This window comes from Camellia sinensis, chromosome 2 (genome assembly GCF_055761805.1).
Source record: "Camellia sinensis isolate YWXY chromosome 2, ASM5576180v1, whole genome shotgun sequence".
Classification (NCBI taxonomy): Eukaryota; Viridiplantae; Streptophyta; class Magnoliopsida; order Ericales; family Theaceae; genus Camellia; species Camellia sinensis.
This window is the reverse complement of record NC_138962.1, coordinates 70417973-70490061: the sequence shown is the minus strand read 5'-3', so window position 1 is coordinate 70490061 and position 72089 is coordinate 70417973. Positions and strand designations below refer to the sequence as shown.

The 72089-nt window shown below is 39.2% G+C and overlaps 1 pseudogene across 1 annotated transcript; it reads left to right on the top strand.

Annotated features, from left to right (window-relative positions):
* Positions 1–13890: 13890 nt before the first annotated feature.
* Positions 13891–42889, top strand: LOC114308569 (pleiotropic drug resistance protein 3-like; annotated as a pseudogene). The gene is made up of 16 exons (XR_014357560.1): positions 13891–14019; positions 17714–17803; positions 18451–18536; positions 18941–19025; positions 21002–21160; positions 21262–21329; positions 21420–21662; positions 22344–22645; positions 22920–23674; positions 23931–24090; positions 24177–24280; positions 38051–38374; positions 38458–38747; positions 39145–39228; positions 39309–40211; positions 40486–42889. The product of XR_014357560.1 is annotated as a pleiotropic drug resistance protein 3-like (transcript).
* The last annotated feature ends 29200 nt before the right edge of the window (positions 42890–72089 follow it).

Here is a 72089-nt window from a genome sequence, read left to right as displayed (position 1 = left end):
GTGAATAAAAAATATATATATATATTTTACCTAATTTCACACACCTTTTCCCTTCCTTTTCCAAATCTCTTCCCAAGTCTCTCAACCAAACATAGAGTAAGGGCCACGTTTGGAAAATACACTAAGAACTTTTTTATTTGTTCTCTATTAACCACGTTTGGAAAATGTAACACATTCCCCCCCCCAAAAAAAAAAAAAAAAAGTCAAACAATCAATAGGGGCAAAAATGTCTTAACGTGACAAAATAATATATTAAATAGAGTGTTGCTATTAGCACCCCATCAATTATTTTAGATCTCTCATTTCTTTGTATCCTCACTTGTAAACTATAAAATCCTTAAAATTTATTCTCTCCCAAAATAATATCAAAATTATTCTTATAAAAATATTTCACTCATTCATATGCACACCCTCGGCATCCCAAAAAGCCTCTCTGCCAAAACCTTAACAAAACCCAAGATGGTGGAACCTCTCAAAATCAATGGAATAAACTTGTGGTGATAAAGAAGTTTTTTCTCTGTTTCATTACGAGATTTGTCAATTTGTTTGAATTTTTTTTTTCTATTACCTCTTTTCACACATACAACACAATCTACTTTCATATTTCTCTAGTTGGTTTTTTGTCAATCATCTATAGCCTCACTGTACTTGTATGCTCTCTGTGTAAGCAAAACTGGGTAGGATTTCACCCACTGGTCGACCACCGAAGAATGGTCCAACCTCCTTTGTTTGCCTGCTTTTACTATTGCTTCGGTTATTTGTTCCCGAATAAATAAGAAATGTTCGGTTACCTATTCCTAAAAAAATAAATAATGTTCGGGCCTGTGTTCCCGATCCCCAAAAAAATGACGAACAATTTTTATTATTTTTGTTATTTTTCTTCAAAAAATTTACCCTTATAAGGCCAATCTTCTCTAAGCTAAGAATACCATTAAAACTATGAACATTTTCTAAGTTTTTATTATTGTACTCTTCTCATCTTATAGAATTGTGGTTACCGAAAAAATTTTCATTCATTATCATTGCCGAAGAAGTTTATATAATCAAATGATTGCTACCATTACTGCCAAAATATTACTGCCAAATGGTTTTTAAAGTTTTGAGGATAGGTAGATTTTGAAAGTGGGATTTGAGGAAGATGGATGGATGGATGGTGATGGAGGTGGGTACTCTAACAAACCCTAACTCATAGTGTGTGGGTTTAATTATGAGATGGGATGTCCCAAAATTATTAATGTCTTTTTTAATAATTTCATTTAAGATTATCACTGTAATTAAAAAAAAAAAAAAGGGAACACCTTAATTGGTGGGTTGAAACCATCCTTCATTTTAATGTTGAGTGTCCATTTTGTCATTAAAAAAAAAAAAAAAAAAAACCATTAAACAAATAATGAGCACAAGATTCGAACTATGAATAATATAATGACTCTTTTTACTTAAATCAAACATAATATATAATAAATATTTTATTTTATTTTTATTTATTTAAATTGCCCACGTGTTGAGTGTGCTTGTATTATGTACCTATATATCATAACACTTGCGAAGTAACGAAAGGTAAACTGGGGCGGTTTGGGTTCTCATTTTTTTGAGTTCATCAGCTTAACATCCCACATTTTCTCTTCTTTCTTTCTTTTTCTTCTTTTCTTCTTTTCTTTTTTTTTTTTTTTTAGGTCATCAGGCTCAAATGCTTTTAGCATCTGTCATGGCAGAACCCTAGGTTCTAGCATTTTGGAAAGATGGAATGAAAGGTGATGTAAAATACGAATTGAAAAGGTACTTTTTGTAATTTAATTATTTCAATATAGTGTTAATTAAGTAATCGTTTTAATTATGATCTAAAGTGATATTGAGATACGCCTATGTAGTGTTTGATCATTTGCCAAAATGATTTTTGTTATGAACCCAAATGGTGAAATGAGTTTTTTTTACTTTTTTATTTTAAGTTTTTCACTTTTTAATGCCTTTACTTATCAATGCAGCAATGGCATTATAATTTACATTTATTGTTTTCTTTCCAGTACTTCATTTAAACCAAACAAAATAACAGAAATTATTTCCTTCAATTTATTTATTTCATTTCAAATCCTTTCCTTTTATTTCATTATAAAATTTTCCAAATGAATGTGATTCTAAACACAGTGCAAGTTATTCCCACTCTCCTTTCCAAACATGTCATCTCAATTCCTAAATTCTTTCTTAGGTTAAAAATGTTCAGTAGATCAGTCTATGACATTGGGGAACCTTGTGTCTTCAGTAGTGGCCTGCATGCATGCCTAGGGCTGCAAACGAACCGAACCGAGCCGAGCCGAGCTTTGCTGAGCTCGAGCTCGGCTCGATAAGGAACTGGGTTCGAGCTTGGCTCGGCTCGTTAATTTTAATGAAGCTCGAGCTCGGTTCGACTCGATAAATTTTTTTTAATATTATTTAAATTATTTATATATAAATATTTAAATATTTATATATAAATAATTTAAATAAAAAAATTATTTATATTATTTAATATATAAAAAAATTATTTATATTATTATTTATATATTTTTAATATATAAATAATTTATTTATTATATGATTTAAATAAAGACAAACGAGCCGAGCTTAACAAGTCGAGCTCATGCGAGCTCGAACTCGGCTCGTTTACTAAACGAGCCTAATATTCGAGCTCGAGCTCGGCTCGTTTACTAAACGAGTCGAGTCGAGCCGAGCCGAGCCGTTAACGAGCCGAGCCGAGCCGAGCTTGTTCATGAACAGCTCGGTTCGTGTGCAGCTCTATGCATGCCACATGCTGCAATCCAAACTAGATTATTTCTTCATACTAAGTCTCTGTTTGTTTCAGTGAAATTTTTTTGTAACATGTTTGGTTGCAAAGGGTGGTGGTGGAGATTGTGGTAGTGGTAGTAGTGCGGTGGCATTGACAAGATTTTTGTTTGGAATGATTTTTCTGTTTTTAGATGGAAATTGTTTTCCACTACCGAATATGTTTCCGTTCAATTTTTATTTTCCATCGTACCAAATGTTAGAAAATGTGGAAAGGGTAAGACTACCCATGCAGTTTAACCCAGATGGACTTTCAGAACAGGAAGCATATAAACTGCCTGACAGAACACCACACAGCATCTCTCACTAGTCTCAGCAGTATGGCCGTTCCAATCATGCATTGCAGTCTGCAATTGTTTTTAGGTACATTCCATTGACTTAGTGAATTTATTATTAAATTGATTAATAATTCTAGCCTAAAACACAATCTTGTAACACATCAGCTCTTTTTGATATCACTTGTCTAGTTTGAATGGATTGTATTGGATTACTTGCCACATTGTAATGCTCTTTATATTCTCTTAGCCATTTGGCAATGTGCCAACAAGAGAGGGGGCATGGAACAAAAGATAAGACAAAGAGTGAGACAGATGATCCGTACTCTTGTTTACAATGGGTGTTTTCCACCGAGGGCAAGAGAACCTTAGTAAGTCTAACAATAAACTTGTCAAGGAAAAAAAAATGGCAGCATTGCCACCTCAATGCGGTGCCCTTGAATGATGTAACAGAGAGTGTTAACTGCCTATTAAATAAATCCCCTGCATCAATATTTAAATTGGTTAACAGTTCAACTCTTAATGCTAAATATGGATCTCACTATGCTGAGAACAATGCTTTTATTATTATTATTATTATTATTATTATTATTATTATTATTATTATTTTCAATGACTGATGTGGTCTACTCTATTATACTTTATCTTGCCAATCAAGGGATTTTGGTAAGGTCATCACTTTTCCATATCTCATCATGGCTGATGTGGTGCACATGCAGGTAATATGTGTATATATGTATCACTAGTTCATTTTTAAAAAATGGCTTTTGCTTATATTAGTCCTGTTTGGTAGAGCTGTGGGAAAGTGCTTATAGCTTATGCCTAAACAGCTTATAGCTTATAACTTTCAGCTTAAGCTGATTTCCAGCTTATTCTTAAAGCATCTCCTGCCCCACTCAAAGAATAAGCTGATTTCTGACTTCCACAAAGCTATAAGCTATAAGCTATAAACTAAACCAAACACATCAAAATAGCTTAAATTAAGCTGAAAGCTGAAATAAGCTGTAAATAATTTCTGCCAAACAGGCACATTATAATCCTGGTTGACCAATTAAATCTTTTTTGCAAGTACATTGACTGGATGACTGCTTTCATGACTTTTTACTTTAAGGATATTTTTGTCTGGCTAGTGTCAATGCTTATATTTAGAGGAAGAAATATAGAATATACATTGTGTTGTTGTAAAAATTGATGAATATAATCTTGATCGGGATGCTCCAAGAATATAGAAGTTTGCATACTTAATTACCCTCCCTGCCTGCAACATGCATGAACCCAAAAAATAAACAATAATTTATTAATAAAGAAAACAACATATTTAAGAAAGCGCAAATCATGGTGCAGTTAACACAACATATTGTTTAATTATTTATGTACTAAATCTAGACATTGAAGTTTGGATTTTTATGCTTAAATTTTGAACATTGATGGATTTTATCACTTGTTTAACTAGAAAGTCAACTCCCTCTAGCATTGTAACTTGTGCTGGTGGAACAATTTTATCAAGTTTTTCTCTTGGGGTTTGGGCATGAGCCTGCAACCTATAAGCTACTGAAACTCTCTCTCTCTCTCTCTCTCTCATTGTCTTACCTCATCAATCCATGTAATACATAGAAACAAGCATGATGCATGGCCGTACCTCATTAATCTTTTGAATACATAGAAACATGCATTATGCATGGTCTTACCTCATCAATCTTTAGTCTAAAGCCAGGAGAAGACTCCATGTTTATATATAGTTATATGCATCTACATTTGTATCTTGTCTTACCATCCCACTTTAGTCTCTCCTGGGTGATCCAGCATGACTCAATTGGTTGGTAATGATGAGATAGAGTCTCTGAGAGTTGAGCTAGCTGAGATAGGAAGAAGTTTGATTTGGGGTCATTGTTTCAGCGCCATAGCTCTAGTTTCAGAAGCATTTCAGGTTTGAGTTCTGTGAAGGATGATGTTGATGATGAATGTGCCTTACAGTGGGCTGCAATTGAGAGACTGCCTACATTTGAACGGTTGAGATCATCTTTGTTTGATGAAAATGATGGAAGCAACGTTGATGCTCAAGGAAAAAGGGTAGTCGATGTTACTAAGCTGGGTGCTTTAGAACAAAATATGTTTATTGACAAGCTCATCAAACACATTGAGAATGACAACCTCCGCTTATTGCATAAACTGAGAAAGAGAATAGACAAGTAAGTGTGATTTATTTGTATGCATTCAATACATTGTATGTATTTCACATCTGTAAATCAGAGATCACAAAACTTGCAGCGGAATAAAATGTTTAGATCATACCTGATTCGATCTAAAACCTCATGGATAAATCACGTGCTTCCAGAATCTAATCAATCAATCAATCCCAGCAGTGGGGTGATATTACAATGGTGAATATCACCCACACAAACCACAGTGCAAATGACTTGATCGTTGTTTCTTGGGAGAGAGTAAGTTTATGGGTTGAAACAAAACCTACGTTGTTTCTCTCTTGGTTACCCATAACCATATATCAGATATATATTATATTATTATTATTTATCCATATCAGTTAAAACTGATAATATCTATATCCTGAGTGGTTATCCTAAATAGGTTTGAATTTAATTCAAAACCTATTTGGATAAGATCCAAATTATGTTCAAATGGTCATGCCACATGGGCGCCCATTACTAACATCTCCCACTCGCACATGAGTTGGCATGACACTGCCACATCTCTGTCTCAATCTCCCAAAAATAAACAATCTCATACTAGCCACTACACCGTGCGACTGCTGAGAACACCTGCATGTGGGAGCTCTATACTAGAAACTCAAAATGAGCCAGCATAGAGACATCAACCCAAAAAGAACAGAAATAGTGTCTCATATACCCCAGACCCATCTAATTACACCGGTCCAAAAAACATCTCTAATCCCTCAAAAAAGAGCATGTTTGACCCTCTCAATTCTTGCAATATATTCACACTCAATTCGCCTCTCATACAGAGCGATGTGAGTTGCCGGCAGTGAATATACAACAGTGGTGTAATACTAGATGATCTTCCCTTTGCACTCATGCCATTTAGTTTAGGATTGACCGCTTTCCCAGTGATGTCCCTTAAGGCCGAATCATGCATGACCGCAGGCAACATACCAAAGTAGCAGAACATCAACCCCTTACCTTATGACATAGTCAAAAGTCACAAAAGGGTACATAAATGAAAGTCATATCAATAATGACACGTAAGACTCACACGGTGAGGAAGCAGGGATCCATTCTCTCACCTCATTACTCGGTCGCCAAGCACATATAGTATGAATACATGTTACGGTGGAGTAACTCTTCCATAAAGAGTGATGTCATACTCGATACACCGTACAGATATTAGTCTAGTCGCTTTCTAGCGCCTAACCCGAATTCTCTATTTGCTCGCCTTCTAGGCGCCAAATGAGATCTCGTATCTGGCTAATCATAACAGGCACAACATGGAAAGTGGGTACTAACATCCATGTTTGGTCCTTAACACGACCTCATCTTGGTTATAACCAAGGCGACATACATAGTGGATGATTTAAGCCTCTCTTGGCTCCATAAAATAAACCACCAGTCTCATCCTTGCTCGCTCCCAAGCGCCAAGGGCGATTGCTCGTGTGAGTGAGCCAATCTTGCCTGCTGACATCATCATTTGCTAATCATTATGACACAAACCGTAATAGTGTCAACATCCCATCATCTCAAAATAAGTGATCGATTTTAAAAAAAAATTGACCACAACTTGCGCAATTATAGATTCTAAACATAAGCCTTATCAGCACCTCTTGCGATAAGTATATACAACGGAATCCACCATGTGCGCCTCACATGAAATGATTTAAGATCACTACCTCTTGCGCAATAACCTCTCTAAAGATATTTTTGGTGACCAATTTGCGTTCATTCTTAATGCGCCCAACTAGCGCAGATGCGCCCAACCAGCGCATTGAATTTTACAATGAGCAAATTAATATGCTTCTAATAAAGCATTTTATCCACAGTCTAATGAGCAAGGTCAAAGTCTGAACAACTCAGTTAACCATTTATCAAAGACACTTATCATGCCGAATACGCCCACATAGCGTACTTTAGGCTCCCACAACAAAGAAAAGATCAAGAAATATAAGTCATCTGTTTCTCCCAAAGACAATCTGAGGATTCACTCAATAGCTAAGGCTCTGGCTTTTACCGATAGGTAAGTCAATGGATTTGCAATTTTGCATCTAGAATCATTCTAAGATATTCTCTATGTAAGTCATCGAAGACAGACCGAGAATTTTCCTAAAACAATCCCTAAGGATCGTACATCCGAGCATATAAATTACATCACCCATGTCCATCATATCTAAAATAGAGGACTGCCCACCCTAGGTGGCGACAACCTTATAAATTCCTGGCTCATAATGACTAAGTAAGGAAAAACTTCTTTTGGACCATTGATCATGCCTCAGTGGTCTTCATTGATCATCGTTGGCCTATCATGGCTTGACGAAATCTAAGAACCACTGTTTGGATAACTGCTTTAGGTTGTAAAAGATTTATTGGAACCAGCAACCTTTTTGCGCTCCTAACTTTTCACCATAAAAGCAGAAGGTAAATCCCTACGGATCTACTTATCCAATTCTCTAATGAGAAATCAGGTCACAATGTCCACAAATCAATGTTCCGAACTTATGTCAATTATAGCCTAAGTCAAAATAACCTCACTCCCCAGGAGGAAGTCTTCTCATGGTCTACACTTTCCTCAATGGTGCGACCATTCGGTATCTAGCGAGCCTTATGCCTCAACAATGACTATCCAAATTACGCATAACTTTATAATAGTTTTGCGTCATAATGGAAAGTCAACCAAATTATAAAAATGGTTAATCCTCAAAGACTTTGTCTTAAACTGCGCAACATTGATCCACTTTCTAAAAACAGGGGACTAGAGCCTTTGGCATTATCCTAGGCTCTTTATCATCTTGCGGAGCAATCATGAATGTTTCCCTCTCAATCACCCAGTGATGACGTGGAAAATTTTCACATTTGCTACCACGCAACTAAGAATGTAGAGTATTCTGCTCTAATGGAGTAATCCATTAGTAGACACATTGCTCCCACTGTCCCTAGGATATTAGAAATTTCTTTCCATTCTCAACTAGGCTACATAGAGCGCTATGCTTGGAATTCTCCATCTTATAGAGTTCCAAAAACTCTATTCACGTCACATTTACTAATAAAACTTTATGTGACTTAGTTACACTACCACAAAGCTGCTTACCTATATGCACATGACCCGGAGGGTTTGCATGACCGCATACAATAATGCGCCACACGACCCTTTGTGTTTACAAGACAGCATACAATAATGCGCTATAGAACCCTAGGTCTTAACTTCACAATCTTATGAGAAGTAACATAAAGATAAGCTGCTTAACGGTTATAGATCGCCCATAGATGGCTCTCCACTAACCTATTACTCAAAATTGGAGTGTAAAATCTGATATGGAGGGCTCTTAGTTAGGGATATAGGCAACAAACTAGTGCAATTTTCAATTGGGAAATATTTTGCGCCATTATCCACCTAACATTAACAATATTTAATTCCTTATCTCTACTACACAATTGTGTTGTTGAGTACTAGGAATAATCAATTTTCTAAGCATCCATCTCTCTTCACAGAGTTTTCTAAAAATAACTCAAATAGATACTCGCCACCTTGTTCAAAACTAAAAACATGAAAGCTGTTATCTAATTGATCTCGACCTCATATGTGCAATGTCAAAAATCGTCTCAAAACTTTTGACTTATGGGAGATCAAATAGTCTTGACTCAGATGCGTATCGTAATCTATAAATGTGTCGAGATTGAGGCTTAGCTATCATACCCTCACACATATCTAGTCACAAATAACATAGTGGACTAAATGCGCAAATACAAATGACCTTCTACGGCTTTCCTACTTACTTGTGCGCACCCATTGCGAACAAAGTTACACATTACATGAGAGCAGGATGTCATTGTAAGATTTCTAAACAACCTGTATATTAGATTGAATTAATTTGAACAAAGAATACATACATCATTTATATAGAGTACCACTAATCCTAACCCTACATGAATATATTACTGAGATATATAGAAGTCTAATAAACATAGGACACTGATTCCTAATCTGAGGAGAACACATATTCTCACACCCCCGCTCAAACTCAAGGTGTTTTAGCAGAAAACACAGAGAGTTTGTCAAGAAAAAACCGAAACCGAGCAGTGGTGTGAGTCTTAGTGAAGAAGTCAGCAAGTTGCAGAGCCGAAGAGACAAAAGGAAGCGAGATAAAGCCAGACTGCAGATGCTGACGGACGAAGTGACAATCAATCTCAATATGTTTTGTCCGTTCATGGAAGACAGTATTATGAGCAATTTGAATAGCACTTCGGTTGTCACAATAGAGAGAGGTTGGGGAAGATTGAGGGATGCCCAACTCAGATAAGAGCTGACGAAGCCAGACAATTTTAGCAGTAGCATGAGCCATAGCACGATACTCAGCTTCGGCAGTAGAACGGGCAACAACAGTCTGTTTCTTGCTTTTCCAAGAAATTAGGGAATCACCAAGAAACATACAGAAACCAGAAGTAGATTTACGATCATTAACATCACCAGCCCAATCAGCATCAGCATAAGCCACCAAATCTAAGGAAGAAGTAGAAGAGAACAGCAAGCCCTGAAAGATAGTACTGCGAAGATAACGAAGAATCCGAAGCAAAGCAGCCCAATGTGTAGAGCGAGGGGCAGAAACAAACTGACTAATCACATGGACAGCATAGGCAAGATCAGGGCGAGTAACGGTCAGATAGACTAAGCAACCCACAAGCTCGCGATACAACGTAGGATCATCTAGAGGAACCCCATCAGTAGTGTTGAGCTTTACATTAAGTTCAATGGGGGTATCAGACAGCTTAGTGTCAGTAAGTCTGGCACGATGAATAACCTCGTTAGCATACTTAGCCTGGGACAGAAAGTAACCCTTGGGAGAAGAAGCCACCTCAATGCCAAGAAAATACCGCAATGGTCCCAGATCCTTCATTTCGAAGGTGCGAAAGAGATGCTGCTTGACCTCAGAGATAGCAGAAGAGTCAGAGCCAGTGATGATCATATCATCTACATATAGTAAGAGAGCAACAAAACCAGCCGAGGTATGTCTTAGAAATAAAGCAGAGTCGGAAGCAGAAGGATGAAACCCAAGCTCGGTAACAGCAGTCTGAAAGCGATCATACCAAGCACGAGGAGACTGCTTCAGACCATATAGAGCACGCCGAAGACGACAGACTTGGCCAGAGGAATGGTGAAGACCAGGGGGAGGACGCATGTAAACCTCCTCAGTGAGAGTGCCATTAAGAAAAGCATTCTTAACATCCATCTGATAAAGGGGCCAAGAACGAACAGCAGCGACAGAGATCAAAGTACGGACAGTAGTCATCTTGGCAACAGGAGCAAATGTCTCCTCATAATCAATACCATACTCTTGGGAGAAACCTTTGGCCACCAGACGAGCTTTGTAGCGCTCAAGAGAGCCATCAGAATGAGTCTTGACTTTGTAGACCCATTTGCAACCAACTAGATTCTTACCAACAGGTAAAGGAACTAACTCCCAAGTACTCGTTTTCTGTAGAGCAAACAACTCATCCTCCATAGCTTGAACCCAATGAGGATCCTGACAGGCCTCCTTGTAAGACTGAGGTTCTGCAAAAGAGTGAATAGCAGACAAAAAGGTACGATAGGAAGCAGAAAAACAAGTATTAGACCAACCCAACCTTTGTGGAGGATGACGCGCTCGAGGAGGATATCGGTGTGCAGCAGGATCAGAGTCGTCAGAAGCAGGAGGATCAGCAGCAGGGGTAGAGACAACTTGTAGAGGAGGAGCCTTGCGACGAGAATAAACTAACAACGGAGGAGAAGAAGAAAGAGAAGGAGAAGGCGAAGGAGGAGGCGAAGGAGGAGAAGTAGTCAGAGGTGAAGCAGAAGGAGAAGATGGAATAAGCTTAGGAGGAACTGTGGAGATGTACTCATCAGATGGGACCTCAGAAGGAAATGGATCAATATGAACCAAATCCTCTTTGGAAACTGGGGCGGTGAGAGGAGGAAGCTGAAAGTAAGATAGACGTTCGAGAAAGGCAACATGGCGGGAGACATAAAGGCGACGAGAAACAGGGTCATAACAGCGATAACCTTTCTGAGTGAGACTATATCCCAAAAAAACACATAGGACAGATCGGGCACTAAGTTTAGTCCTATCTTTACGGGGTAAAAGGACAAAACACGCAGACCCAAATACACGAAGGAGGGAGTAATTAGGAGGTTGAGAAAAGAGAGCCTCATAAGGAGATCGACCCGAAAGAAGGGGGGTAGGCATACGATTGAGAAGAAAAGCAGCAGTAAGAACTGCCTCACCCCAAAACGGAGCTGGAACGGAGGCAGAGAGAAGAAGAGATCTAGCTGTCTCAAGAAGATGACGGTGTTTACGCTCAGCTCGGCCATTTTGGGCAGGTGTATCAGTACAAGAAGTTTGGTGAATGGTACCCAAGTTGGCCAAATATTCACAGAATTCAGTTTTAAAGTATTCCCCACCCAAGTCAGACCGCAACAATTTAATAGTAGATCCAAACTGTGTAGTGACCATAGACTGGAAAGTACGATATATTTGGTAGAAGTCAGACTTATGAGTCATAAGATAAACCCACGTGTAACGGGTGCAATCATCTACAAAAGACACATAATATACTGAACCCCCTTTAGTAAGAACAGGAGAGGGTCCCCAGACATCAGTATGCACAAGAGAGAAAGGAGAAACAGAAATAGACGTACTTTTATTAAAAGGTAAAGCTGACATTTTAGCAAGTTTACACCCCCGACATTCATCAATTTGACTAGGAGAAACTTTACCCAACAATCCTGACTGAGCTAAAGACCGTAAGCGGTCAACAGACAAATGACCAAGACGAGAATGCCATAAGTAAAACTGACTCGACTGAGAATCTAATTGAAACGAGGAAAGTGCAGCTGGAGAGGTGGATAAGGGGAGATGCAAGCTTTCAACCACATAGAGATCTCCAATTCTACGGCCGATCCCAATCTGCTTCTTTGACACCCGATCCTGCACACAACAGACAGAAGAGGAAAAGATAACATCAAAACCAGACGCATCAAGTTGACTGATAGATAACAAACTGACAGATAACTGAGGAACATAAAAGACAGAAGGAATAGTAACAGCAGACATGGCAGAGGGTAAGACAGACCCAACAGATAAAACAGACATACCAGATCCATTAGCAGTATTAATAGTAATAGGAACGGGTGGGGGAATACAATTTTGGAGTAAAGAAAGGTGAGGAGTCATATGATGTGAGGCTCCAGAATCAAAAATCCAAACAGAAGAAGAGATACCTGAAGAGGACCCAAGCAAACCTGAATGAAGAGAGGTAAGAGCGGAGGCAGATGGGGATGACTGAGAGGTGGACAAGATATGCTGAAGTTGTGCAACCTGAGCACTTAGGGAAGCCAAGTCAGGATCGGGAGCCGGAGTAGATGCAGTGTAAGCAGCAGGAGGTCGGAAAGTACTCGAAGTAGTACCGCGGAACTGTGTCTGAGAAGACGGAGCAGGCTGACGTCCCTTTTTAGGACAATTGTTCTTCCAATGACCCCTCTGATGGCAGAAAGCACACTCATCTAGCCCTAATGGTCCTCTCTTGGGTTTCGCAGTGGCCTGAAGTTGATGAGAAGGAGGGGTCGATAACAAGGGCGGCTTGGCAGGAGCCAAGAACACAGAAGGAGACAAAGTCTGACTGGCCGTCTTAAGACGGGTTTCCTCGGAGAGGAGTTCACGAACAATAGCATCCACAGAGGGAAGAGGAGATCGGTGAAGGATGCCACCTCGAATAGCCTCATACTGAGGGGAGAGAGCTGTTAAGAACTGGACTAAACGACCCTGTTCCCGAAACTCAATATAAGCGTCTAATATCTTGAGACTAGGTGGTTCCATAAGAGCCAACTGATCCCAGAGACCTGTCATCTCAATATAAAAGTCCTGAATAGTTTGATCCCGCTGACGAGCACCCTGAATAGTTGTTTCCAACTCATACCGCTTGGCAAAATTGGACTGTTGATAAACACCGAGTAAATAATCCCACACTTCCTTGGCAGTACTGTACTTGGAAAACATCATTCCAATACGGTCATCCACAGAGTTGTGAAACCAGGTAAGAACTTGGGCATTATCACAATCCCAAGTGTCACAAGAAGACAGATACCCTTCTACCTTTGGGTCCGATGGACGAGGAGCAGAACCAGAAACATAGCCCCATTTTTTTTGACCAAGAAGAAAATTTTTCATAACACTGGCCCAATAGGCATAATTACCACCATTGAGTTTACATTTAATGGCTTGAATTTTAGGGTCCATTATTGTAATAAAAGATTAATGGGTCAAAGTATACTAATAACTTAATAAATGGGCCAAAACAGGAATAAGGGTTTTAAATGGAAATACCCAAGTTGAAGCACAGCGATCGCGAAGCAGAGAGAGAGAGAGAGAGAGAGACTGAAGCTGAGATTGATTTCAGACGGAGCTCGCGAAGATCTCAGACAGAGATCACGAAGCACAGAGGCAGACGAACCAGATTACTAGAGAGCCGACCACAGAGAGACGACCCCAGGAGTCACGAAGCACAGAAAGGCGACCACAGAGAGACGACCACAAGAGTCGACCAAGACGGAGACACGATGAGCCGCGAGGACGACTGAGACTGAGATGAGCAGTTCGATGGGTCAACTGAGACGACTCACTCGCGAGACGAGGCATCCAAAAGAAGCCCTTGCAGATGAAACAGATGGGTCACCCAAGTCACGAACAGAGATCGAACCAAAGGAGTTTGATCATGTACCAGATAATCGAGAAAGAGAGAACGCGATCAAACAGATGAATCACAAACAAGTTGAACCAGAGTGTGCGTAACCCTAGCCAACACGAAATCAGGAATCACAAAGCTCTGATACCATGTAAGATTTCTAAACAACCTGTATATTAGATTGAATTAATTTGAACAAAGAATACATACATCATTTATATAGAGTACCACTAATCCTAACCCTACATGAATATATTACTGAGATATATAGAAGTCTAATAAACATAGGACACTGATTCCTAATCTGAGGAGAACACATATTCTCACAGTCATAAGCGAGTGGGCCCGAGAAGGCCTACTCAAACCATCGTGTCATCATCTCATTAATGTGATTAAGTATAATAAGCCACTGGTTCATGACCAATGTCATAAACTAATTCCAATCATCTTAATGTGTGAGTTCTCAAAGACAAGTTTTAAAGGCTTAGGCCCAACTAGGTAATGACTCACGACAAAGTCATATTCACTAGATCATAAAAGGGATGTCATGGAGATATCAAGTGCGCCTAAGTCGCAAATTTAACTAGTAAGTGCTAATCCTCTGCACCTTCAAGTCAATTTTATTCTCCATACACTTTACTGCATCTAGTTGAAAGATGACGATACTCCTCTTGCCATATCTATTTCTCGCTTCATAGTTACTTGCAATTAATTCTACTATCCACAAGAAGGAGAGAATAAGCTATCAACTATGACAGCTCCAAAGTAACTTAAGCGCGAATTAGGCTAAAGAGTCTAATTCAACACAATGCTCTCACAAGCGATGCGTCAAATTCTTAGAGTCATTACAACCTTGTCGGCCTTGACCTTTTCATTACTATGCTGCAAAGTTTGCGCTTAGTGGTAAATGTTATTCAAAACGTTAGCCTAGCTAAGGAATTATACAAAGAAGCCCCTCCTCATGTCTCACACTCAAATGTGGAAACAGTAAGTGTCCAAACTTAGACAAGTTGGCAATGCTAATAGATTTTGCAGCCACTAAGCGCTAATCTTTTCACGTAGTGTTAATAGATTTTGCAAATTCTAAGCGCTGATCTTTTCACTTCACGTGATATTTCTACGCACACTATTATAGTGCATGAAATTTCGCTCAATCCACTCCCAATAATTGGGTAGAGAGCAAAACACTGCTCATACTGGCTACTCGTCTTACACTTAATGACTAATTTATTTAAGCTCGCATTTCTTGGATGACGTGACTCTTGAATGTTACTTCATCCAATGATGTAACATTATTTACAAATCAAATTACAAAGTCAATCCGCGCAGCTCATTAGTCAAGATCATATACAGATCTATTGAGGGCTTACTAATTTCATAACTCCAAAACTCGCCAACCAAGACTATGTAGCGTGCCGCTAACTATAGCGCACACATTAGTTTTTATTGTGCCAAACAAGGCAACAAAACCACGGCGACTTTGAGTCATGTTTCCTTACTTTGGCTCAATTAAGGTTTGACCTAAAGTCTCCAAGACTTTTGCTCATCTAAAGAATGGGATTAGTTTGTTCACATTTGAACATCTCTACTAAGTCTAGGTCAACCAAATTAACTTCCATAAGCTAAATCAATTTAGAGAGAAATTCGCATTGGGATTAATTTGATTAGCATAATATAATTTTGCCGCAAAAATCTAAATTAAATAGTGACAATATTACACAAGTCGCAAGATCGAAAATCCGCTATGCTCGTAATCATCTCTTGCGCCACAAGTGACAATTATCCAAAATTTAGTTTAATTTATGCGCAAAATATTAGTTTTCGGGAGTTAATCTACAAAGATTTCTCTCAACCGAATAACCTCCCACTGACTATGGCATATACAAAGCATGATAAATTCCATACAATAGCATCTTAATGTAAATTTACAAATAACTCATGCTATATCATTTAATAATGGAATTCTAATAAATAAATAAATAAATAATCATGCTCCTCTAATTACAACATATTACAAACCTAAAAAAAATGCTGTATACAATATTCAGATTATGCCACAATTAAAGTACATCATCCTGAAATTTTCTGGAATTTTTCTAAAATATTCTGGAATTTTAAATAACTAATAAACACACATAAAATTAGAAATAAAAAATTCAGAAACTGATAAACTGAGACAATATTACCAGTAGATAGTAAAACATTTCAGAAGTCCACAATAAAAATTTCAACCCCAGAAAAATAATCATGCAACACCAGATGCATTTTAAAGAAAAAAAAATGCATTATTAACACAGGAAAAATATTACATATTTTCGTAAAATTTTCAAAATTTTACAGAATGTAGAAAAATTAATTCTGAGTCTAAGGGTACCAACCATGCTTAAAACAAAGCTATAACGAATAAATTATGGCCAATTAACGCAATTCAGAATTAAAAAACAAAAAAACAGAGCCTTAGAACCAAGCCAGGCGGGAAAAACGGCTAAGCTCGACTCGGCTCCGCTCAGCGCAACTCGACGCGAGTCGGCTCAAGGAGCGGCTCGGCGCGCGGCTCAGCCGCGGCTCGGCGCTCGGCTCCAGCCCTCGGCTCGGCGCTCGGCTCCAGCACGTGGCGCGCGTGCGGGCGCGGACGGCGCGCGTGCGTGGACAGCGCCGCCGACGCGCGCTTGATGGCGCGTGCAGGCGCGTCAGCAGGGCATCCGGCGCGTGGTGGCGCGTGGCTGCGCGTGGTGGCGCGTGGCACCGCTGGGAGGCGTCATACAGCGCGTGTATCACACGCGCCGCCTTCCCGGGTGTTTTCTGGTCCGATTTTTATACTGCCGGACCCCTTTTTTCAAAATAAAACCGTTTATGGTCTTAAAAAAGACATTAATGAACATAAAAAAATATTTATGCTCTTAATCTAATCAAAGTAGATTTTTTTTTTTTCTCTTACAAACATTCATGTATATATTGTAAACATACACATGTAAAAAATAAACACATGATTAAAGGAAACACGAAAATATCCATCAAAGACTCTGATACCAATGTAAATCAGAGATCACAAAACTTGCAGCGGAATAAAATGTTTAGATCATACCTGATTCGATCTAAAACCTCATGGATAAATCACGTGCTTCCAGAATCTAATCAATCAATCAATCCCAGCAGTGGGGTGATATTACAATGGTGAATATCACCCACACAAACCACAGTGCAAATGACTTGATCGTTGTTTCTTGGGAGAGAGTAAGTTTATGGGTTGAAACAAAACCTACGTTGTTTCTCTCTTGGTTACCCATAACCATATATCAGATATATATTATATTATTATTATTTATCCATATCAGTTAAAACTGATAATATCTATATCCTGAGTGGTTATCCTAAATAGGTTTGAATTTAATTCAAAACCTATTTGGATAAGATCCAAATTATGTTCAAATGGTCATGCCACATGGGCGCCCATTACTAACAACATCTATATACCATTCAATGGCATTAATGCTACAAGGTCTGTGTGTCAAGCAATGAAGTTTGTAGTCTTAAATTTTAACTTGTTACAGTGCCATATCACCATTGTTTGTTCTTACCAAATTATTCAATCCTGATCTGTGATGGTGGTTCTCCGTTTCATCTCTAATTGCCTGTGTAGATATACTGTTAGATCGTTACCTTTCACGGATGTAAGGATGGGTTATTGGGTTAAACTTTAAATTGATTGTTGTAGAGTTGGTGTAAAATTGTCGACAGCGAGTGGAAGCAGAGTGTGAGGTGTTTCATGGCAAACCCCTTCCAACACTATGGAATTCTCTCAAGAGCATTCTTTTTGTAAGTATTTCATTTTCTTGAAGTATAATTATAGCTTATCATTAGTCCTGTGTAGGAATTTGCATTTGGGTAGGTTTTCTACACCTGCAAGTAATGTCCGGGTTAAGATTTTAATGGATGAGTTGATTTTAGACCAATAAAACCATACTGTACCTTCCATCTAAATTTCAATTGTATCCATGTTAATTAAATTTTTTTTCTTATGGTTAAGATTACTTTTAATAAAATTTTGTAATTTTGGATCATTTTTAACTTCAAATCTGTTGGCAGGTTGATATAAATGAGTAAGATTTAATCTGAACAATTTATAATTTCATCCAATCTTATCCAACTCATTACATATGCTTTTGAATCTGCATTCACATTTATGTTTCCATTAAAGATTAGAAGATCTAGTCCTTAACCCAAATATTTAGTGGTTCTTGTGTTCATATCGTATAACTCTAACATTTATGTGTCTAACTCCACACACGCACGAAAAAAAAAATGATTCAAGTCCTATCTGATTTGCTATTTTGTTGCAAAAACAATGATCGGAGAATCCATGTTTTGGGTTTATCATGTCCAAAAGCAGGCTTTAATAAATTAGAACCACTATTATCCATTTAAGTGCCTAAATTGATTAATTGGTGCAATTCACTTAATAGGATTGTGCCAAGCTTCCTGGTTTGAAGTCACAAGAGGCCAAGATTACTATCATTGATGATATCAGTGGTATCATTAAGCCTGGAAGGTGTGTTCGAAGCTCCGTCTTAAGTTTTTTTACTAAAGGGTTATTCCGATCCTTTGGAATTCCCGATTTGCATTATCTTATCTTATTGTTTTCTCCCTATTTTTTATTAGTGTCATTCGCTTGAGGCAAATTATTCTACACAAGTGCAATGGTTGACTGTTGAGATTCATTGCATATGGTCACACCTTCACAGACAGCTTTCCTTATTGCTATTCGAACGGTTACATTAATTAGTGGTTCCATCCTTTTTTGTCTGTGTCACTTACACCACTTGAATCTTGTTTCTGTGATACTCATTTATGGATAAGAAATCATGAAAAAGAAATCCCATTTCACCATTTTTTTTTTCTTGGAAAATTTGCATGTTTCAATAGTTGACTCAAGTAGGCTTATCTTTGCAGCAGGACAACTTTGCTTCTTGGTCCTCCAGGATGTGGAAAGGGTACTTTACTGAAAGCACTTTCTGGAAAACTAAGCAAATCTCTCAAGGTCTCTTAAACATACATACATATATATATATATATATTACTTTTTAATGATTAGTACATGATCTTACAAAATAAATTGAAGTGCAAATCTGCATAGCTGAGAATGGAGGAAAAGCTCATAGGGGCACCTGCTTGGACTTTACAAACTAAGGTGTTTTGGGTTCCAATTGGTAATATATTCTTCTAAAGGTTGGTTTCAGCTATTTACCTAAAAAAAAGGGTTGGTTTCGGCTGATTCTTATGTTTTCATACACTCCCAAGCACTCACATTTAATCTTGAAAAGTCATCTCTCGATACATAACATATATAGAAAAAAGATAGAAACTGTATAGCCTTATTCAAGTTTGTTTCTTGTTTTTTCTCCAATTTTCTTTAGTGCTTTTAATGAATATTGGATATTCAATGTTTATTATTTTTTTCTTAGATTTAAATACTTAACAGATCATTCATAAAAAAAGATATAAACTGTGTGTTTGGTAACGTTTACGTTTTCAGTTTATATTTACAAAAATTTTATAAACTGGTTTTTGTTTATTTTTAGAAAAACATAAACTACAAACGCGTTTGGTAATTGACAAAATGTTTAAAAAAATTTTAAAACATAAAAAGGAGTGAGAAATGGCAAGTGGTGGCAAATGGCGGCGGAAGACGATGGTGGAAAGTGATGACGGTGGGTGGTGGGTAGCTAGTGGTGGTGGGTGGGTAGGTGACGGTTACGGGTGGTGGGTAGTAGCGAGTGGGTGGTGGTGGTGGTGGTGGTGGTGGCGGGTGGTAGGTGGTGGTGGCAGGTGGGTGGCGGATGGCGGGTGGTGGTAATAGGTGGTGGCGGATGGGTGGTGATGGTGGGTGGGTGGGTGACGGTGGCGGGTGGTGGGTGGTAGCGAGTGGGTGATGGTGGTGGCAGGTGGGTGGCGGATGGCAGGTGGGCAGTGGTTGCGGGTAGGTGGCGGGTGGTGGTGGTGGGTGGGTGGGTGACGGTGGCGGGTGGTGGGTGGCAGCGAGTGGGTGGTGGTGGCGGTGGCGGGTGGCGGATGGGGGGTGGTGGTGGGTGGTGGCGGGTGGGTGGTGGGTAGTGATGGTGGGTGAGTGGGTCATGGTGGCGGATGGCGAGCGGTTGTGGGTGGTGGCGGGTAAGTGGCAGGTGGTGGTAGTGGTGGGTGGGTGGGTGACGGTGGCGGGTGGTAGGTGGTAGCGAGTGGGTGGTGGTGGTAGTGGTGGTGGTGGGTGGTGGGTGATAGTGGTGGTGGTGGTGGTGGTGGTGGTGGTGGTGAGTAGTGGGTGGTGGTGGCGGCGAGTGGGTGGCTGGTGGTGGTAGGTGGTGGATGGTGGTGGCAGGTGGGTGGTGAGTGGTGGTGGCAGGTGGGTGGTGAGTGGTGGTGGCAAGTAGGTTGCGGGTGATGGATGGTAGTGGTGGGTGGCGGCGGCGGCGGCGAGGAGTGGGTGGTGGTGGTGAGTGGGTGGCAGGTGGGTGGTGGCAGGTGGTGGTGGGGGGTGGGTGGTAGGTGGTGGTGGCGGAAGACGGTGGTGGAAAATGGTGGCTAGTGTTGGGTGGTAAAAAAAAAAAAAAAACTCAAAACTCAAAACGGAAACACATTTTTTGTGTTTTCATTTTTTGGCCAAATTTATAAACTGAGACCACTGATTTATAAATCAAAAATTTTACCAAACAAGTTTTTATTTGAGTTTTTAAAATTTTTGTAAATATAAACAGAAAACTGAAAACAGTACTTTTTTTTTTTCTTTAAAATATAGAATTAGAGTTAGTTTTTGTTAATGTTGATTGTTTGTGAATATAATATTAATCTAGGTAACAAATAAAAATATATGAAAACATATTTTATTGCCATGTTCTTGTCCCGTGTCCACATCCGTATCTGTGTCTATGCTTCTTAGGTTGCCTTCAAGAGCTATTTTAGTACACATTTCCTCCATTTTAACATAGTTTCTGTATGTTTGTCTTTTTTTTTCTGCAACAGGTTGCAGGAGAAGTTTCTTACAATGGGTACAAATTGGAGGAATTTATTCCCCAGAAAACTTCTGCTTATATAAGTCAAAATGACCTGCACATCCTGAAATGACTGTGAGGGAAACACTTGATTTTTCAGCTCGCTGTCAGGGCGTTGAAAGCCGAGCAGGTATGGGTGCTTCTAACACACAACAAGGTTCATTTTATTTGTAAATTCCTTATTGACTAATAGTACTAATGGTAATTGAAGTAATTTGTTTCTTGCTTAAGATTTAGGTCAGCAGAAGAGAGAAGCAGTCAGGAATTGTTCCAGACCCCGACGCAGATATTTACATGAAGTACTTTTAGTTTCTCTGATCTTGTGTGTTTTTTATTTTTCTCTCATGAGCTTATCTATTGTAATGTTCTAACTATATTTCTTTTCGCAGGAAATTTCTGTTGAAGGACAAAAGACAACCCTTCAGACTGACTTCATTTTGAAGTACTCCTTTAACATATCTGACATTGATCTTCCTTGTTATAATTCCTACAAAAAATTTCAACTGTTGATGGTTTGGCCATCATTGCCTTGGTTTCTCAGATTCTAGGGCTTGATATCTGTGCCTATACACTGATTGGAGATGCCATGAGAAGAGGTATCTCAGGTGGTCAAAAGAAGAGATTGACTACAGGTAGCCTTTCTGATTTTCTTTTCTTGATCTGGCCTATGTACAGTTTGACAGCTTCAATTGATAATTGGGTAAACTACCAATAGATTTTAATAGTTGAACTTAATTGCCATCAAGTCCCATTGAAAATAAATCCTAGTAAAATTGTCACTAAAAATTATTTTTTGTGATAGTTTTTTTTGCATTTGTTCCTAAAAATTGACAATTAGTGACCTTTTTCTGTGACAAATTTTTCAAACTGTTGTTGAAAATTGAAAATTAGTTATGCTTTTTGTGACTTTTTTGTTAAACTATCACTAAAACTTATAGTTAGTGACATTTTTTGTAACAGAATTTTCAAACTATCACTAAAAACTAACAATTAGTGATGTTTTTTAATAGTGTTTGATGAAAAATGTCATTAATTATCATAGGACCTATTAGACAATAAGTCCACCTATTAGGACTTAATACATATGTCCCCCTAAATGATTCAACTCATAACTAGCATAACATAAAATAAAATTAAAAAAAAGAGTAAAATTCAGCTCACGGCTGCATCATATTTGGCATTGGTGATAGTCTTTGGAAAAATTACATTACCATTATCAAGAAAACTTTCAACTTCAAGGACATGAGTTGAATGTTACTGCTACGTGCATGCTTTTATTTTCTCGAACAGTAATTTGTATTGGTATTTTAGAGGCGAAATGATTGTAGGTCCCACAAAATCTCTATTTATGGATGAAATATCAAATGGCTTAGACAGTTCCACCACATATCAGATTGTTGCTTGTCTTCAACATCTAGCACATATCACAGATGCTACTATACTTGTGGCACTTCTTCAGCCCGCCCCAGAAACCTTTGATCTCTTTGATGACATTATCTTGATGGCAGAAGGGAAGATTGTGTATCACGGACCCTGTAGTCATGTTCTAGAATTTTTCGAGGATTGTGGGTTTAGGTGTTCTGAAAGGAAAGGGGTAGCTGACTTCCTCCAAGAGGTAAGTTTCTCATGGTCGTGGATCATATTGAATTCTCCCCTATGCTCTTATATTCTTATAGGATACTTTAAAAATGTTGAAAAGACTTACGTTTTTAGACGAGCTGATTTAATATGATATCGGAACAAACAATGGATCCTATATTTAAACTTTTACCACCTACTCGATGACCCATATGATATGTGAATTTATTTTACTCTTTTATAAAAAAGTGCCTAGTGGCACATGAAGTTTTGAGATGAGTTATTGGTTAACAATAACAACTGCATTATAGGTTATCTCAAAGAAAGATCAAGCACAATACTGGCACCAAACCGAACAATCTCGCAATTACATTTCTGCTGACATGTTTTCCAAGAAATTCAAGGAATCGCCTTTTGGTAAGAAGCTAGATGAGGAACTATCAAAGCCATTTTCGAAGCCTCATAACCACAAGAATACAATTTCTTTTAGCTAGTATTCTCTTTCTAAATGGGCACGCATTCGAGCTTGCATGTCAAGGGAGCTTCTTCTCATGGGGTGGAATTCTTATGTGTTCAAATCAGCTCAGGTTGTGATCAGTACTTTCTTATTCTTCCATCCTTTATTTGTTTTTAGAATTCAACATTTAGCCGTTCATGCTTTTGTGTCATTGTTAAATTGTTAATCTTTGTGTTCAATTGTTATTCTTTGCAGCTTGTTATCATTGCACCTTCAATTATTATTCTTTGCAGCTTGTTATCATTGCATCTGTTGCAATGACTGTATTTTTGCGAACTCGAATGAATGTTGATGCCATTCATGCAAACTATTATCTGGGTGCTTTGTTCTATGATATCATCATTATTTTTTTTTTGATGGATTTCCGGAGTTGTCCCTGACTGTTGGAAGACTTGCAGTTTTCTACAAACAGAGAGATTTGTACTTCTATCCAGCTTGGGCATATGCAATCCCAGCCACCATTCTGAAGGTTCCTATTTCATTGTTTTCAGCTCTAATTTGGACATCTCTGACTTATTATGTCGTTGGATACAGTCCTGAGGCTGGGAGGTTAGTGTCACTTGACAAGGCTTGCATTTTATTCTTCGTTGTGTATATATATATTATGTTTTTCTCCAAATATATCTTTGATTTGAACAAGTTGTCACTGTTTTACCAATATTTGAATCAACTACTCAGATTAGTCATTTAGCAACCAGAAGCCTTACTGGTACTTTCAAATAAACATTCACACCCTACACAAACACACCCTTCTGAAACTGAATGGGAATTTTGAATTAATTTCTATCATTGCCTTGTATCTTAGGTTCTTTCTCCGGTTCATTATATTTTTAGCTCTACACTTAGCAGCTACATTCATGTTTCGTTTTGTGGCATCTGTCTTCCGCACCGCGGTTGCTTCTACAACAGCTGGTAGTTTGTTTGTATTGTTTGTCTTATTATTTAGTGGCTTCACATCCCAAAATGTAAGATTTCGATAACTCTTCCAATCTGATTTTTGGATAATTATTTAGGAAGATGAACTTAAGCTAAGCTATCTTGTTGCTTGCAGCCTCTATGCCAACATGGTTGAAGTGGGGATTTTGGGTTTCCCCGTTGACATATGGCGAGCTTGGACTTGCTTTAAATGAATTTCTAGCTCCAAGATGGCAAAAGGTGAGTATCTGAAAACAAAATTTCTCAATTTATTGGATAGACAACTCTAATCCCATCCACTTGACCATCCTAGCCCTATCCACATTTACTTTGGCTTGACCTCCATCACTTTTCTCCATTGCTCTAATGCTTATAATGTGTAGAATAAGCATATCAATTTGCCAATACCTCATTGGTCATGTTTTTGATTTGCCCAAACTTGACTGTTGCATTATGTACCTTCTCTTCTGAAAAACTACATGATTCGTGATTCGTAATAGATTTAATTGCAACAATTCCCAAACAACCAAAACTAACAATCTAAATCATCTAGGACGTATGCAAGGGATTTAGATTGTTGGTTCACAAATAATAAATCGACACAAACGATTTTTACGTGGAAAAAATCACAGTTGGAGCACCTCCAATTGTGATAAAAAAACCACGGGCGAAACGCCACTAATCAATCCACTAAGAAGAAAAAAAGAACACAAATTTACCAAACAATTTACCCAACCTCTGTAAAATTTTCTTCAACAATCCATGTCTCTTTCACCAATGCCTTTGTCTCAAAATTGATCAACTTGATGTCGAATCCACAACATCCATGTCGAATCAACGACCATGAGCAGCTACGAACTCTTTCAAAGACTCTATGCTTGAATCTTTGGAATCCACAGAAGAACACTCTTGTATTGAACAATCAAACAATCCTTTGATGTATACTTATCAAACCATGAGTTAAACTCAAACAAACATCAAAGAAATTAGCAAAAATGCTCTAGAAGAAAATCCTAATTCCCAAAAAGAAGATTTGGAAGTCGTACCCTAAAAATTGACTTGATCACAGATTTATAGCAATCAGATTCGCGATCACCGCTCGAGCAGTGTGACTTAAACGCATGTTTCTGAACAAGGATTTACGCTAGAGCATAAAAACATGACTCCCAGTACTTTTGCAGGGAAGCAAAACTTCTAAGAGTGTTGATTTTCCGCTCGAGCGGTGAAGCCAAGAAAAAAAGGAAAAATTACAACTTCAAAACCAAGTTTGTTCGTAGAATTGGCAACACGTAGGGACCTAACAATCTCCCCCTTTGTCAATTCCTGGACAAAACAATCTAAAATTTTTTCCTAACAAACACACGCACTTGACACAACACCTAACTGTAAGATAAATTGATAGAGAGAGAGAAAATAAATTGTGTATATATTGATTGATATTGAATGTTGTTGATTGATATGTTTGTGTATATATTGATTGATATTGAATGTTGTTGATTGATATGTTTGTATTTGTTTACAATGATCAAATATATAGAAGAGAAGAAGGTAGTAGGTGAAGTGGTAGGGGGTGAAGTGGAGGTGGTAGGTGGAGTGAAGTGGAGGTGGTAGGTGGAGTGGTGATTTATTATTTACAATTTACATTAACAGCCCCCCTCAAACTCAAGGAGGATAGGTACTAGCCAACTTGAGTTTGGAGAGAGTAACAAAACAGAAAAATAAGCTGACAAATAAAATTAAAAATGGGATAGGAGACACTGTATGGTTGTGTCAGACCGTTGTAGAAGACACGGTATGGTCGTGTCGGACCGTTGTAGCAGACAGTTTACGGGGTCATGTCGGACCGTTGTAGCAGACACTGTGTGGTCGTGTCAGACTGATGTAGAAGACAGTTTATGGGGTCATGTCGGACCGATGTAGAAGACAGTTTACGGGGTCATGTCGGACCGTTGTAGAAGACAGTTTACGGGGTCATGTCGGACCGATGTAACAGCTGACCGGAATCAATGTCGGGACAGTTTATGGGGTCATGTCGGACCGTTGTAGAAGCTGACCGGAATCAATGTCGGGACAGTTTATGGGGTCATGTCGGACCGTTGTAGAAGACACTGTGTGGTCGTGTCAGACCGATGTAGAAGACAGTTTATGGGGTCATGTCGGACCGATGTAGAAGACAGTTTATGGGGTCATGTCGGACCGTTGTAGCAGAGGTTGTGGTGGTGCACCAAGGGGGCGACTTAGGGAGTGCGCCATGAGCGACTTATACATGATACTGTGTATAACCCCCCCTCAAACTCAAATAGGTGTGAAGATAGAAACCTATTTGAGGTTGAAAAGGGATTGATAAAGCTGACCGGTGTAGAAGACACTGTATGAGTGTGTATATAGGCTGCCCAAAAAATATACATGGATGTAGATATCGAGCCCTCAAAAGTCGTGCCCTCAAAAGGTGTGCCCGCACCCTCAAAAGGCGTGCCATCAAAAGGCGTGCCCGAATGCATCAAAAGGCGTGTCATGAAAAGGCGTGCCAGTTTGTCGGCGAGAAGAGGCGCGCGATGCGCGTGGCTGCCTCGGCTATTTAAACAAGATAGAGCCTGAGGCCGAGGCAGAAGCAAAAAACCTGCGAAATCCGCTGAAAAACTCTGCCGTTTCTGATAGAGAGACTCTGTAATACTCTGTTGCCCAGAAAATGGCTTCGTCGTCCCGTGGGCTGCTCACTCTCTTTCCCGACCTGAACGAGTCCACAGGAGAGAGAATTGGTGCGGTGTCCCGTGAACCTCAACCAAACACCACTGGGTTTGCTCCGTTGAACTTTCCGATGCAGTCGGTGGAGCAAAAAATGGCAGTGCAAACGGATGTGGAGGCGAATCAGTATACTTTGAAGGCATGTGTGGAGTCCATGACGGCGGTCACAAACTTGTCGCACCGGCTGCAGAGTAGGACAAATGAGGTGCAGCAATTAAACTCCCAGCTGGCTCTGCTCCAACGCATGTATAAGGATGCGCGAGCAGAGATAAGCGTGCTAAGGGCAGAAAACAAGGAGCTGAAGCGGAAGGCCACCGTGATGTTCCGTTTTGGAGGGCCGCCATATGCTGCAGTGGAGGAGCAGGGAGTAGTGATCATGCCCAGTGGAGTGGGAAACACGGAGGCAACACCGGCAAAGGCTGCCCAGGACGGAGGCAAGAAGAAAAGACCGGCGGCAGAGTAGAAAATCCTGCCTGTGGATGTGGTGTTTGTGGGTGATGCTTGTTTGTTTGTTTTTTTTTTTTTTTTTTTTTGTGTAAAATGGTGATCGGGGTTGAGCCCGGAGATGAATAAAATATGGGTGTTTTGCAAATTCGAATGGGAGGTGTGGTAAGGCAGAAAAACAACTGGAATGAATGTAGTTTTGTTGTTGTTTTTTTTTTTTTTTTGTAAAATAAAAATGTAATGGAAAATAAAAAAAAAATGTAAGGCAGAAATTCCTTTTTTTTTTTTTTTTTTTTTTTGTGTGTTTTGTGTGGGGGTGTGTGTTGTGTTTACTGATATCCATGTTCTGCGGAGAGAAGGCTATGGAGCGCACTGACAGAAACAGAGAGGAAGGGGGAAGAAAATAAAATATAAAAGAAAATAAAAAAAAAAGAAGAGAAGTGTGTGAGGGGTAAAAGAATAAAAAATAAAAAAGAAATAGGAAAGTAGAGGGAGTAAAGTAAAGAAATAGGAATGTGGCGTGGGCTTGTCAAAAGATGGAGGAAAGTAAAGATAAAAAAAAGGAAAAGAAATAGGAAAGGAGATGGTGGAGGGAAAGTAGAAATAGGAGAGAGATAAAAAATAAGAATAATAATAAAAAAAGAGAGTGGAGATACATGTGCATGTGTATCTGTTCGTGCTTTTTTTTTTTTTTTTTTTTTTTTATTGTTTGTTTTGGTTGTGTTTTGGTTTGGTGTTTTGTGAAAAAGGTGAGTGGAGTGATTATTGGATATAATAAGAATAATAATAATAAGAAAAAAAAAAAGAAAAAGTTAGACCACGTGGGTCATGTCGCCAATGTAAAGCAGTCTGTGAATTTCCACCCTCTGATATAGTGATGCACTATCTTTCTCAGATGATGTTGCCAAGACAACAAGAACGGGCAAAACACGAAGAAGAATATGCCGTGCGGGAAACAGAAGTGCAAAATCCAAGCTGCCAAGAGAATGGAATCGACACCTTCCAGCTTGCACTACTGTGTGACGCACCGCGACTTAGCCTCATTTGCCACCGTTTGATGCTGAAGAACTTCTAAGCTGTGTCTGCCACTGAAGGATGGAATGCCCAGGTGGCTGCACTGCAAGTGATGAAGCCGCCACCGTGGAAGTAAACAACGAGAGGTAGCTTTGAGGATGATGATGAAGATGATGAGGAACTATGATCCAGTGCGTCTCGGGGCAGGAATAGGCGAACCCAGGTGCTGTGAAGTGGGTGTAGAGACAGGTCTTTGGAGAGAACAGGGTGGTGGAAGAGTTGGGAGTTGGTCGCCGGTAACAACGACGGCGCCTGGAGTGGAGGACGGACTGACTTTTGTGTCCGTCACGGTGGGAGCAAGCGATGCAAATCCGAAGGGTGTGGGAAGAGTGCACAAGGTAGCACTAATTTTTTGCAAGGCACACGGAGGAGGTAAGAGATGCTTGTGGGGCCAGCCTGGCTCGGAATTTGGTCAAGGTGATGGACTCTGTAACTCGTTTGCTAGGAGAAATACTGGGTTATGTACATCACACGGTGCTCTTAGTGCAGGACAAACGAGGTCATAGGAAGCAGTAGTGGTGGGATTTCTTCATCAGAGAAGAGAGAAGAGAGCAGCTATGGAATTTGTGGCAGCGGAGTGAAGGTATGTGTAGAGGTCCGGCGGGCGGCCAAGGCGAGGCTGCCGCCCGCCGGTGAAGCAGAATGACTAGGTTGTTAACCTAGCTCTGATACCATGTAAGATAAATTGATAGAGTGAGAGAAAATAAATTGTGTATATATTGATTGATATTGAATGTTGTTGATTGATATGTTTGTATTTGTTTACAATGATCAAATATATAGAAGAGAAGAAGGTAGTAGGTGAAGTGGTAGGGGGTGAAGTGGAGGTGGTAGGTGGAGTGAAGTGGAGGTGGTAGGTGGAGTGGTGATTTATTATTTACAATTTACATTAACACTAACAAAACAAAAGTTACAAAACAAAACTAGCTGAACTAGTTTAGAAACAGCATGAACAAGCCACCTGTTAAAACACAAACCAAAACTATGGAAATAGGATATTAAATACAAAAATATAGATAATCCAATATATGCCACAACAATAAATCAATATCCATATCCATCAAAGTAGCATCCCAAAACGAATCCTATCCCAAACATATAACCAACAACAAAAAAGAATGATGGTTGTGCGTCCTCTGTGTGTGTGTTTCCAGTTGCCAAAAACCATATCCACTCCCCTTTTTTGTCCGGGAGGGACAAGCCAACAGTTAGAAAAATGATAGTATATACAAGCCAATAGAGAAAAACACAGCAAGAAACGAGAGAAGCAAAAAAGAAAACTGTCCAAACTGAAAACAACATCACTAATGGAAGTCGAACCACCAATAATCAAGGGGTGTTTACTGAGTGAATGCGGAGGCTCCCCCTCAATCAATGAGCCCCCCTCTCCCCCTCCCTCATTTTTTTTTTGACTTTTCTTTCTTTTGGGCACTCACTGGCGGCTTGCACGCTCAAGAGTATGGAGACTAAACCAGAAAAGCATGAAAACAAATAGGATGGCCTCTGTTGGTGCCTCTGAGGTAGCCTTTTCCTAATGCCCGGACTTCAAAGAAGTGAGGGAGACACCGTGGAAGTGAAAATAGATGGTGGATGGTTAAGAGATTCAACATCACCCATGATATGCCAGTATAGGTCAATTCCTCTAGAAATGCATAAGAGACAGTGTTAAAAGTCCATTGAGAAATTTGATCACTAATGCGGAAACCCCTGCAATAGTTTATCTCAAGAATGTGTACAAAATGAGATTATGAATTCAATGAGCATATATATATTCAAAATGAGCTATGGACAAGGATATATGAAATCTTGCAAGCAACGTGAGAGATGTTCATTTAAGTCTATGTGCAAAGATAACAAGATTCAATGGCAATGAGATTATAGCATCCAAGTACACAGAGAGCCAATCACTCTCACCCACTCAAGCAACAAGTTACACTCTAGTTAGTGAGTACTACACCGAAGGTCTTTCTAGGGAACTCAAACCTAAAAGGATCAAGGGGTTTTGTAAAAATATCAGCTTTTTGATACTCAGTGGGTACATGTTCAAGAACAACAAGGCCCTCCTCAACTAACTCTCGAATAAAATGATGACGAATATCAATATGTTTAGTGCGAGAGTGTTGGACTGGATTTTTAGAGATTTGATGGCACTTGTATTATCACAGAAAAGAGTGAAAGTGTCCTGCTCTATACCATAATCATGAAGCATGTGCTTCATCCACAACATTTGTGCATAATAACTCCCTACAGCAATGTACTCATCCTCGACGGTTGAAAGAGAGATGGCATTCTACTTTTGCTATGCTAGGCAACTAGATTATTCTCAAGGTAAAAACACCGTCCGGATGTGCTTTTCTGATCATTAGCACACCCTGCCCAGTCGGCATCAGAAAAACCAGTGATATCAGTTGTAGTGTCGGTCGAGAACCAAATCTCATTCCCCAATGTCCCACTAACATACGTAATGATGCGTTTGACAGCAAGAAGATGAGACTCTTTAGGACAGGCTTGGTAACGGGCACACACACCTACACTAAATGCAATGTCAGGCCGACTGGCTGTGAGGTACAGAAGACTCCCTATCATGCTTCTATGAAGAGTAGGATCAACATCAGTGCCAGAGGAGTCTTTGGAGAGGTGAAAACTAGTGCTCATAGGGGTTCATGCATGTTTGGCCGACTCGAGACTGAACTTGGACACAAGATTTTTGGCTTACTTTGTCTGAGAAACAAACATTCCCGAAGGTGACTGTATAATTTGAAGACCCAAGAAAGAAGACAATTTCCCCATCATGCTCATTTCAATGCAATCTGAGAAATATTTCATAAGAGAGTCAGAAGTGGATCCAAACACAATATCATCAACATAAATCTAAGCAACAAGTATATGAGACTTAGCATGTTACACAAATAAAGTTTTGTCCACACTACCCCTTTGAAAGTCATTGTCAAGAAGGAAGGTAGTAAGTCTATCATACTTAGCCCGAGGAACTTTGTTTCAACCCATATAAAGCCTTGTCTAACTTGTAGACATGGTTTGGAAATTTTGGATCCTCAAACCCTTTTTGTTGTTCAACATAAACCTCTTCTTTCAAATACCCATTCAGAAAGCCATTTTTCACATCCATTTGAAACAGTTTGAATCCTAGAAAACATGCAACACCAAGTAAAATACGAATAGATTCGAGACGTGCAACAAGGGCAAATGTCTCATCATAGTCAACACCCTCTACTTGTATGTAGCCTTGAGCAACCAACCTAGTTTTATTTCTAACCACTGTACTGTTCTCACTAGATTTATTTTTAAATATCCACTTGGTACTTATCATATTCATGTCTCCAGGTCTGGGAACGTGAGTCCAAACTTTGTTACGTTCAAATTGACCTAATTCTTCATGCATTGCATTGACCCAACTATCATCTAGTAGGGCCTCTTTTATATTCTTAGGTTCAATTAATGAAACATAACACATACGAGATACCTCCTCCCGAATTTGTTTTCAGGTTTTCATTCAGTCTAAGACATTTCCAATCACTTGTTGAACCGGATGATTCAGTTTTACCCTTGCTGATGGCTTCAAACTAGGACTGGTAGTGATTTGAGCATCAGTGGTGGTGTCACTTCGTGCACTCTTTGGACTAGGACTTGCCAAAGGGGTTGATGCTGGTTCACCTTCTTGAGCTTGGCCTTGTGCTTTTCCTTGACTTTGTGGTTCTGTATCTAGAATTTGAGGAGCACCATCTTCTTCTTCATGTATAGATGCAGTAGGAGAACCTGTGTCATCTACAACCATATTGATCGATTCCATTAAAGATAAAATACACAGGTTATAGACACGAAAAGCTCTACTAGTAGTTGAATACCCTAGAAATTTCCTTCATCACTTGGGGAGTCGAATTTTCCCAAAGGCTCTCTATCTTTGAAAATATAACATTTACTCTCAAAAGTTTTGAAGTATTTTACATTAGGTTTCAATCCTTTCCACAACTCATAAGGAGTTTGTAAAGTGTCGGGCCTTAAATATACACAATTCACAACATAAAAAGTAGTATTTAAGGGTTCAGCCCAAAACTTGGGAGAAACTTTTTCGCTAAGGAGCATGACCCTACCCATTTCTTGAATTACCTGTTTTTCCTCTCAATAACTCTATTTTGCTATGGAGTAAGAGGTGTAGAAAATTCGTGCTTAATTTCATGCATATCACAAAAATCCGAGAACGAGCTATTTTTAAATTCACGACCATGATCAGTTCAGATTCTTATGATACGCCCAATAGAAACACCTCGTTCATTTTGGATTTTAAGGACTAATGACTTGAAAGCATCAAATGTATCATATTTTTCTCTCAAAAAGTTAACCCAAGAAAAACGAGCATAATCATCAATAGTTAAAAAAATATATCTTTTACCTCCAATGTTTTTAGTACGAGTGGGTCCTATAAGATCCATATGAACAAGTTCAAGAGGACGCTTGGTTGCTAAGCTATTCACCTTTTTGTGAGGGGCACTAGTTTGCTTCCTTAATTGACATGGCCCACACACTTTTGAGTACTCCTCTCACAATCTCCTTATTGGCTATCTTAGTTAGGTCTTTGAAATTCATATGACCTAATCTTTGATGCCACAAGTCAAGATTACTTATGATGGCCGAATGACAAGTGAGATCATTTGTGGTAACAATCCTATAGCAATTATCCGATGTGCAAACCCCATGCATGACAATATTTCCCTTTTTATCCAAAATTTCACATTTATTTTTGAAAATAATACTTCATGATGAGAATCACACATTTGACTAATGCTCAAAAGATTAGCTTTAAGGCCATCAACAAGTAGACATTTTCAAGCTTGGGTAAACCAGCCACACTTATAGAGCCCTTACCAATGACTGGAAGTGCCGCCATCTCCAAAGGTAACAATTCCCCCTTCATATTTCTCAAGAGATGTGAAGTAGGATTTGTCACCTGACATGTGACGAGAGCACCCACTATCAAGATACCACATGTGTGAGTCAAGCTCTTTCAATGCAGTGTGAACAACAAAACAAGTTAGGTCACTCTTTCTCACCTATATCTTTTTGGTCTTAACAGAAGCGGGACTGATAGTCTTGGTGAAAGTCTTAGCATTGAACACCATCATGAATCTTGGTATTCCGCCTAGACATGTAAAGTTGTCTCCTAACCCATGAAGTATTAAAATTCTTACTTTTTGAGATACCTTACCAAACAACTCATAACAATAAGGGCGAATGTAGCCATACCTACCACAATGATGACAAACAAAAACAGGTTTTATCTCCCTTTTGTTGATCTTACCCCCTTTAGGTTGATGGAGAGATTGATCATCCTGTTGAACCCTCATCTTTCCCTTTGCTTGAGTCTTGATGTCATGTGATGTAGAGACCTTTCCCTTTTGAGGTGTTGCATCACCATAGCCTACCCCTCTTTTGTCACAACTCATTTGTTGAGACCCGATGATGTCTTCTAGTGTCTTTGACCCTTTATTCCACATATCTATTGTGGCTCTAACATCTTTGAGTTCTTCCTCTTTCTGACCAACTAGTTCTTCCAGTGCAACTTGTGTCATCTCAAGAGATTCCATCTTCTCTTTATATGTGGCATAGATTTTCAGAAGTTCATTCATTTCGGTTTCACAAGTCAATAGCTTTGCAGAGAGATCTTGTCTATCACTTGAGATCTTGATGACATCCTTCCTTGCTACTGAAATCTCTTTTTTTAGTTTGACATTCTCACTCTCACATGTTTTGAGTTTGATAGTGAGTTTGACATTCATCTTGGATAGGTTTAGAGATTCACTATATAGTTTTTCATAGGCTTGTTGAAGTTCATCACCATCACTCTCATCATTATCTTCTAAGGTTTCTTCATCTTCTTTTTGGCTCTCTTTTTCCTCGAGTGCATCCAGTCGAGCAACTAAGGCATGAACATTGCTGGATGGTTGTGAAGATGACTCCTCTTTTATGAAATTGCATAAGAACATCCCATGTTTCTTTGGCATTTTTGCAGTGAGCAATCCATTGTTCTTCTTCAGAAATGGCTTCACGGATGGTGTTCAGAACTCTTTCACTACTTTCCATGTCAGCTCTTTCAACAACACTCCACTCCTTAGTCGGCTTGTTGACCTTTTGGTTGGTGATCAGATCAATTAAAAATGGTGCTTCAACATTCCCCTCAATTTCATGCCAACCCTCAAAATCAAAGGCTCTGAGATAGACTTTCATTCTACACTTCCAATAAAAGTAATTGCTCCCATCAAAAGTAGGAGCACGTTGCACACTAGGCCCACGAGCAAACTCAACCAGCTTTGTAGTTGATTAAGTGACAAAAGAGTAGAATGCCATGTAGGTACTATCTCCGTCTTCACTGGATTCGGTTTTTTCAGCTTCTTGTTCTGACCCGCTTTCATTATCCTAAGTCACTGTGTAGACTTTCTTTCTGTTCTTTTTCGACGGACATTCAAGTGCGATATGCCAGAAAATATTTGGTTGGAATTAATCCTTCCTGGATACAATTCATATCAGCATCGCTGTCTACAAGAGCAACAACATCTTCGATTATAAAATATGGTTTTATAATAAAAGTAATTATGATATACCATTTTTGGAATATAGCCTTGTTCATGAGAAGAAGATATTCAGGTTCATCTTTTTTAGTGCTGGATTCTGGTATGGTTATACCTTTATCTTTATTTGGCTGGTTAAGCTGATTATTAATTTCTTAATATCAGCATTAATAGCTAGGTTCGCTGTTTGTAAATGCTTAATTTCCACTTTTAAAGCATTTACTTCCATTTTAAGATCCTGTATAGTAATTGGTTTTTCTTCAAAAGTATTTTGAATTCGCTTGTAAACTTATGCCCAAACCCTTGGCATTCGTAGCACTTGACACCTTGTTCTCTCACATTCTTCTTCTCAGCTTTCGGAGCACCTTTGTGTGGAAAAGTTTGGATTTTTTATTACCCTTATCTTTTGAACTAGAGTCCTTGAAATTAGGCTTCTTGTTCTTTAATTTTTTTTTCTGGAACTGTTTGATAAACTTAGCCGTCATTTCGGAATCTAGATCAATTTCAACCTCAGGGTTCTTAGCAGTCTCATGAGCATTAGTAAAAGCCACAATATCTTTTTGTGTTTTCTTAGAAATCTAGTGAGCTTCATAAGTCTGCAAGTTTCCAACCAACTGATCAAGCTTGAGGTTCTCAACATCCTAAGCCTCCTCTATAACTGTCACTTTTGATTGGAACCTATCAGGTAAAGACCTCAAAATTTTTTCAACAACTTTAGATTCAAGAATTTTTTCGCCGAGTGTGAAACAGGAATTCACGATGTCACTAAGTTTGGCATAAAAATCATCAAACGTCTCATCATCTTGCATAAAAAGAGTTTCAAAGGAAGAGGTGAGATGTTGAAGTTTTGATCTTTTAACAGTAGTAGTACCCTCGTGAATTGTTTCAAGAATGTCCCAAGCCTCTTTTGCTACTTCACACATACAAATACGATGAAACTCTTCTGGTGTGACCGAAAAAAAGAGAGAATTGAGCACTTTACTGTTCCAACTCGAGTTTTTGTAATCAACTACGTCTTATTTATCAAGTGGTTTAGGTATATCAACACCATCGATGGTGACACTAGGTTCGCTCCAGATGATAAAGTGCCAAACTTTCTCATCAATAGATTTTAAAAATGCCCTCATGCGAGCTTTCCAATAAGAATAGTTTGTCACATCAAGTAAAGGAGGTCTATGGGTCGAGTTACCTTCACGAATTGAATCATGACACGAATCACACAAAATCACACTTCTATGGTTTTATTAAAAACAAAGAGTGACCTGCTCTGATACCAATTGAAAAACTACGTGATTCGTGATTTGTAATAGATTTAATGCAACAATTCCCAAACTACTAAAACTAACAATCTAAATCATCTAGCACGTACGAAAGTGATTTAGATTGTTGGTTCACAAATAATAAATCAATTCAAACGATTTTTACGTGAAAAAAACCATAGTTGGAGTACCTCCAATTGTAATAAAAAAACTACAGGCAAAACGTCACTAATCAATTCACTATGAAGAAAGAAAGAACAAAAATTTACCAAACAATTTACCCAACCTCTGTAAAATTGTCTTCAACAATCCGTGTCTCTTTCACCAACACCTTCGTCTCGGAATTGATCAGCTTGATGTCGAATCCATAACATCCATGTCGAATCAACGACCACGGGCAGCTACGAACTCCTTCAAAGACTCCACGCTTGAATCTCCAGAATCCACCGAAGAAGAACACTCTTGTATTGAACAATCAAACAATCCTTTGATGTATACTTATTAAACCATGAATTAAACTCAAACAAACATCAAAGAAACTAGCAAAGATGCTCCAGAAGAAAACCCTAATTCCCAAAAAAAAGATCTAGAAGCCGTACCCTAAAAACTGACTTGATCACAAATTTATAGTAGTCAGATTCGCGATCATCACTCGAGCGCAGGAATGGTCGCTCGAGCGGTGTGACTTAAACCCGTGTTTCTGAACAAGGATCTACGCTCGAGCGTTGGAATGTTAGCTCGAGTGTAAAAACACAACTCCTAGTACTTTTGTAGAGAAGCAAAACTTCTGAGAGAGTTGATTTTCCGCTTGAGCGGTAAAGCCAAAAAAAAAAAGAGGAAAAATTACAACTTTCAAAACCAAGTTTGTTCACAGAATTGGCAACACATAGGGACCTAACATCTTCTAATTATCAGGGAATCTTCTGAGTTCAAATTTAGTTGACTAGTACTTTTTCATCCATAACTTCATTTGTGCAGCAGATCATATTGATATGTCAATCCTTGATGGCAACATTCATGCTTATTGTTTGTTTTAGTTGGAGTTATGTGTCTATTTCTGTTATTTTTCTTTCTTCTTCCAATAACCTGATATTCTACACTTTTATGCAAAATTATAATTTGTAGATTAGATGCTTATGATGATCTTGTAAGATATACAAGTTGGTACACTTTTTTATCTATGATATTAGCAAAGGTTTTTAGTCTGCTATTATTTGGCCAATGATGTTACTTACAGTTTATTTGCAAGTAAAATAGATTGCCAAACCTTCTTATTCATTCTATGCTCTTCATTATTTTGTGTGGACGCTGGCGGTGAACATAACCATAGGGCAAGAAACTCTTGAAAGCGGTGGATTATACTTTCACGGATATTTCTTTTGGATATCACTTGGTGCCTTATTTGGATTTATAATAATTTTCAACATTGAATTTACCTTGGTCTTAACCTTCTTAAACTTTAAGTTTGTCTTTTGACTACATGAAGTCAACATAAGAATTGCAGAGTGATGAGCTCATTTCATTTCAAAATGAATTCAGCTCCTGGTTCTCGTGCTATTCTCCTAACACTACTACAAAATCTCTTAAAGGTTGTGTATTTTTAGATTTTTCTTTATTCTCTTATAATTATTGGAACCATTGCTTCAGATGATTCTTTTCCTTTATTTATCGTCTGACAAGTTTATTCCTGTTTCACTTAGTAAGGGTGGGTAATCTCATTTTATAGGTCAAGTGGTTTTACTTTTTGAACCCCTCACTCTGGTGTTTCAAAATGTGCAATTCTATGTTGACACCACTACGGTAATCATATAAACAAATCTCTTATAAATCTTATGTACCTGTTAAATATTTAGAACTAATTGGATCAAATTACATTGGTTAATTTTGTCATTTTTCTTTGATTTCAGGCAGTGAGAGAAAGGGGGTTCACTCAGAAAAAACTTCGTGATATTACAGGTGCATTTAGGCCTGGTGTTCTTACAGCATTGATGGGTGTCAGTGGAGTTGTGAAAACAACTCTTATGGACGTTCTTGCTGGAAGAAAAACTAGTGGCACTATTGAAGGAGATATTAGAATTGGGGGGTTTCCTAAGGTTCATGATACATTTGCTAGGATTTCGGGTTACTGTGAGCAAACCAACATACATTCTCCACAAATTACAGTTGAAAGATCAGTGGTTTATTCTGTTTGGCTCTGTCTGTGTCCTGAAATTGATTCAAAAACTAAATTTGTATGACCTATATATAAGGAAGTTTAATTTACTCTTTAATTCTACAATTAGTTTAAACATTATTTTACTTCTGTTGGTGCTGCACATCTTTGCGGGAATTTGTGAAAGAAGTCCTTGAGATCATTGAGTTTGATGAGATCAAAGATTTTGGCATGCCCGGTGTTAGTGGTTTATCAACTGAGCAGAGAAAGCCTCTTACATGGAGCTTGTTGCTAACCCCTCTATTATTATCATGGATGAGCCTACAACTGGATTGGATGCAAGAGCAGCTGCAATTGTTATGCGAGCTGTGAAGAACGTGGCTGAAACAGGAAGAACAATTGTTTGCACCATTCACCAACCAAGCATTGACATTTTTGAAGCATTTGGTGAGGTAGGAAAACAATTAATGAACTATTTTAAGAGAGAGCTTGGAACATAATGTCAATTTGGATACTGAAATGGAATTAATTATGCAAGTTTTAGAGCTGTTTGATTACAACTAAAGCATTTTTTAACTCAATAGTGTAAGCTTGACTCAGAAAATGATACATTAATGTGACAAGCTTCAAGACCTATCATACCTCCTGATTTGAAGCGTTCGAAATATTGAATCATTCTGTCTATTGCATTACATTACTTTTACATTTTGTTTCTTTTTTGAATAAGCAGGACATTTTTAACATTAGTTTCTAGAGAACATCCACTTTTTTAAAATGGTCTTCTAATTTAATTCCATATTTTTTATTCAATGTAGATAAATTAAGTCTAATGCCTCCTTTACATTGTAGTTAATTCTGTTGAAAGCCAGTGGACAGGTTATTTACTCTGGACCATTGGGTCAGCATTCAAGCAGTGTCATAGAATATTTTGTGGTCAGTTTGCTACAAGAATACATAAAAGAGCAGAAATTGAAGTATTGAACATATTGATTACAACCATTTCTCTCTAACAGGCTATCTCAGGGGTGCAAATGATCAGAAATAATTACAATCCAGCAACATGGACGTTAGAGATCACTTCTAGATCAGCAGAAGCTCAACTTTGTATTGATTTCATCCAAGTTTATAAGAACTCTGTCTTGTATCAGAACTGCTCACCACCTCTTTCTCTTTTGAGTTAGGATGGTCATTACGAACTTGCTTGCTGTGATACAATAATGATTGTTTTATGATATCAATTTTCATTTTTGTGCTTCATTTTCGTTCATTGTGATTGTAGGAACAATAAAGAGCATGTAAATAGGTGTAGTACTCCACCTCCTGGTTCAAATGAATAGTGTTTTGAAACTCTCTTTTCACAAAATGGTTGGGGACAGTTCAAATCCTGCCTCTGGAAACAGCACCTGTCTTATTGGAGAAGTCCTTCATACAACTTGCGGCATTTCACGTTCATGCTTATTGCATCTTTGTTTTTTTGGGATACTATTTTGGGATCAAGGGAGGAAAATGTAAGTAGTAAAACAAATTGAACGCGGGTGTCAATGCGTTTCACAGACATTTTTTCTTCTTCTTTTCAAGTATGCATTGTGTTACTTTTCATGTATGCATTATGTATTTCATAGATGGGGGGAAAAAAAAAAACCCATCAAATGCAGTTCTAAGATTCATTTGAACTCTAATTACTACATTATTAGATCTGGGATTCCATTATTATTTTATTGGATAGACTTCTGTACATGTCTAACATAAATAATCATTTTATTTGATTGAAATAGCCAACAGGGTGTCTTCAATGCACTTGGTTCAATATTCTCTGCTACGATCTTCTTGGGCATAAGTAATTCCTCATCAGTTTTACCATATGTCGCAATGGAGCGATCTAGATGTATGGTTAGTGGGCTTGTGCACTGGCTCAGGTATAAATTTCTTAAATACTTGATTTTCTCAAAATGGGATCAAAGTTTTAACCTCTTAGTACCTAAAGCTTGGAAGCGTCAGTTAAGCTATTTCAATGTTTTTGGCATTTCTCATAGAGCTTCTGAGAATCAATAATGCTTTATGCAGTGGGCTTCTTTATCACTGTCTTGTCCTCCAAAATGCTAGCTTATTGCACTATAATTTTTTCAATCAAATATTAGAGTTAACTAAATCCACCTTGTCCAAATTTAAATGCACGTGCTAATTTTGCAGGTCACGGTTGAGGTTCCGTATCTCCTAGTCCAAGCGATTGCATTTGTGATCATTACATATTCAATGATTGGGTATTATTGGTCAACTTGTAAGGTTTTCTGGTACTTTTATGCCATGTTTTGTACATTTCTATACTTCACTTATCTTGGAATACAACATTGACACTGACCTTTCCAGTGGCTGCAATTTTACAGTCAGCCTTACATAATGTTGAGCCTGTTCTCTGGAGATCTAATTCCTCAACCGGTAAGCTACTAACCTTTACTCACTGGTATCTGCATTGATTTTAGTCAACATTCCGTTGCACTTTAGATTATTAATTGGGAATGAACTCCATGCTGTGGTGATAATAGAATTTGCTAGGACAATCAACATAACTTTATTCGCATGATATCTCTCAATCTCTCCTCTAAAACTTGAATCTCTCGTTTCACACTCGAGGGTCCCTGCCTTTACTATTGCAGTCGTCAATAGATGAAAATCACTGAGTCAGGTTGGAGGAAACTTATATGCTCCAAGAACAGCTCAGAAAATCTCCTTCTCAAAATGGTAGTCCTGTTTTATTTGTACCCAATCCAAACCAATTTTCTTCCCGTTAGTCCTATTATATTTGTTCATTGTTTTAGTCCTATTTTACAACTCTTTGCTCACAGTCCAGAAATTTGCTTGAAATTTGGGAGTTTTCAGTCCCAACTCCCTAGCAGTAGGTACTCTGTTGCTTTTTGGAGTTTATTAAAATTCAAGGTTCCCAAGGTTTTGTGCCAATCACTTGTTTTGTTGTGTTTTCCTTTTTTGTATTTTTGGGAACAAAACAATAAAAAGTTCGAAAGGACTCGTTATTTTAATTTTTGTGAGAAAAACAATTGCTGAAAATTTGAAAAAGAACTTTTTGATGTCTTCTAAAAATGGGTTATTTTCATGAATTCTAGAGATGTCGCAGCAAATTTCCAAGTGGTGGATATGAATGTATTATCAAACTCTGAGCCCTACGCATTGAACGGTTCGGATTATCGCCTTGGTGGTGGAGGATTGTAAGAAGTGCCTTGTGAAGGGGGTCTCTATGAGAAATTAGGGTGATTTCTCCATCCCAGATTGTATGTGTTGGAGTATGGATCATTACCCGGGTTGGAGAATCCTTGAGCCGCATTCACATGCTCTTGGACTAACTTCGGAAATTGTGATGCCGAAGGGCACTTACTCAAGTCATGAGCAGGGCTCGCACAAATAACACATGCCTCGTGAAATTGAGGCTGATCTTGCTGGGTAGGGGCATGTCTCATAGATAATAATTGGTCCATCTTGGGACAGTGCCTTTACTTGTTGGGCTAACTCTAGGTTTTGTCCAACCTCATAAATGCCCCATCTTTTCGAGGCTCCAACTACTGGTTGCCGGACTTGCTGGGCGGCGGAGGCATGGTGAAGGGAATTATCACTTAGATTCTTAAACAATTGCCATGCATTGGCATCATTTTTAGACATGAATGTCCCACCACAGGACGAATCCACCATTTGGCGGTGCAGCTCAGTTAAGCCATAATAAAATGTTTGAACAAGTTGCCAATCAAGCACTTGGTGGCGGGGACACTGTTGGAAAAGGTCTCGAAGTCTTTCCCACGTCTCATGGAATTGCTCGCCATCCATTTGAGCAAAGTTTGTGATGGCTCGCCTAAGTTGGTTGGTTTTACCTATGGGAAAGTACTTCTCCAAGAACCGTTGCTGTAATTGGTTCCAAGTTGTGATTGAATTAGCAAGTAAAGAATTTAGCCAGTGTTTGGCTTTATCCTTTAATGAGAATGGAAACAATCGCAACATTAAGGCCTCATTTGTGAAATTTTGGATCCTCACTGTCGAGCAAATTTTCAAAAATTCATTCAAATGCTTATAAGGATCATCATGAGTTAGTCCATGGAATGATGGCAGCATTTGTATGGTACTGGACTTAATCTCATAATGAGCAGCAGTGGTGTTGGGTAATTGGATCCATGATGGTGATGTATATGCAGTGGGTGTAAAATAATCCTTAAGGGTCCGGTTAGGCACATTCGGGACATCAGGATTTGCCATCTCTAATGGCTCAATGTATGAATACGAATACTCAAGCCTAGGAACACGGGCAGAGGCCCTAAGTCTCCTAAGAGTCCTTTCTAGTTCAAGGTCCAAACTCCACAGTTCAGGGCGACAAGAACGGCGCCCGTGCATACACTACCCCCCCCTCCCCCACACACAAAAAGTTCGACTCTGAGCACTAAGTTACGAAAGCAGAATGCTAAAGGAGAAATACTCACAGCGGTTCAACAAAAACGCTTTATTCGTCTTGCGGATGCTTGACGTGTAGACGTTGCTCCAACCTCTATTTGAGCTTTGACTTTCGTTTTAGCACTTTGGTGCTTTGCTTGTGAGTGTTTGCTTCTGTTTACTCACTTTAGTGCTGCGTTTTTTTTTTTTTTTTATATTTTTAAAGTTCGGCTGCACTTCGCTTGCACTTTGGTGATAGCTCCAATTTCAAATGCTCTGCATACTTAGCAACACAAAAGCATAAAATTCTAAACTAAAAATTAAAATAAGAATTTAACTTTAAATTACCTAATTTCGCCATAAATCCCCGTCAACGGTGCCAAATTTTGATGGGTCATTGAACACACCAAAAATAATCACTAAACTATACCAAATTCTATTAGAATAATGGCAAGTCCAGGTATTGATCCACAGGGACAAATGTGAAATTAGATTAATTCAATCGCAAAATTCCTAAATTAATTTTGATTAAAAAGATAAGATTGATTTTATATCTAAACATCAATTAAATAAAATTGAAGAATTATATTGACAATTAAAATTTAGGGTTTGAGATATTAATTTTCGGGAAAAATCTTAGGGTAGAGAATTCACCACTAACCACATAAATGAGATTTAACATTAACCATCAATCGCAATTCGGTTTGAACTATCCAATATTTCACAACTACAAGTTTGAAATATTGATTAAGAGGGTTGTTGTATTCAATGTACAGACACGAATCATCTCGAGTAGTACGAGTCGTTTGCTCTAAACTATGTTAGCAAAACGACCCGTCTCTCATAGCATGACTCGTCTCGTACTTTGAATACAAACACAAAGAATACTAATGTATGGAAAGCATTAAACAATCACATAGAGTAAAATGCTTGAAGAGATGAACGAAACAACTATTAAAAACTTCTAAAACATCCATACATTCATTCAAACCAATCTACAATTAAAGCTCATGAAAAATTTCATTACATGGCTAGGGTTTTATCAAAACCCTAGAAAAGACGACTAGCCACTCATGGAGGAATGGAAAGAGGAAGAAGATGAGAAAGAAACCTCCATGCAAGTGTCCTTTAAGCTTTGGTAGAATATCACCCCTTTGGAACCCTGGCCTCTCTCTATTCTGTATTAAATTTTCGAACCCTAGGTTTGCCTAATTTTCTGTCTTTTATTCGGAGCAAAACAGACCAAAAATTCCGTGCACGCATCCCTAGGTGGACCGCTCGTGCGCCCATGTGGGCCGCACGTACGGTGAAGCTTGGCCGCACGTGCGGTAGTTTGGCCGGCTCGGATTTTTCACTTCTCGCACGGAGAATCTACTTTCGCGCTCCTTTTGATTGAAGTTTCATATTTCCTGTCAAATTTGTATAAGTACACGAAACACATCATCTCCACCAAATAAGTAAAATTGAAAGACTAAAACTGTAATTTAAGTGGCCTCAATGTGGTACCTTTCGGCCAACATCAGATGCATTATCAAACTCTAAGCCCTACGCATTGAACGGTTCGGATTATCAATGTAGGTTATGTGGTGGGCCCATAAAAATCTAACAACATACACCAATCCAATTTTAGGCTGTAGAGAAGCCTGACACTTCAAAATATTTGTGTAATAGATTTTGCAAGCCAAACCTTGTAAGTTGTATCATTGATTTGTAAAAGCAAGATCAAAGCTTGTGTCAATATATATCATGTCACGCCTCTACATTAGAGACCTCAAGGCATTCCCATTCCCATTTCATTGCTTCGTTCTCCAATTCTCTCTCCTTCTCACCCTGCCCGCAATTAAGTTTCAATATGAATAATTAAATCTTGTTTATTATAAAATACTTTTAAAAAGTTTATTCTTCCATAATGGTATATCTTATCTGGATTTGAGGTGACTGCTGTGCAGTAAATGGGCTCATTTCGGGATCTATTTTGTTGACTCAAACCGTTCATATTTTAGAGTACATCGAGTAGAACATGTAAGTATGTTGTACTCGATATAATTTAAAATGTGAACGATTCTGATGATTAAAATGGGTCCTAAAATGAATCCATGGGGTAGCACAATAGTGGCTGTTGTGCCCCCCAACACAGTAGCCATCCTAAATCCATCTTATCCAAATTTTCTTTTAATATGAATAATAATTTTATAAATAGTTTTAACTTAATTAAAATTAAAAATTTTAATTGTAAAAATTATTATTATTATTATATTAACAAATCATAAATAACAATTGGATCGAAACAATTATGGTGTAAAATGCAACATTTTTTTGTTATTTTATATTATGATTTTTTTTTTGTTAGTGTAAACAATTTAAAAGGGTCAACTTTTATTAAAATTTTAAAAGGTTATGAAAATAATACTATGACAAATTTATATATTTATCAATGCATGAAATAGTTGATGAATCTTATATTTATACTTCAATTTCAATAATGAAAAATAGTTTTATTATAAAATTTTATATAAAATAAATTATTTATGAAAAATTTGGTTCATATTTTAATGAAAAAAATAAAAATAAAATAAAATATACTATTATGAATAATTAAACTTTTTATAACAATTTATAAAATAAAATAAAACTAGAACTTGTTTATTAATATTGAAATTTGATGTAACTCAATAGTAATTTTTAAAACAAAATAGAACTTATTGGTAATTTTATTATTGTGATTTATGATTTTTTTAATATAATATAATATGTTTTACAATTAAAAAATATAAATTTACTTATATTAAAAATATGTATGAATTCTTCATATTAAATGAGGGGTAAAATTAGGATAAAATATATCATTATAGAGGAATGAACCTAGTGAGAATATTTTGTGACAAATAGGATTTAATTGTGTATATTGAAATTTGATAAGACTCCATAGTAATCTTAAGAGTAAAATATGACCTATTGGTAATTTTTCCTGATTTTTAATTGACATTTTAAAAAAAAAAACTTAAAAAATATTTTTTTGGATTCTACTCAACGAGACAAAATGAAAAATTAATACCTTGTTTGGTTTAACTCATTTTTTAAAAAATTGAATTTCTTATTCTTAGTAAATTTTTTAATATTTTGTGTATTTTTTTTTATATATACCTAAGGTAGATATACTTAAAAAATATAATATTTGAGAATTTTTTTTAAAAATAATTGTCTAACCAAATAAATAAATAAAAATATAATAATTCAATACACTTTCGTATTTTTTTTACTATTTGCAATTTTTTTAGTACAATATTTTTTGAAATAATTTATTTTTAACATTCTATCTATTTATAATTTTTTGAAAACATTTATAAAAAAAATGGACAATAAGAAATATATATATGTGTGTGTGTGTATTTTTAGATCTTAAACTCAAACATTTATTAAAAAGCCAAAAATCATTTTTAATTGAGTTTTGCTAGTCTAAATTGAAATTATTATTAAAAATGACATTCATTTAAAAGCACTCCATGACACACCCTAAATAATAACAATAATAATAATAATAATAATAATAATAATAATAATAATAATAATAGTCTATGTATAATGGATTAATTGTGCGGGTTTGAAAATTTAATTTTTTTTCCTGATTGGGTTTAAGATAGCTATATTAATCCTAATAATATGACTCTAGCCCGATTGAGGCCCTTATTTCGAATATATTTAGTAGATAAGTCACCTAACCAATATAGAGAATATAATAGTTTCTCAACAAAATTTGACATTCTTTAACAATTAAATTTTAATAGTTAATTTAAAATTATTGAACTATTTTTGTTTTAATAGAAATTGTTTTATAGAGTTCAGATAAATACGATAAATTAATTTTATTTTATAATATTTTGTATTTAAAAAAATATCATTTTGTGGTCTAGAAAGTGGGTCTTAACTTTTAGATCTAAATAATAATGATCAAACTTAAAAAATTGGAAAAGCGATAATAATATGGAAGAGAATAGTGGTCAGTGATTAAACATGCTTAAATTTGAGTAAAATTTAGCTATAAGAGATAATATGCTTAACTTTATTTAAGGAAAAAAATCATATTTAATCTATCTATACATATATATAAGCAAATCTAAGGTGTTTTGTAAATCTGAGGTGGAGACTGTTAATCATGTGTTTATTCACTGCCACTTCACTTGGAAATTGTGGGCCAACTTGGTGAACTGGTGGAATTACAAATGGGTTAGCCCTGGATCAGTGGAGGGTTTATTGCTGTCATGGCCAGATATAAAAATGAAGAAGAAGATGCTAACAGTCTGGAAAACACTGCCGGTAGCAGTAATGTGGTCAGTGTGGAGAAGCAGAAACGACTGTGTATTTAACAAGGTGCAACCGGATTGGACTGCTTTGGCAGAGCTAATAAAGGTGAGAGTAGCGCTGTGGGCTTCCTCATCTTTAAAGGGGATTAATTATTCGGTGCATGACATTATATACAATCTGAGTCAAGTCTGTTATTGTGTGTAGTTAAGTGATGGCATAGTAAAGCTCTGTGGGTTGTTTTGTTTGCTCTACTGAAAAAAGGTTTTGCATAAGTGCTGGTTTAAACTGCACTCTGTTGTTCTGTGAATGAGTCCTGGTTTGCTATGTGCTAATTCTGATCTGTTGGGAGATGGCTATGTGTTCAGTAGGTTTCTGATCTGTTTGATTTAAGCTGGTGTATCATGAGTTAAATTGGGCTGCTGTAAGTTGTTTGTTCCTGAAGCAGTGTTGTGATGAATTTGATGTGCTGGGATGCATCTGTCTTGGGATGGCCTTGGTTCTGCTCAGTCTAGCATAGTCTACTGGTGGCAAGAGGTGTAGTCTGAATTTATCTGCTGGGCCTTTGGTCTGAACTCTGTTTTCATTCAGTGAGGTATTCAGCTTGTTGCAGGCCATGGTATGCTCTCAGAATTAGCAGGGGTGGATGATTCAGAGGAGATTCATTCAGTATGTACAGAGGACTGCTTTCTTGGTCTGTACAGAGGAGGGTGGTTCAGAATTGCAGTGTGCTCTAGGTCTGTGCAGAGGAGTGTGTTCTTGGTCTGTGCAGTGGAGTGTGTTCCTGGGGGCTAATTCACCTTGAATCTGGTTTGGGTTGGACTGAGAAGGAGGCAGATGGAAAGGTTGAAGCTCTGTGGTGTTTGTATTTTGGTATTCTGCTTTGGTGCATAGGTAGTGGGTATATGCTGCTTGGCTATGGGGTATGCTGATCTGGGTGGACACTATTTTGCTATGGGGTACTCTGCTATTGTTGGTTGGTCATTGGTTTGGCTCTTACCAGCTGTGTATATCAGTGGTTTTTAGTTCCTTTTTAGTTTAGTCTATCTTTTAGCTTGCTTCTTTCTCTTGCTCTCTCTTGTTGGTTCCTCACTAGCTGGCGCTTGGTGCTTTTTTAGCACCAAGCTCCTCTTTATTGATGTAATATTGCACTATGTATGTTTCATCAATAAAGATTTTATTTTTGCCGATCAAAAAAAATATATATATATAAGCAAATCTAATAAGTTTTCAAAAATTTCGTTCTCATTCAAAATTAGTTTTTTTCTTTCCTACATAGTAAGCCCTCTAGGCTCATTTGTCATTTTCCTAATTTCTAATTATTTATTATTTTTTTAAAAAGATGACAATAAAAATGAGTTGGAAAATATTAAGTTCTTGATATGAACATAAAAAAGATTTAGCTATAAGAAGATAAATAAGAATATTGTTTTAACTAATCTATTTCTACTCATAGCTAATTTATCTATCCATATTCTTCTCCCTTTATAAAAAAAAAAAAAAAAAAAAAAAAAAAAAAAAAAAAAAATCATTTTTTATATGACCATAAAAAATAATTAAATAAATAAAGCTATGGAAAGATAAATAAGAATATTTTTTAACCAATCTATTTCAATATTACAATTAGATAAGTATTGACATATATAAGATAATATTGATTTTTTAATTTTAAAATTACTAAAATAATTGCATACTCAATTTTTTGTTAGATCATATATCATTTTATTTAATAAAAAAAAATCAATATCCTTTAAAAACTAAATAATTGATCGACTATTAAAATAAAAACAAACAAACAACATATTATCCAAGGATTAAGTATTCAAATTTCAAATGATAAAAGTTATTCTAGATAAAACAAAATTAGATAATTATCATTTTAATATATCAGATAAGTATTAGCTTCTTATATAATGTATCATCTTAATTTATGCCTCTCCACCCAAACTCCACAGATATCAACTTGAGAAAAAACAAAAATTGTAAAAACTTCAAACTTTGGTGTATCTCAACCAAAATTTTCTTCTTCACCTAAACTTAAAGCTTGTATCAATTATACAATTATTCTAGAACTTTATTACATGTTTTCGTTCATTAGAGTTAATATATTTACAATAGTGCTCAATAAAACTCCATTAGCATATGTGATTTGTTTATTAATTTAGAGTTATTAAATTTAATGTATTTACAGTGATGCTCAATCAAACACCATTAGAGTATATGATTTGCTTAATAAAACTTCGTTAGAGTGTATACTTTGTTTATAGGTGTAGAGTAATATAATATTTTTACAGTGATATTATTTTCACATTTTCACATTTCATTTTTATTTTGTTTGTTCATTGAAGGTGCACTCAAAAGAAAGAAAGTCATTCATATACTTTTAATGAAAAACTCTATTCATACAAAAAAAGAAGAAGTATTACACGTGAAATTAATTTGGAATTTGGTTTAGGATTAAATTTGGAATAGCTTTAGTAATGAGTTTTGCAGAAATTGATACTTATATATTAATACTTAGAATTTGATCTAGAGTAAGTTCCCCACATTACAATTTGAATTATATATATATATATATATTTTTTTTGAATATTCCATTTGATGAGACTTAAGGCTTGATTTGATTGGATTATATATATATTTTGAATAAAACTACGAGTACTTTTTTTAAACATTGAAAATTAGCCTACCAAATATGTTATTAAGGCCTCCTGTGCCTAAGGTTTTTAAAGTAATTTTTAGTTTAAAAAAAAAATCATTTTGTCATTATTCAAATATCAAAAAGTCAAAAAAAAAAAAATTCATAAACCATGCTATAAAGTGAAAATTTTAAAAATTGTCACAGTTTAGTTCCCACCCAAAAAGAAAATCTTATTCCTTTTATTCCCTGACTTAATTCATCATGTTGAATTTTTTTTCAAAATCTTTTTAAAAATAAAATAAAATTGGGTAGTCTAAGTTACACAAAATTAAAAATAAAATTTTCATTCAGTTTCTTTCCTTTTTTTTTAAAAAAAAAATCATTAAAAAAGAAAAATAGTGAAGGAAAAAAAACTCTTCCTAAATGAAAGTTAAAAAAAAAAATAATAAAACTAACAAAATTACTAAACAATATGACTTATTTAACCATTACAAAACTAAAAAAATTCAATATGCTATAACTTAAAAAAAAATAAAATTCAAAATGAGATATTCCAATCCTTTTAATATCTAGTATTGTAAATGATGTTTTTTAACAAAGACTGCTTTTAGAGTTTGAAGTTCTCAAATTACAAAACTTTTTTAAAAAATCTATTCTTTAGGCCATTCAATCCTTAAATATTTGTAACTTAAAATTTTCATAATAAAAATCATTACCGTTAAAATTTAAAAAGAAATGTCTTATACTATTATTTTGTTCTTTATAAAGTTCTTAACTATTAATTTTAAAATTTCATTTAATTATGCTCTTTTAAATAATATTTTCAATTTTTAAATAGAATGAACACATTTCATAAAATTATTTGTAATTTTTATTTTATTTTAGTAAATTGCACATATTATTTATATATTTTAAAGGAACAAATATTGAATGTATGGGTTGGGGGAGAGAAAACTAATAAACTAAATTTTTTATTATTATATTTTCAAAAAAAAAATAAAATTAAAAATACATATTGATTAACCACTAAATTTGTTTAGGTGGGGAGAGGAAGTAATTAATATACAACTCATAAATTTATATTTAATTTTTTCTTATGAGCAGTAAAATAAAAAAAAAGAAAGAAAAAGAAAAGAAAAGAAGATTGAATGTAATAATATGTATCTTATTGAAAAATAATATATTATTTTATCTCGTGCATAACACGGGTCACATGCTAGCTACAGAGTAGAGAGAAGTTAATACGGATTAAAGCTTTTGTTTTATGTTTAGCATAATTTTAAGTTGTATGTAGTTCATATAGTTGTGGGACGAACCTTAAATTGGTTTAATTACCTTTATTATATCTATTAAAATTTATTAAATCTCGATATTTATAGATATTTTTTTTACCATATAACGTTTATAGTATAGATTTTATGTGAGATGAAAGATGTTCCTTTTTATTAGATTTGTGGGGACATATTTTCTGAATACCAACACGTGGCATGGTGACGCCGACGTGTCAGCCGAGGTGCCACGTGCCCTGGTAGTTAAGCCGAGGTAATCTCGGAGAAGCCGAGGTCATCTCCGAAGATGTCGGAATCCGAAGATAAGGGATAAGAGTCCTGAAGCAAAGAGGGGACTTAATTAAGATAAGGATAAACCTCTTAGGGAATTTATCTCTATCTCCTAAAGAGTCCAGAGTAAGTACTAAGATTGGGGTACATAGAAGTCATATTTCTAGTTGGACTTGGATTAAGTATATTATAAAAGAGAGGCACCCCCGTGGGTCTAAGGTATGTAATTCATACTTTGAGTATTCAGTTTAATACTTGATTATCCTTGAGAAACATACTGACTTGATCGTCGGAGTGCCCCCGGGTGGAAGAACCACCGCCGGAGCTTTTCCTTTCTGTTACAGGTTGCTGGGGCCATCTATTCTGCCGGTGCTTTGCTGCTGATCACTAAACGGGCAGTGTGGTCAGAGTTTTACCCACACAATTTGGCGCCGTCTGTGGGAACGAAGGAAGAATAGATGGCCACTAACGGACAACAGGAAAATATTGGGGATGACGCTCCCGCTGGGAGTGGCAGACCAATTGGCCTCGACATTGAAGGAGACAACCACAATTCAGAAGCCCGTGGCCAGGGCCACAGGGAAAACGACGTAAACCTGGAAGGCGACACGTCAAAAAGAACAAACCAAGGAACGTACTACAATGAAGATAACCTCCAGATATGGAGGGACAGGTGCCTACGGAGGGATGAGGAAGTAAAAGAGTTGGCGGACAAGTTGGCAGACCTTCAGTCAGTCGTCAACTTCATGATGCAAAACAATGTAATGCAGCCACCATACCCGCTGCAAGATACGCCGATACCAGCGACCAATACCCAAAAGTGCGGAAGAAAAACAATCCCCGAGGTTCCTCAGCATACCAGGAGCGGAGGGCACTCTCACCGGCCTTCCAGGGAAGCCGGGCGAGAAAAGCCGAGGCAAGAAGAGTCCCGAAGGACGCAACACATGAAGATGTCCACGGTATTCCGGATCCCAATCCATAAAATCTTGGATCGGATTCGAAATCAACCATATTTCAGGGCTCCGGAAAGAGCACCAGGGGAATACATGGGAAGAAACGTCGGCAGACGTTGCGCCTACCACAACGAAGAAGGGCATCCAACTCAAGGTTGCAGAGCCTTAAAAGCACACTTGGAGGACCTAGTAAGGCAAGGCCTCCTGAGGGACCTGGTCGATGAGGCCAGAACAAGGGAAGAACAGGCAAGGTTGCCTCAAGCACCAGCGGCACCCCCTCCCCCAGCACAGCTACCACAGGCAGGAGAACCAAGGGTGGTCAATGTGATCCACTCAAGGGTCAACGAAAACGAAGTCAGAGGAGAAACCCAGAGGGTAAGACATTTACAGCATATTTACCAAGTTGGGGACAAGAGACATCGGCCAGAAGAATGCCAAGGGCCAATGATAGCCTTTACCGAAGCCGACCTAGAATTGGTCCAACATCCGCATAATGATGCCTTGGTAGTATCCCTCCAGGTTGGAGAGTGCCAAGTAAAACGCATCCTAATAGACCAAGGCAGCTCCTGTGATATCATGTACGTCAGATGTTACAAAGAGCTAGGCCTTCACCCCGATGACCTAGAGCAATCCAGCGGCCCGATGGTCGGCTTTAATGGAACGCCGACATGGCCACTGGGTGCAACAAGCTTGGAGGTACAAGCCGGCACTAAGAAGATCAGGACAGAATTCCTGGTCATTGACACACCCTCACCATACAACATCATCCTTGGAAGACCGTGGTTGCATGCAATGGGGGCAGTTCCCTCGACGTTGCATCAACTACTCCGGTTCCCAACAGAGCATGGGATTGAAGAAGTCAGAGGGGACCAACTACAAGCCAAAAATTGCTCCATGGCAGCAATAAAGTCCACCTGTAGTATACGGGAGCCAAAGAAAGCAGAAGTTGAAGATGAGGACATAGAAGTCCTGGAAGATGTTGGGAAAGAACCAGCCGAGAAAAGCGAAGAGGCGCTAAAGAAAATCCTCGTCCAGGAGGGCGACGAAGAACGATTTTTTCTTCTCGGCTCCGGCTTAGCCAGAGAAGAGGAAAAGGAACTGGAAGATTTTTTAAGGGCAAACATAGAGGCGTTCGCCTGGACACCCTATGAAATGCCTGGCATTGACCCCGAGGTCACTTGCCACAGTCTGAACGTCGACAGATCGGCAAAACCAGTGATTCAACGAGCCAGAAGGCCGACGTTATTGCACGTCGAAGCAGTGGAAGAGGAGGTAGACAGACTCCTTGAAGCCAGGGCCATCCGAGAAGTTCAGTACCCGACATGGCTGTCCAACACAGTAGTAGTAAAAAAGAAGAATGGCAAGTGGAGGGTTTGTGTAGATTTTACCAGCCTCAACAAGGCTTGCCCAAAAGACAGCTTTCCTCTGCCCAAAATCGACCAACTGGTAGACGCCACCTCGGGACATGAAAGGATGAGTTTTTTAGATGCATACAGAGGGTACCACCAGATTGCTATGTACCCTCCAGATGAGGAGAAAACCGCGTTCATCACCCCGAAAGGCCTGTACTGTTACAGGGTAATGCCTTTCGGGCTGAAAAACGCAGGAGCAACCTATCAGAGGTTAGTGACAAAGATGTTTAAACACCTGATTGGCAAAACGGTGGAAGTTTACATCGATGACATGGTCGTAAAGACCAAGAAATCAGAAGGTCATCTTGCCGACCTAAAAGAAGTCTTTGGCATACTCAAACGATATCGGCTCCGACTCAACGCCTCGAAGTGTGCCTTCGGAGTTGGGTCAGGTAAATTTCTAGGGTATCTGGTACCAAGAAAGGGCATTGAAGCCAGCCCAGACCAAATCAAGGCCATCCTGGAACTACAGAGTCCAACATCGGCAAAGCAAGTTCAAGTGCTCACTGGAAGGGCCGCAGCCCTGAACCGATTCATCAGCAGAAGCTCAGACAAGTGCAGACCCTTCTTTAACCTGGTGAAAAAAACCACAGACTTCCTGTGGACGGAAGAATGTGAAGCTGCCTTAGCCGACCTGAAAAAGTACCTGACCACAACCCCGGTCCTTTCTAACCCAGTCCCAGGGGAGGAATTATTTTTATACTTAGCAGTCTCTGAACACGCAGTCAGTGCAGTGCTAATCCGAGAGGAAAAAGGGGAGCAGAAGGCTGTCTATTATGTAAGCAAGACTTTGGCTAACGCGGAAACAAGGTACCTTCCACTGGAAAAATTAATGCTAGCCTTGGTAACGGCCTCAAAGAAACTGAGCCATTACTTTCAGGCACACAAGATTGTGATTCTAACAGAGCACCCATTGAAGTCCTTATTACATCAAGGAGACTTAACAGGAAGGATAGCAAAATGGGCAGTAACACTGGGCCAGTTTGACCTGGAATTCAGGCCAAGAACGGCAATAAAAGGCCAAGTTTTGGCCGACTTCGTCGCAGAACTCACACCTGAAGCCATCACACCTCAGGCTCCGTCGAGCCGAGATAAGCATCACCCCGACAAACAAAAAGAAACCCAGTCAAAGACAAAACAGCAAGAGAAAGAAAAGCTCAGACCATGCAGCATCTACATCGGCGATTCGTTCAGACTATTTGTCGATGGAAGTTCAAAACGCCAGGGAGCAGGAGCAGGAGTACTGCTGATATCTCCAGATGGAGAAATTGTAGAACAGTCCATCCGGCTGGGGTTCAAAGCCTCCAATAATGAAGCGGAATATGAGGCATTAATTGCAGGACTAAAGCTAGCAGCAGCAGCAGAGGCTGACGAGGTAATTGTTTTTTGTGATTCACAATTAATTGTTAACCAGTCAACAGGAGAATTTGCAGCCAGAGACGAAAGAATGTCGGCATATGCAAAGGAAGTCATCCGACTAGCGGCCCTATTCCAGAACTGCAGATTACTCCAAGTAAGCCGAGATGACAACACCCACGCCGACGCGTTAGCCAACCTGGCCAGCTCAATTCAAACTGGAAAAACAAGGACAATTATGATCGACTACATGTCGGCCCCGAGCATAGATAAACAGAACATCGAACAAGAAGCAATGTGCGTGGGCTTTGGACCAAGTTGGATGGATGCAATCATTGCATTCCTAAAAGAGGGGAAGCTGCCAGCAGACCATAAAAAAGCACATAAAATTAGGCTGAAATCGGCCAGATTCAGTCTAACAGCGGAAGGCCATCTCTACAGGAGGTCCTTCACCGGACCACTTTTAAGGTGCGTACACCCTTTACAGGTTGAAGATTTTCTTTATGAGATTCATGAAGGAATTTGTGGAAGCCATACTGGGGGCAGATCGTTAGCCCATAGGGCCATTACCCAAGGGTATTGGTGGCCCTACATGCAAAAGGATGCCGAAGCCTATGTAAAGAAGTGTGAGCAATGTCAAAAGTTTGCACCTCTGATACATCAGCCAGCTGCCAACCTAAACCCAGTATCCAGCCCTTGGCCGTTTGCCCAATGGGGCATGGATCTGGTTGGACAACTTCCCCAAGCAACTGGGCAAAGAAAATATTTACTGGTAGCAACAGACTACTTCACAAAATGGATAGAGGCAGAACCTCTTGCCAAAATCCGAGATGTGGATGTCAAGAATTTTATCTGGAGAAACATAATCACCAGATTTGGGATTCCAAGAGCAATAGTTGCCGACAACGGAACACAGTTCGACAGCAAACTTATCAAAAACTTTTGTGCAAAATTCAAGATCAAGAACTATTTCTCAACCCCAAGTTTTCCTCAAAGCAATGGGCAAGCAGAGGCGTCCAACAAAGTAATCCTGGATGGAATAAAGAAGAGGCTCCAGGCAGCAAAAGGAAAATGGGTGGACGAGCTGCCCAACGTACTTTGGGCATATCGGACTACGCCGAGAAGATCAACAGGAGAATCCCCCTTTGCCATGGCCTATGGCACAGAAGCAGTCATCCCATTGGAGGTCGGCATCCCAGGGATCAGAACCCAGGGAGTAGAGAATGGCACCAATGACATACTCTTAGCCCGAGACCTGGATTTACTAGAAGAACGAAGAGAGAAGGCTGCAATTCAGCTTGCAGTATACCAGCAACAGCTTGCCAGAGCCTACAACAAGAAAGTTAATCCAAGGGATTTTCAAGTTGGCGACTTAGTCCTAAGAAAAGTCGTCGGGAACAAGAAGGATCCCAGGGAGGGCAAGCTTGGCCCAAACTGGGAAGGACCCTACAGAGTTACTTCAGTATTAGGCAATGGAGCATATCGGCTTGAAGACAATGAGGGCAAAGCATTGCCCAGACCTTGGAATACTTGTAATTTGAAATTCTTCTATCATTAGAAAAACATCATTGTTTGGCCGATATTATCAATAAAGTCTTTTCAGAATTCTCTCAACATGTATGATTGATGTTTATTGAAGACATATCAAACTCAGGCAAACTAAGCCGATGTTATTCCTTGATCCACTTGTTGAAATTTGTAGCAATTTACAAGTTGGAATCAAGCTGATTCCTTATCTTCACTTGTTGAAATTTGTAGCAATTTACAAGTTGAAGTTAAGCCGATGTTATTCCTTAATTCACTTGTTGAAATTTGTAGCAATTTACAAGTTGGAATTAAGCTGATTCCTTATCTTCACTTGTTGAAATTTGTAGCAATTTACAAGTTGAAGTTAAGCCGATGTTATTCCTTGATCCACTTGTTGAAATTTGTAGCAATTTACAAGTTGGAATCAAGCTGATTCCTTATCTTCACTTGTTGAAATTTGTAGCAATTTACAAGTTGAAAATAAGCCGATGTTATTCCTTGATCCACTTGTTGAAATTTGTAGCAATTTACAAGTTGGAATCAAGCTGATTCCTTTTCTTCACTTGTTGAAATTTGTAGCAATTTACATGTTGAAAATAAGTCGATGTTATTCCTTGATCCACTTGTTGAAATTTGTAGCAATTTACAAGTTGGAATCAAGCTGATTCCTTATCTTCACTTGTTGAAATTTGTAGCAATTTACAAGTTGGAATTAAGCTGATTCCTTATCTTCACTTGTTGAAATTTGTAGCAATTTACAAGTCGAAGATAGGCCGAGGTTATTGCTTAAGTTTTCATAGCAATATGTGGGTTGTTTAAACCCTAGAGAAGATGCTTAACACTTGTTGAAATTTGTAGCAATTTACAAGTTTATGTTAAGCCGACGTATGATCACCCGCTGAGGTATACAGAAAATTAACGGGTTGAAGCAAAGGTTAAGTATATTGTTTAGACACTTGTTGAAATTTGTAGCAATTTACAAGTAGATTAGAACGAAATCATTATTTAAATACTTGTTGAAAACTTGAAAAAAAAAAAAAGATGGCAAAAGTATACATTGAGTAGTATATGTTTTGTGCTTATCAAAATTTATACAAGGTTTGCAGGTCAGTATCTTGCCGAAGTAAAAGCTTTGCAGTTATACCCGAGGTATGTAACCCCGAGAAGATTGCACAAAGAAAGCAGAAAGCGAGCAAAAATTTCTAAGTATAGAACTACGCAGAAGCAAACAACAGAACATCATAAGATTGAAATATCCATAGCAAGAGCAGTTGCAATTACATACTGAAAAAGGCACATCGGCCATAAGAAGGAATATACATTGTCCGGGAATTGAAAGAAAAAACAAAGTCCAAAATCCAGAAAAGAAAGAAGGGAAAATCAAGACTCTTGAACATCAGCAGCAGCAGGAACTGGAACCTTGGATGATTCAGCTGGAATCTCCTCGGCCACCTTCTCCGCTTGTATTTCGGCATCTATCTCTGCCAAAGTTGTGTCAAGACTTCTTTCAGTCAGAAGGAGGTCAGATGATAGACACCCTGGAACAGACTCCTTGGACACTTCCTCAGCCTCATCACCCACTTCATCTTGAGTTAAGTCCAAGACTTGCTCGGCTGGAGGGGTGGACCTGACTTCGGCACCAGTCTTGGACTTCCTCACTAAAGCTTCCTCATCATTTGTCTCTTCATCTTCACCATCAGCCTCTACCTCGGTCTCTGATTCATCTTCAGTCTGACTTGGAGGAGGAAATGGTAAAGGAATAGCATCAGCCTGGCGCAATGGCGAGTCAGCAGGGAGATCAAGCTTCTTTATCAGGGACATCCAACCAAGGGAAAATCCCCTGTTGCATGCCTGCCTGACTTGAAGTTTGTAATCTTCTGCAACGTCGGCCATGCCTTGAGCATAGGCCTTTTCATCGGCCTCTTTGACTTCGGCCTCCTTGGTGGCCAGAGCTTGTTGAAGTTCTTTTTGCGCTTGGACCTTCTGAGCCTCGGCCTCCCTTTTCTCGGCTTCAGCTACTTTTTTAACGGCTTCAGCAGCTTCGGCCTTTTCAAGAGCTAAGGTTTGGTTCTTCGTTGCAGCCTCGGCTTGATCCTCTAGTTTTTTCATTTTTACTTCAAGGGCCCTTAATTCTCTCTTCATTGAAGTTGCTTCCCTCTTCATATCAACCAATCTTTGACGATTCTCAAAGGATTGCATTGAAAATGAATGGGCATGTTGGATAGCCTGAATGAAAACAGAAGTATCAGAAAATTTTCTCAGAAAGAAAAAGAAGGAAGAAACATAAATACAAACAGAAATACTTACTTGAGCAGAGTGTTGGAGCATAAGAGCATAATTTTCATACTCACTAAGACTGGCATTTCGCTCCAAGTCATTCGGTAGGAGGAGAGCAGTGCTAAGAGCGACAGCAACATTAATGGCGTCAGCACTCTCACTAGCCATAATGGGCCTGTCCTCCAGAGATAGATCAGGGGCCCATGGGACGTCGGGCTTCTTCGAAGCCGAGGTCGTCGCAGACGATGACCTTGGCCGCTTTGTTTGTGTAGACCCTGAGGGTTGACCCTCAGCAGATCTCTTGGTGGAGACAGAGGCTGATTTCTTGCTTTCTGCCAGCTTTGAAATAGGCACAGTATCTTCAGCTTCGGCATCTGTAGCCTTGGCCTTAGGCTGAGCCCTTTTTACTCTCTTTTGTTTGGGTGGGAGCATTGATTGCGTTGGCACAGCTTCGGCATCAGTTGGAAGGCCAGCGAGAAGGTCTTGGACGACGGGCCTTGGACGAACCATTTCGGCAGTCTTTACAAGCCTTCGTCGGCGTTTACGTTCAGGGATTGGTATTAAGTAGGGGGCCGAAGTCGATGGAAGATCGGCTAGGCCAGACGTGGACTCTTGATCTGTTCGGGATGTGGAAGCAGTTAAGGTTGTGGCTGTCGGTGGAGAAAGACTCTTCTTCCTTTTTCTTGGGACGTCGGGTAAGGTGGATTTGTATGTGGGGATGAAGTTTAGTAAAACTGGGGCTGTTCGTTTTTGGATTGGAAGGCCAAGAAGTGTTTTCAGATCTGTTCCTGGGAAGAAGGATTGACGAAAATTTTTCGGTGGCTGATGAAGATCTGCAAAGAATCAGACGTCAGAAACAACAAAAGTATTTAAGTGTTGAATGAAAACAACTAAGTATTGACTCAGGGCTCTTACTCTTGCCCTCTGTAAGTGTTCGAGGAAGAGGGTAGAGGTGGACATCTTCATCTGGGCCAAATTCCCAATTTCCAGAGGCAATAAGAAAGTCATCTCCAGCCCCCTTGTTGGAGTCTGGAAGGTCGGCTATAATCTTGTACTGAGTGGATCTCGGCTTAAGGTAATAGACAAAACCCCTATCCTTCAGATCAAGAGGGCACATGGTATAACAATATTGAAGGTCGGCTAGGGTGATTCTAAGGTTTTCTTGCCTAGCTAAGACTATAATACCGTTAATTACCCTATAGGAATTGATAGTAAGTTGCATGGGGTTCAGCTTATAAAAATAGAGAACTTGACGAAAAAGGGGATCAAGTGGAAGCCGAAGTCCACATTCGGTAAAAGCAACTATTGGAAAAGGCATTGTATGGTCCGTGGGCACGATGGTATCATTATCCCCAGCCAGCTTAAGATGAATGTCGGCTGGGATAGAGAATTCTTCCCTAAAGTGTTCAAGTTTTGTTGGGGTATTGACTCTATGCCTCCACATACCCATTATGTCGGCTTAGACTAAAGATGAATATGTCTTAAAAGATGGGCGTTTTTCAAGTTTCCCTAAAGGTTAAGGGTTCTACGGACAAATCCCAAATCTATGAACTATGAAGATAAAGATCGAGGGGCACAGATCTGGGACAGATACAAAAAAGAAGAAAACAGAGACGAAGTTTCAGATTCAAGAACAGAGGTATAGTTCTCAGAAGCAATAGAGATACAGAAACAAATCAAGAAACAGCGGCAAAGAGAATGATGAAAAAGCATAGAAGCTCAAAGTATAACCACAAATTCAAGAAACAAATAATCCCAGACCTCGAACAAAATCAGTAATGGCAGTAGACAGACAAAAGCACATGAAGAGAATTGAAGAATTAAAAGAAAGGGTCTTACCAGAACAAATGAAGCCAAGGCAGTGCTCACCGAACCCAGAAACCAGTTGCAACAACAAAGAGGGCTTTTGCAAGAATGAAGGATCAAAAGCAGTTCCAAAAGAAAGTTTGAAGCAATGGCGGATTCGAAGAAGAAAAAGCTTTCAGAAAGAGAGAGAACGAGGAGACAGAATGAAAAAGTGAAGGAAAAGAAGAGGCAAAAAAGAGTTTTGTCAAAAATTTGAAACGGCGGCAAAAATAGGGCAATTATTGCGCCTAGAGCAACGCACGCGTCAGACGGCGCAGACGAACGAACAGACAGCTTCAGGCGCGTCACTGACACGCTCCAATAAAGACGAAACACGTAAAAGAAACAGTTAGATATGCATGACAGCTCATGCGCGTAGGGGAGTACGACCGAAGCCTCGTTCTCCGAAGAGAACACGTCGGCTGAAAGAAGATAATCTTGGCAAAACAGTTTTTTAGCCATTGCTCAGAAAAGAAGTGACAAAATTTCGGAATAGATTCCATCACCTCAGAATGCCGAGGTAATGGAACCTAGGGGGCAGTTGTGGGGACATATTTTCTGAATACCAACACGTGGCATGGTGACGCCGACGTGTCAGCCGAGGTGCCACGTGCCCTGGTAGTTAAGCCGAGGTAATCTCGGAGAAGCCGAGGTCATCTCCGAAGATGTCGGAATCCGAAGATAAGGGATAAGAGTCCTGAAGCAAAGAGGGGACTTAATTAAGATAAGGATAAACCTCTTAGGGAATTTATCTCTATCTCCTAAAGAGTCCAGAGTAAGTACTAAGATTGGGGTACATAGAAGTCATATTTCTAGTTGGACTTGGATTAAGTATATTATAAAAGAGAGGCACCCCCGTGGGTCTAAGGTATGTAATTCATACTTTGAGTATTCAGTTTAATACTTGATTATCCTTGAGAAACATACTGACTTGATCGTCGGAGTGCCCCCGGGTGGAAGAACCACCGCCGGAGCTTTTCCTTTCTGTTACAGGTTGCTGGGGCCATCTATTCTGCCGGTGCTTTGCTGCTGATCACTAAACGGGCAGTGTGGTCAGATTTTTACCCACACAATTTGGCGCCGTCTGTGGGAACGAAGGAAGAATAGATGGCCACTAACGGACAACAGGAAAATATTGGGGATGACGCTCCCGCTGGGAGTGGCAGACCAATTGGCCTCGACATTGAAGGAGACAACCACAATTCAGAAGCCCGTGGCCAGGGCCACAGGGAAAACGACGTAAACCTGGAAGGCGACACGTCAAAAAGAACAAACCAAGGAACGTACTACAATGAAGATAACCTCCAGATATGGAGGGACAGGTGCCTACGGAGGGATGAGGAAGTAAAAGAGTTGGCAGACAAGTTGGCAGACCTTCAGTCAGTCGTCAACTTCATGATGCAAAACAATGTAATGCAGCCACCATACCCGCTGCAAGATACGCCGATACCAGCGACCAATACCCAAAAGTGCGGAAGAAAAACAATCCCTGAGGTTCCTCAGCATACCAGGAGCGGAGGGCACTCTCACCGGCCTTCCAGGGAAGCCGGGCGAGAAAAGCCGAGGCAAGAAGAGTCCCGAAGGACGCAACACATGAAGATGTCCACGGTATTCCGGATCCCAATCCATAAAATCTTGGATCGGATTCGAAATCAACCATATTTCAGGGCTCCGGAAAGAGCACCAGGGGAATACATGGGAAGAAACGTCGGCAGACGTTGCGCCTACCACAACGAAGAAGGGCATCCAACTCAAGGTTGCAGAGCCTTAAAAGCACACTTGGAGGACCTAGTAAGGCAAGGCCTCCTGAGGGACCTGGTCGATGAGGCCAGAACAAGGGAAGAACAGGCAAGGTTGCCTCAAGCACCAGCGGCACCCCCTCCCCCAGCACAGCTACCACAGGCAGGAGAACCAAGGGTGGTCAATGTGATCCACTCAAGGGTCAACGAAAACGAAGTCAGAGGAGAAACCCAGAGGGTAAGACATTTACAGCATATCTACCAAGTTGGGGACAAGAGACATCGGCCAGAAGAATGCCAAGGGCCAATGATAGCCTTTACCGAAGCCGACCTAGAATTGGTCCAACATCCGCATAATGATGCCTTGGTAGTATCCCTCCAGGTTGGAGAGTGCCAAGTAAAACGCATCCTAATAGACCAAGGCAGCTCCTGTGATATCATGTACGTCAGATGTTACAAAGAGCTAGGCCTTCACCCCGATGACCTAGAGCAATCCAGCGGCCCGATGGTCGGCTTTAATAGAACGCCGACATGGCCACTGGGTGCAACAAGCTTGGAGGTACAAGCCGGCACTAAGAAGATCAGGACAGAATTCCTGGTCATTGACACACCCTCACCATACAACATCATCCTTGGAAGACCGTGGTTGCATGCAATGGGGGCAGTTCCCTCGACGTTGCATCAACTACTCCGGTTCCCAACAGAGCATGGGATTGAAGAAGTCAGAGGGGACCAACTACAAGCCAAAAATTGCTCCATGGCAGCAATAAAGTCCACCTGTAGTATACGGGAGCCAAAGAAAGCAGAAGTTGAAGATGAGGACATAGAAGTCCTGGAAGATGTTGGGAAAGAACCAGCCGAGAAAAGCGAAGAGGCGCTAAAGAAAATCCTCGTCCAGGAGGGCGACGAAGAACGATTTTTTCTTCTCGGCTCCGGCTTAGCCAGAGAAGAGGAAAAGGAACTGGAAGATTTTTTAAGGGCAAACATAGAGGCGTTCGCCTGGACACCCTATGAAATGCCTGGCATTGACCCCGAGGTCACTTGCCACAGTCTGAACGTCGACAGATCGGCAAAACCAGTGATTCAACGAGCCAGAAGGCCGACGTTATTGCACGTCGAAGCAGTGGAAGAGGAGGTAGACAGACTCCTTGAAGCCAGGGCCATCCGAGAAGTTCAGTACCCGACATGGCTGTCCAACACAGTAGTAGTAAAAAAGAAGAATGGCAAGTGGAGGGTTTGTGTAGATTTTACCAGCCTCAACAAGGCTTGCCCAAAAGACAGCTTTCCTCTGCCCAAAATCGACCAACTGGTAGACGCCACCTCGGGACATGAAAGGATGAGTTTTTTAGATGCATACAGAGGGTACCACCAGATTGCTATGTACCCTCCAGATGAGGAGAAAACCGCGTTCATCACCCCGAAAGGCCTGTACTGTTACAGGGTAATGCCTTTCGGGCTGAAAAACGCAGGAGCAACCTATCAGAGGTTAGTGACAAAGATGTTTAAACACCTGATTGGCAAAACGGTGGAAGTTTACATCGATGACATGGTCGTAAAGACCAAGAAATCAGAAGGTCATCTTGCCGACCTAAAAGAAGTCTTTGACATACTCAAACGATATCGGCTCCGACTCAACGCCTCGAAGTGTGCCTTCGGAGTTGGGTCAGGTAAATTTCTAGGGTATCTGGTACCAAGAAAGGGCATTGAAGCCAGCCCAGACCAAATCAAGGCCATCCTGGAACTACAGAGTCCAACATCGGCAAAGCAAGTTCAAGTGCTCACTGGAAGGGCCGCAGCCCTGAACCGATTCATCAGCAGAAGCTCAGACAAGTGCAGACCCTTCTTTAACCTGGTGAAAAAAGCCACAGACTTCCTGTGGACGGAAGAATGTGAAGCTGCCTTAGCCGACCTGAAAAAGTACCTGACCACAACCCCGGTCCTTTCTAACCCAGTCCCAGGGGAGGAATTATTTTTATACTTAGCAGTCTCTGAACACGCAGTCAGTGCAGTGCTAATCCGAGAGGAAAAAGGGGAGCAGAAGGCTGTCTATTATGTAAGCAAGACTTTGGCTAACGCGGAAACAAGGTACCTTCCACTGGAAAAATTAATGCTAGCCTTGGTAACGGCCTCAAAGAAACTGAGCCATTACTTTCAGGCACACAAGATTGTGATTCTAACAGAGCACCCATTGAAGTCCTTATTACATCAAGGAGACTTAACAGGAAGGATAGCAAAATGGGCAGTAACACTGGGCCAGTTTGACCTGGAATTCAGGCCAAGAACGGCAATAAAAGGCCAAGTTTTGGCCGACTTCGTCGCAGAACTCACACCTGAAGCCATCACACCTCAGGCTCCGTCGAGCCGAGATAAGCATCACCCCGACAAACAAAAAGAAACCCAGTCAAAGACAAAACAGCAAGAGAAAGAAAAGCTCAGACCATGCAGCATCTACATCGGCGATTCGTTCAGACTATTTGTCGATGGAAGTTCAAAACGCCAGGGAGCAGGAGCAGGAGTACTGCTGATATCTCCAGATGGAGAAATTGTAGAACAGTCCATCCGGCTGGGGTTCAAAGCCTCCAATAATGAAGCGGAATATGAGGCATTAATTGCAGGACTAAAGCTAGCAGCAGCAGCAGAGGCTGACGAGGTAATTGTTTTTTGTGATTCACAATTAATTGTTAACCAGTCAACAGGAGAATTTGCAGCCAGAGACGAAAGAATGTCGGCATATGCAAAGGAAGTCATCCGACTAGCGGCCCTATTCCAGAACTGCAGATTACTCCAAGTAAGCCGAGATGACAACACCCACGCCGACGCGTTAGCCAACCTGGCCAGCTCAATTCAAACTGGAAAAACAAGGACAATTATGATCGACTACATGTCGGCCCCGAGCATAGATAAACAGAACATCGAACAAGAAGCAATGTGCGTGGGCTTTGGACCAAGTTGGATGGATGCAATCATTGCATTCCTAAAAGAGGGGAAGCTGCCAGCAGACCATAAAAAAGCACATAAAATTAGGCTGAAATCGGCCAGATTCAGTCTAACAGCGGAAGGCCATCTCTACAGGAGGTCCTTCACCGGACCACTTTTAAGGTGCGTACACCCTTTACAGGTTGAAGATTTTCTTTATGAGATTCATGAAGGAATTTGTGGAAGCCATACTGGGGGCAGATCGTTAGCCCATAGGGCCATTACCCAAGGGTATTGGTGGCCCTACATGCAAAAGGATGCCGAAGCCTATGTAAAGAAGTGTGAGCAATGTCAAAAGTTTGCACCTCTGATACATCAGCCAGCTGCCAACCTAAACCCAGTATCCAGCCCTTGGCCGTTTGCCCAATGGGGCATGGATCTGGTTGGACAACTTCCCCAAGCAACTGGGCAAAGAAAATATTTACTGGTAGCAACAGACTACTTCACAAAATGGATAGAGGCAGAACCTCTAGCCAAAATCCGAGATGTGGATGTCAAGAATTTTATCTGGAGAAACATAATCACCAGATTTGGGATTCCAAGAGCAATAGTTGCCGACAACGGAACACAGTTCGACAGCAAACTTATCAAAAACTTTTGTGCAAAATTCAAGATCAAGAACTATTTCTCAACCCCAAGTTTTCCTCAAAGCAATGGGCAAGCAGAGGCGTCCAACAAAGTAATCCTGGATGGAATAAAGAAGAGGCTCCAGGCAGCAAAAGGAAAATGGGTGGACGAGCTGCCCAACGTACTTTGGGCATATCGGACTACGCCGAGAAGATCAACAGGAGAATCCCCCTTTGCCATGGCCTATGGCACAGAAGCAGTCATCCCATTGGAGGTCGGCATCCCAGGGATCAGAACCCAGGGAGTAGAGAATGGCACCAATGACATACTCTTAGCCCGAGACCTGGATTTACTAGAAGAACGAAGAGAGAAGGCTGCAATTCAGCTTGCAGTATACCAGCAACAGCTTGCCAGAGCCTACAACAAGAAAGTTAATCCAAGGGATTTTCAAGTTGGCGACTTAGTCCTAAGAAAAGTCGTCGGGAACAAGAAGGATCCCAGGGAGGGCAAGCTTGGCCCAAACTGGGAAGGACCCTACAGAGTTACTTCAGTATTAGGCAATGGAGCATATCGGCTTGAAGACAATGAGGGCAAAGCATTGCCCAGACCTTGGAATACTTGTAATTTGAAATTCTTCTATCATTAGAAAAACATCATTGTTTGGCCGATATTATCAATAAAGTCTTTTCAGAATTCTCTCAACATGTATGATTGATGTTTATTGAAGACATATCAAACTCAGGCAAACTAAGCCGATGTTATTCCTTGATCCACTTGTTGAAATTTGTAGCAATTTACAAGTTGGAATCAAGCTGATTCCTTATCTTCACTTGTTGAAATTTGTAGCAATTTACAAGTTGAAGTTAAGCCGATGTTATTCCTTAATTCACTTGTTGAAATTTGTAGCAATTTACAAGTTGGAATTAAGCTGATTCCTTATCTTCACTTGTTGAAATTTGTAGCAATTTACAAGTTGAAGTTAAGCCGATGTTATTCCTTGATCCACTTGTTGAAATTTGTAGCAATTTACAAGTTGGAATCAAGCTGATTCCTTATCTTCACTTGTTGAAATTTGTAGCAATTTACAAGTTGAAAATAAGCCGATGTTATTCCTTGATCCACTTGTTGAAATTTGTAGCAATTTACAAGTTGGAATCAAGCTGATTCCTTATCTTCACTTGTTGAAATTTGTAGCAATTTACATGTTGAAAATAAGCCGATGTTATTCCTTGATCCACTTGTTGAAATTTGTAGCAATTTACAAGTTGGAATCAAGCTGATTCCTTATCTTCACTTGTTGAAATTTGTAGCAATTTACAAGTTGGAATTAAGCTGATTCCTTATCTTCACTTGTTGAAATTTGTAGCAATTTACAAGTCGAAGATAGGCCGAGGTTATTGCTTAAGTTTTCATAGCAATATGTGGGTTGTTTAAACCCTAGAGAAGATGCTTAACACTTGTTGAAATTTGTAGCAATTTACAAGTTTATGTTAAGCCGACGTATGATCACCCGCTGAGGTATACAGAAAATTAACGGGTTGAAGCAAAGGTTAAGTATATTGTTTAGACACTTGTTGAAATTTGTAGCAATTTACAAGTAGATTAGAACGAAATCATTATTTAAATACTTGTTGAAAACTTGAAAAAAAAAAAAAGATGGCAAAAGTATACATTGAGTAGTATATGTTTTGTGCTTATCAAAATTTATACAAGGTTTGCAGGTCAGTATCTTGCCGAAGTAAAAGCTTTGCAGTTATACCCGAGGTATGTAACCCCGAGAAGATTGCACAAAGAAAGCAGAAAGCGAGCAAAAATTTCTAAGTATAGAACTACGCAGAAGCAAACAACAGAACATCATAAGATTGAAATATCCATAGCAAGAACAGTTGCAATTACATACTGAAAAAGGCACATCGGCCATAAGAAGGAATATACATTGTCCGGGAATTGAAAGAAAAAACAAAGTCCAAAATCCAGAAAAGAAAGAAGGGAAAATCAAGACTCTTGAACATCAGCAGCAGCAGGAACTGGAACCTTGGATGATTCAGCTGGAATCTCCTCGGCCACCTTCTCCGCTTGTATTTCGGCATCTATCTCTGCCAAAGTTGTGTCAAGACTTCTTTCAGTCAGAAGGAGGTCAGATGATAGACACCCTGGAACAGACTCCTTGGACACTTCCTCAGCCTCATCACCCACTTCATCTTGAGTTAAGTCCAAGACTTGCTCGGCTGGAGGGGTGGACCTGACTTCGGCACCAGTCTTGGACTTCCTCACTAAAGCTTCCTCATCATTTGTCTCTTCATCTTCACCATCAGCCTCTACCTCGGTCTCTGATTCATCTTCAGTCTGACTTGGAGGAGGAAATGGTAAAGGAATAGCATCAGCCTGGCGCAATGGCGAGTCAGCAGGGAGATCAAGCTTCTTTATCAGGGACATCCAACCAAGGGAAAATCCCCTGTTGCATGCCTGCCTGACTTGAAGTTTGTAATCTTCTGCAACGTCGGCCATGCCTTGAGCATAGGCCTTTTCATCGGCCTCTTTGACTTCGGCCTCCTTGGTGGCCAGAGCTTGTTGAAGTTCTTTTTGCGCTTGGACCTTCTGAGCCTCGGCCTCCCTTTTCTCGGCTTCAGCTACTTTTTTAACGGCTTCAGCAGCTTCGGCCTTTTCAAGAGCTAAGGTTTGGTTCTTCGTTGCAGCCTCGGCTTGATCCTCTAGTTTTTTCATTTTTACTTCAAGGGCCCTTAATTCTCTCTTCATTGAAGTTGCTTCCCTCTTCATATCAACCAATCTTTGACGATTCTCAAAGGATTGCATTGAAAATGAATGGGCATGTTGGATAGCCTGAATGAAAACAGAAGTATCAGAAAATTTTCTCAGAAAGAAAAAGAAGGAAGAAACATAAATACAAACAGAAATACTTACTTGAGCAGAGTGTTGGAGCATAAGAGCATAATTTTCATACTCACTAAGACTGGCATTTCGCTCCAAGTCATTCGGTAGGAGGAGAGCAGTGCTAAGAGCGACAGCAACATTAATGGCGTCAGCACTCTCACTAGCCATAATGGGCCTGTCCTCCAGAGATAGATCAGGGGCCCATGGGACGTCGGGCTTCTTCGAAGCCGAGGTCGTCGCAGACGATGACCTTGGCCGCTTTGTTTGTGTAGACCCTGAGGGTTGACCCTCAGCAGATCTCTTGGTGGAGACAGAGGCTGATTTCTTGCTTTCTGCCAGCTTTGAAATAGGCACAGTATCTTCAGCTTCGGCATCTGTAGCCTTGGCCTTAGGCTGAGCCCTTTTTACTCTCTTTTGTTTGGGTGGGAGCATTGATTGCGTTGGCACAGCTTCGGCATCAGTTGGAAGGCCAGCGAGAAGGTCTTGGACGACGGGCCTTGGACGAACCATTTCGGCAGTCTTTACAAGCCTTCGTCGGCGTTTACGTTCAGGGATTGGTATTAAGTAGGGGGCCGAAGTCGATGGAAGATCGGCTAGGCCAGACGTGGACTCTTGATCTGTTCGGGATGTGGAAGCAGTTAAGGTTGTGGCTGTCGGTGGAGAAAGACTCTTCTTCCTTTTTCTTGGGACGTCGGGTAAGGTGGATTTGTATGTGGGGATGAAGTTTAGTAAAACTGGGGCTGTTCGTTTTTGGATTGGAAGGCCAAGAAGTGTTTTCAGATCTGTTCCTGGGAAGAAGGATTGACGAAAATTTTTCGGTGGCTGATGAAGATCTGCAAAGAATCAGACGTCAGAAACAACAAAAGTATTTAAGTGTTGAATGAAAACAACTAAGTATTGACTCAGGGCTCTTACTCTTGCCCTCTGTAAGTGTTCGAGGAAGAGGGTAGAGGTGGACATCTTCATCTGGGCCAAATTCCCAATTTCCAGAGGCAATAAGAAAGTCATCTCCAGCCCCCTTGTTGGAGTCTGGAAGGTCGGCTATAATCTTGTACTGAGTGGATCTCGGCTTAAGGTAATAGACAAAACCCCTATCCTTCAGATCAAGAGGGCACATGGTATAACAATATTGAAGGTCGGCTAGGGTGATTCTAAGGTTTTCTTGCCTAGCTAAGACTATAATACCGTTAATTACCCTATAGGAATTGATAGTAAGTTGCATGGGGTTCAGCTTATAAAAATAGAGAACTTGACGAAAAAGGGGATCAAGTGGAAGCCGAAGTCCACATTCGGTAAAAGCAACTATTGGAAAAGGCATTGTATGGTCCGTGGGCACGATGGTATCATTATCCCCAGCCAGCTTAAGATGAATGTCGGCTGGGATAGAGAATTCTTCCCTAAAGTGTTCAAGTTTTGTTGGGGTATTGACTCTATGCCTCCACATACCCATTATGTCGGCTTAGACTAAAGATGAATATGTCTTAAAAGATGGGCGTTTTTCAAGTTTCCCTAAAGGTTAAGGGTTCTACAGACAAATCCCAAATCTATGAACTATGAAGATAAAGATCGAGGGGCACAGATCTGGGACAGATACAAAAAAGAAGAAAACAGAGACGAAGTTTCAGATTCAAGAACAGAGGTATAGTTCTCAGAAGCAATAGAGATACAGAAACAAATCAAGAAACAGCGGCAAAGAGAATGATGAAAAAGCATAGAAGCTCAAAGTATAACCACAAATTCAAGAAACAAATAATCCCAGACCTCGAACAAAATCAGTAATGGCAGTAGACAGACAAAAGCACATGAAGAGAATTGAAGAATTAAAAGAAAGGGTCTTACCAGAACAAATGAAGCCAAGGCAGTGCTCACCGAACCCAGAAACCAGTTGCAACAACAAAGAGGGCTTTTGCAAGAATGAAGGATCAAAAGCAGTTCCAAAAGAAAGTTTGAAGCAATGGCGGATTCGAAGAAGAAAAAGCTTTCAGAAAGAGAGAGAACGAGGAGACAGAATGAAAAAGTGAAGGAAAAGAAGAGGCAAAAAAGAGTTTTGTCAAAAATTTGAAACGGCGGCAAAAATAGGGCAATTATTGCGCCTAGAGCAACGCACGCGTCAGACGGCGCAGACGAACGAACAGACAGCTTCAGGCGCGTCACTGACACGCTCCAATAAAGACGAAACACGTAAAAGAAACAGTTAGATATGCATGACAGCTCATGCGCGTAGGGGAGTACGACCGAAGCCTCGTTCTCCGAAGAGAACACGTCGGCTGAAAGAAGATAATCTTGGCAAAACAGTTTTTTAGCCATTGCTCAGAAAAGAAGTGACAAAATTTCGGAATAGATTCCATCACCTCAGAATGCCGAGGTAATGGAACCTAGGGGGCAGTTGTGGGGACATATTTTCTGAATACCAACACGTGGCATGGTGACGCCGACGTGTCAGCCGAGGTGCCACGTGCCCTGGTAGTTAAGCCGAGGTAATCTCGGAGAAGCCGAGGTCATCTCCGAAGATGTCGGAATCCGAAGATAAGGGATAAGAGTCCTGAAGCAAAGAGGGGACTTAATTAAGATAAGGATAAACCTCTTAGGGAATTTATCTCTATCTCCTAAAGAGTCCAGAGTAAGTACTAAGATTGGGGTACATAGAAGTCATATTTCTAGTTGGACTTGGATTAAGTATATTATAAAAGAGAGGCACCCCCGTGGGTCTAAGGTATGTAATTCATACTTTGAGTATTCAGTTTAATACTTGATTATCCTTGAGAAACATACTGACTTGATCGTCGGAGTGCCCCCGGGTGGAAGAACCACCGCCGGAGCTTTTCCTTTCTGTTACAGGTTGCTGGGGCCATCTATTCTGCCGGTGCTTTGCTGCTGATCACTAAACGGGCAGTGTGGTCAGATTTTTACCCACACAAGATTTATTTTTAGAAATAGAAAGCTATGATTGCATGGGATTTATATCCCTTTTAATTAAAGGTATAGATTTTTATTTTAAGAGAGGTAGTGTGAATTCTTTTTTCATTTTTTTAGTGTTGACCGAAACTTTTGAAATTGCATTAAATATTTTTTTAATTTTAATTTTTATGGAATAAGGATAACCAATAAATGTTTTTAAAATTCTAAAAAAAAAAAAAAAATTTGAGTTTAAGGTTTCCAAGTTCTTAGAGTCTCTATCACGAAAACCTCCTTTACTATAATAATATAATATAGATAGAATGAATGACGTGCTGAATGAAAGGAAATGACACACGTTTAATAAAACAGACTTTTAATTTTGTTGTTACAGCATGCCAAATTGAATTCACACTTCCCTCTACATTGAG